Source organism: Vicia villosa, linkage group LG2 (assembly GCF_029867415.1).
Source record: "Vicia villosa cultivar HV-30 ecotype Madison, WI linkage group LG2, Vvil1.0, whole genome shotgun sequence".
NCBI classification, from domain to species: Eukaryota; Viridiplantae; Streptophyta; class Magnoliopsida; order Fabales; family Fabaceae; genus Vicia; species Vicia villosa.
Window position 1 is genome coordinate 192,589,889 of NC_081181.1, and position 72,089 is coordinate 192,661,977.

The following is a 72,089-nucleotide window of genomic DNA, read 5'->3' on the forward strand; positions in this document are numbered from 1 at the left end:
TGATTGACGCTGAACCTGGTAGGGAGGACCACAATTTGATCCCCTGCAACTACAATCGGATGATAAACCAAAAAAAAAGTGACACTTGACAAACCCAAAAATCAAATTGTTGACCTTTTCAAACGCCATCATGGCAGTTTGAAGTGAATTTGGAGGTGCTACTGGATACTTGAGTTGGTTTGTAGATTGAATTTGGATAAGTTACTCACTAGAGCTTTAAGATATTAAAAATACGATTCTTTATCACTTATGTTAATAAATGTAGAAGACAGATAAAAGAAGTGACAATTCTGGTTAGTAATATAAGATTTTTTTTTTAGCCACCTTCCTATGGGGGTCACCCCCAGCGAAAAACCAAAACTACCCCTGCTTCGGAAATGAACTTCCGAAGCGCTTTTTTTTTTGAATTTTTTTTGTCTACGGAAATGAACCTCCGAAAATGTCAAAACTGTTAATATTTTCGGAAGTTCATTTCCGAAAATATTTCTGCATATACAAATTTCCCTCCTTCACTATTTCATCATTTTTCTCCAACACTTTTCCAAACCCTCTCCAAAACCCAATCAATCTCCATCCATTTTTCGTCCTAAAATCAAGTTTCAAACCGTTGATCACGTTAAAGGGAGCATAGAAAGCTACAATTTCAGGTAAACATCACTTATTTCATTCCCTATTTCACTACATTGATTCAACAAAATTCTGCTGAACACTGATATAATTCGGAAGTTCATTTCCGAAATATGTTACCTAACATATTTCGGAAATGAACTTCCGAAAATAGGCCTGGCAGTAAAAAAAAAACAGTTTTGGCCAACTTTTGATAATTTATTCATTTGTTAGGTATGGTGCATCCGGACAACATTGTGCAAGACGATGGACTATTAGTTCCAGAAATTGTCAACGATAATAACGATCCGGTTATTGACGTTACTCCTATGATCAATGCGGTCGATGTTCGGCAACATTTTACAATTGATCGGAGCTTCGGCGATCGCGAACAATTGCTTGATTGGGTTCGGAAGGAAGCTAACAAAAATGGATTTGCAATTGTTATTTTAAGGTCGGACAACGGAAATAGTAGGCGGAAAGCTTTCGTTGTTTTGAATTGCGAACGGGGTGGTAGTTATGTACAATCAAACCGGGTGCTAAAACACGAGGACACGGGGTCGAGAAAGTGCGGGTGTCCGTTTAAGTTGCGTGCCACTCGGAGGGTTGATGATTTGTGGCGGTTAACCGTAATTTGTGGAATGCATAATCATGCCTTGGATGTCAAGTTACACGGGCATCCAATGGCGTGTCGTTTGTCCCGCGAAGAGAGGAATGTGATATCGGACCTAACGATAGTCAAAGTGGCGCCTCGCAACATAGTTGCCGATTTGAAGCGTAAGAAACCGGATAGCGTTTCAAATATCAAGCAAATTTACAATGAACGGCACAATCTCAAGGTTTTGAATATGGGCCCTCGGTCGGAAATGCAACAACTTTTGAAACTACTAGGCGATAACAATTATGTTTCAAGATTCCAAACCTCCGAGGACAAAGTTACGGTGCGTGATATTTTTTGGACTCATCCCGAAAGTATCAAATTATTCAACACATTTCCAACCGTTCTTGTGATGGATTCAACGTACAAGACCAACAAGTATAGGCTTCCGCTTCTAGAGATAGTCGGTGTTACCTCGACGGACAAGACTTATTCGGTGGGGTTTGCTTTTTTGGAGTGTGAAAAAGAAGACAACTTTACGTGGGCCTTGGGAATTTGCAAGTCTTTTTTAGTTGATCAAGCGGTTATGCCAAACGTCATTGTCACCGACCGGGACAATGCTTTGATGAATGCGGTCGATACCGTCTTCCCGACATCTACCGCTTTACTTTGCCGGTATCACATAACTTGCAACGTGAGAAGCAAGTTGAAACCCGCGGTTGGGACAAAAGATAGGCCGGATGAAAACGGTAAAGTTGTTAAAGCCGGTGTTGTGGTTGATAGGATAATGGCGGCATGGAGGGAAATTTTGGATGCCTACTCCGAAGATGTGTATACCGAGAAATTGGTACACTTTAGGTCATTGTGTGGTTCCCTTAAGACTTTTTGTCATTATGTCGAATCCACCATTCTTGACAAAGTTAGAGAAAAAGTCGTGTGCGCTTGGACAAATCGAGTTAGACATCTTGGTTGCACCACGACTAACCGAGTTGAATCCGCACATGCGGTCTTCAAGAGGTGGTTGGGTGATAGCAAGGGAGATTTGTGTCGGGGATGGGACACCGTGAACCAAATGCTTGAAAATCAACACAATGAAATTCAAACATCGTTCGGTCGGAGCAAGACGGTTATGGAACACCGATTTAAAGGGCAAATTCTATTCTCCCAATTGATTTACAACATATCTGAACGGGTTTGAATTTTTTGTTTCATGAAGCTAAGCGGTCGGAGACGACGGGGCCGAATAGTTCATTATGTGGGTGCACGATTAGAAAGACATACGGCCTACCATGTGCTTGTATACTTGCAAAAAAAAAGAATTTGAATTCACCCATACGCATGGATGAGGTAGCCGACCATTGGAAGAAACTTCGTTTTGATGATTTTGACCCGCCGAAAGAAAATGACTCCAAAATCATCATCTCCGACGAGTTGGAAGTGATAATGGAGAAGTTTGCTAAAGCGGATGACACAACAAAATGCACATAAAAGAACAATTGCGAAAGATCGCATTTCCGTAGACCACCGATTTGAAACCGCCATCTCAACCGGTTAAGACTAAAGGTGCACCGAAAAAGTCCAAAATTACACAAGATGACACATCAACAAAACGATCTCCTTCCTACTTTGAACATGTTGATGCATCGTTACCGGAAATTCATGAGACACCTAAGTCCAAGAGTAGTGGTAACAAAGGTGCCCGTATTTCGAAGCCACCTCGCACACCGCCGATAAAAAAATCACCCATTGTCTACATTGATGAGATGCCACTTTTTATGCACAAATATATCGATAACATCGTTGATGTTGGAGGAGACGGCAATTGTGGATATCGGGCCGTTGCGGGTTTGCTCGGTAAAGGGGAAAATAATCACACTTTAGTCCGACGGGAACTTCTTGCGGAGTTGACTTCGTATCGGGACATCTACGGCCGACTATACGAAATGTCCCCTGAGGCAGGATAAGGTTTGTTAGGCCATCAATGCTCCAATAAGTCTATAAATACACACTCTTCTTCATCCTCTCCACACCACAAAACACAAATGACACAAACCTACCCCCACCTAGCATTCGTCTACTTTGAAACCGGCTACCCGATGCCGTTCCAATTTCGCTTCTCGCGCGACACGCCGTTTGCGGAGTTGATACCGTCGCTCAACACGCTTTTGCACTATCCCGAGAATCGAAAGGTTGTCAAGCTCGAGTACCGCTCGCCATCGCTTAACGACGAGGGAGGCATTAAGTTCACACCTTTTGAGATCAAGAACGACGAAGATTTGGCAGTTATGTGGACAACGTTCGACCGATTTTCTTCGAAAGGCCCGATCGAGTTGGACGCGAAACTTCAAAGATCGGCGGACGATGTTATCAAAATGTTGACTCATCCCCACCTACCTGTGATCAACAATATGTAACTTTAATTATATGTAATATTATCGTTGTAATCTTCACCCGATTAAATAAAGCGAATTGTTGTTGTTTTTCATTTTCTTCTGTCCAGACATATTTTCGGAAGTTCATTTCCGAATTCCCCAAGGGGGGTGCGTTCGGAGATGAACTTCCGAAACACCACATTTTCTGAAAAAGTAACTTTATTTCGGAGATGCATCTCCGAAATCAATATTTTATATTAAAAAAAAACACGTTTTTGGAGATGCATTTCCGAAAACACCTTTTTTTACAAAAAAAGTACCTTTTCGGAAATGAACTTCCGAAACAAGGGGTAGTGTGGTAAATTCACCAGGGGTGGGCAAGAAGGTTGGGAGGTGGGTGAAGAAATTTTCTAATATAATGATAGAAATTCCCATGATTATATATTTTTGGAATTTTGTAGACATTTGCAAATATCTAAGAGAATATCCAAGTGTAAAAATTACTTAGAGTGTAGTCTTGAAACTTCAGAGATATTTAATTTGATGGTATATATGGGGATTGAGAAACAATTTTTAATACTTTGGATTGTGTGCTCATGTAATGAGAGTTTGAGAGATTGAGAAACACTTAGATAAAAATAAATTTTGTTTTAGGGAACTAGTGACACAATTTTTTTCAAACTCATTTGTAATCTCTTGTAATGATTTTAAGAAATTAGTGAATTAGAAAACTACTCGGATTCTTAGAGTAAATTGTTTTGATTAAACCTAATAAATAACTTCTTTATGTACTTGTCTTATATCTTCCTCTTCCTTATTGTGGATTTACTTACAATGTTTAAAAAATAAATTTTTGATTGAGACCATTTATTTTGTTGATTATTGATCTTTGTCTCATACATCAATATTCTTGATTTGATTAAAGCTATTGTTATATTTCACAATGAGAAGAACTTGGTGTGGTTAAACCTTTCAATTTCAAAACTAGTTGCTTCCATTTTGAATTAAAAGGCTTAAAAATTTATGAGTGAACATCAGAATGTTGAGAAGTTTTTTAGAGACAACAAATTTGGATTGTGAAAAGTGAAGATGTAAACAATATTAACTTATTAACTTAATAGAAGTGTGTATAAGCATTGATAGAATTATCGAGAGATTACACAATTGTAGGAAGATTTAAGCTTTGATTATCAAATTTTTAAGGATTTAGACATTCTTGGATTTTGTTGGTTGTTTGGTTCAAGAGGGATGTGATACTACATTTTGTAGCTTAGGAGAATACTAGTTAAGCCAGTATTGGTAGTACTACTGAAAAATTATCATGGATTTTCTATTAGAACTGAATTATACCCCATGTGAGGACGATTGATAGTTTAAATGAGATGATTATTTACCTCGGTTTTACAGTTGACTGAGGGGTATAATAATCATACTTTACAATATAAACACTCGTCAAACAGATTTTACCCTAATTCTTAATATTAAGAAGAAGCTCCAAAGAGAGGAAATATTTACCACAACTACAACATATCTCTGAGATGGATTGCAAGTACAGAAAATAAATATTCTCATGGTGCGAACATATCACTTATCAGAAGTTGGATAAGTTATGGAGTTTTTTTTGCATATGCAACATAAAGGTATACAACAAAACTTTTTTTTAATAGGCAATTGATTAATGGAAAAAGAAATCGCACTAGGGGTGCAACCCTTACACCAAGTTACAAAACTTGGATTCCACCAAAGATCTCTATCATCTTGCATGAGACATTGTTAGAATCCCAATTGTGTATAGTTTGTATATAAGTTTTGTGGTATTTCTGAAACTCTTGTGCCAAATTTGATCACCTTTTGATATAATAGTATGTAAATAAATAACTTTGTGTTTATTTTCTAAAGTTAGTTAATTTATTAACTCTTGTAATGTTTTCTTTAGGTTTCAATAATTTTTGGGCAAGATGAAATGAAAAGAATAGTCAAAACAAGCTTGCAATGAGGTTGGAAAGCCAAAAGAGGAATTTTTGTGCAAGAAGGTCCGCTCAGCGGAGTTGAAGCGGACCCAGGCAGAGATTTCCCACAAGAAAGTTCGCTCAACGGAGTTGAAGCGGACATGGGCAGGGACAAGTGAAAAATTACCTCCGCTCAGCGGACCTGCTCCGCTCAGCGGACCTTGAAGACAAATCAGATATTTTTACTGCTCCGCTCAGCGGACCTGCTCCGCTCAGCGGACCTACCTTTTCAACTTTTGTTCTTAGCCACATAAAATTGATGAAAAAAGGTGGTTAGCTTAGATCTTATCATAACACACACTTGGAAGAAAAGTTAGGGCAAGAGAAGAAGAGAAAACCATTTTTCTTAAGAGAAAATCAAGATTTCCAAACATCTTTCTTTGATCTTCTTGAGTTTGATGTCACTAAATCTTGGTTTGTTGCTTGTTGTTGAAGCTTCCATGAATATGGAGGGCTAAGTTTCATCTTGTGTCAAGATTAGAGGTAGTTAGTTTGTAAATATGTATTTTCTTTGATCTATTATGTATGAACTTGGTTAATGATTAATACATGGTGAATATCTTGTTATCTATGTTTCATTTGTTGTTTTGGATCATTATTGAGAGATATGTTTCAAAGCTAGACCTAAAAGATATTCATCTATCAATAAACAAACTCTAGAGATAGATTTGTGAGTTGATAATAACAAGTATCAAGCTTTTAAGATTATCATGTTGATTGTCGGCATGAGAGATCATCTGACGGTGAATATGATAATAATCACAATATTGCTTTAGAGATAAACGGTATCGAGAGGATATGTGATTGTATTAATCATGAATAGGTTCATATATATAATCATTAGAGTACATATGAAGCAAACTAATGAACACTAATCTTGACACAGTTTTACCAAACTGTTTTTAAATCCTAAGTTATTGTCTTTAATTTCTTTTCATGTTATTTATCTTTCATGACACTAAAAACATCCAAAATCTTAACTCAAAATACACTAAGCTATAGAACGGCGATAATATCGCATCAATCCCTGAGGAGACGATACTAAAAATACTTATCCTATACTTTCTAACAAAATGGCGCCGTTGCCGGGGATTGGCGTTAAGATATTATAAGCATAGCAATAGTTTTTGTGTGTTTTGAGTATAAGTATTATTATTATTGCCTAGTCTTTGCTCACTTTTTGGGTAGGGTTTCAGCTCTGGTTTATGCGTGGGAGTGTACCAGCAGATCAGCTTCTTTTTGATCCAGAAATTGAAAGAACCGCAAGGAGATTGAACAGTAAAACCAGAAGAAGAAGGAAACTAGCCAAAGAACGAAGATTAGCCCAAGAAGCTACTACTTCATCAGCACCACAAGTTATAGAAGAAGAGATGGCAGGGCATTGAGAACAAGATCCACCACCACCAGCACCACCGCCGCCAAGAGCACCATGTGCTAACAGTCCAAGAAGAGCATCCCAGTTTGCACGAAATGACAACAATGCAAGAAATTCTGAAATGAAGACTGACATTCTTCAGCTACTTTATGCTAGTCCCTTTGCAGGTCTTGATCATGAGGACCCATATACACACTTGACAAAGTTTTATGAAATTGCTGGAACAGTAGGAGCCCCTGAAAGAGAGGAAGAGCAGGTGTTTAAGAGATTATTCCCTCACTCCTTAATTGGCAAAGCAAAGGATTGGTATCTAGACCAACCCACTCAAACCATGACAAATTGGACTGAGTTAGAAGAAAAGTTTCTTGATAGGTTCTTCCCTCAGTCACGGTTACTTGAAGCAAAAACAGCAATTTCAGTGTTCTCTCAAGGTGTGAATGAAACTCTCAATGAGGCATGGGAAAGGTATAAGTCAATATTGAGAAAGTGTCCTAGTCATGGATTTGATGAACTTACTCAGATTCACATTTTTCGTCATGGCTTACAACCACAACCTAAACTTCTGTTAGATGCTACTGCTGGAGGTTCCTTGATGGCTAAGACAGCAGAGGAGGCAATAGAGATAATTGAGAAAATGGCCAGAAATGATTATCAGGTGCAACATAACTGAGGAGTTGTTTAAAAGAAACCGGGGCTTATTGAATTAGGAACCAATGATGCTATTCTTGCTCAGAATAAGCTTCTTTCTCAACAAGTGGAGGAGCTTACAAAACAAATGGCAAGGTTACCTCAACAACTCAAAGAGCTACAAGATCCTAACAAGAACAAACAAGTTGCTTCGTGTGAGCTTTGTAGTGGAGACCATCCTACCGGATATTGTCCACCGGTGAATGAAGTGAATTATATGGCGAATCAAAATCAAGGAGGCTATCAACAAAGACAATCTCCTTACCAAAATCAAGGTGGATACCAACAAAGGCCTAATGCACCACAATATGGCCAAGGGTGGAGACAAGATAATTATCAACAAAGACAAAATCCTTATCAACAACAACCACCTTCTCAAGACAAGCCTTCAAAGTTGGAGGAGACTCTAAATCAATTCATGCAAGCATCAATGGCGAATCAAAAGAGTAATGAAGCGGCAATAAAGAATCTAGAGACTCAAGTCGGCCAACTTGCGAAACAACTAGCCGAGAAGCAAACTGGACCATCATTCACGGCAAACACTCAAACCAATCCTAAGGAGCATTGCAAAGCGGTTGTAACTAGGAGTGGGAGGGTGCTTGAAAGTGAAGTGGAGAAGGAGGTTGAGGAGGAGGAAGTTAGGATAGAAAAGGAGAAAGAGGTAGAAAGTGAAGTAGAACCAAAGAAAAATGAGGGAGTTTTAGTTGAAAATGAGAGTGAAGAAAAAAGTGAGGAAGAAAAAGAAAAAAATAGAGAGAAAAAGAGAAAGATTCAAGAGGGAAAGAAGAAAGTTATGAGTCCTCCCGTTCGGAATCTACCTTATCCTCATGCTCCCTCAAAGAAAGATAATGAGAGGCAATATGCGCGTTTTCTGGACATATTTCGGCAGTTGCAAATTAATATTCCTTTTGGCGAAGCTTTAGAGCAAATGCCAAAATATGCCAAGTTTATGAAGGACATCCTCACAAAGAAAAGAAGTTACACTGAGCCTGAAACGGTTGTCTTAGATGCTAAATGTAATGCAATCATTCAAAGTACTTTACCAAGAAAGGAAAGAGATCCGGGAAGAGTGACTTTGCCGGTTACTATTGGTGACATTCATATTGGAAGAGGCTTGGTTGACACGGGTTCAAGTATCAATTTGATTCCTTTATCCATGGTCAAGAGGTTAGGCATTGTTGATATGAAAAATACAAGAATGACACTTCAATTAGCCGATAAGTCTACAACTATGCCTTTTGGGATAGCGGAAGATTTGCTTGTGAAAGTTGACAAGTTCTTCTTTCCAGTTGATTTTGTTGTTATTGATATGGAGGAAGATGTTGATACCCCATTGATACTAGGAAGACCTTTTATGAAGACGGCAAGGATGATGATAGACATTGATGATGGTTTGATGAAATTGAGGTTCCAAGATGAGGAAGTGTGTTTTGATCTCTCAAAAGCAATGAAATATCCAAATGATACAAGTGATTGTTTTAGAATTGATGCTATGGAGGAAGTTATCATGCAAGTTGAAAGTCGAGCTCATGTGTTTAATCCTCTTGAGAAAACATTAACTAAAGCTCTTGATGTTCTCAACGAAGAAGAAGAAAAAGAGATTGAAGAGTGTTTGCGAGATCTTGATGTTTTTGAAGAGATAAGTCCTTTTGAAGCAAATATGGAGGAGTTGAAAGATGAGCCAAAGGTGGAGGAAACTAAGTTAGAATTGAAGATGTTACCACCTCATTTGAAATATGTTTTTCTTGAAGAAGGTGGTAAGAAGCCGGTGATCATTAGTGGTTCATTGTCTAACAAGGAGGAAGAGAAATTAATTCATGTGTTGAAAGCTAACAAGGAGGCAATAGGATGGGTTCTTTCCGATTTAAAAGGGATTAGTCCGGCCTATTGTATGCATAAAATTATGATGGAGGAGGATTTTAAACCGGTAGCTCAACCTCAACGCCGGTTGAATCCTACAATGAAAGAAGTTGTAAGAAAGGAAGTGGTGAAACTATTGGAAGCCGGAATGATTTATCCTATTTCCGATAGTGCATGGGTGAGTCCAGTTCAAGTGGTACCAAAGAAAGGAGGAATGACCGTGATCACAAATGAAAAGAATGAGTTGATTCCGACAAGGACCGTGACGGGTTGGAGGATGTGTATTGATTACCGAAAGCTTAACCAAGCTACTAGGAAAGATCACTTCCCTTTACCTTTTATGGACCAAATGTTGGAAAGATTATCGGGTCAAGAGTTCTATTGTTTCTTGGACGGCTACTCCGGGTACAACCAAATTTCGGTCAATCCGGAAGATCAAGAGAAAACGGTGTTCACTTGTCCCTTTGGAATTTTTGCTTATAGGCGAATGCCGTTTGGATTGTGTAATGCACCGGCCACTTTCCAAAGATGTATGCAAGCTATCTTCTCGGACTTCATAGAAAAGACAATGGAAGTTTTCATGGATGACTTCTCTGTTTTTGGAGCTTCATTTGATCTTTGTTTGAAGAATTTGGATGCCGTGTTGAAAAGATGTGTTGAAACCAACTTGGTCCTTAATTGGGAAAAATGCAATTTCATGGTTACCGAAGGCATAGTTCTTGGTCACAAAGTTTCTTCCAAAGGAATTGAAGTCGACCGAGCAAAAGTGGAGGTTATTGAAAAGTTGCCACCGCCAACAAATGTCAAAGGAATTCGAAGCTTCTTAGGCCATGCGGGATTCTATAGAAGGTTTATCAAGGACTTCTCAAAGATTGCAAAGCCTTTGAGCAACTTGCTCAACAAAGATAAGTCTTTTGTTTTTGATAATGCATGTCTTTTAGCTTTCAATGAATTGAAACAAAGATTGACTACCGCACCCATAATCATAGCGCCCGATTGGAAACTTGATTTTGAACTAATGTGTGACGCTAGTGATTATGCGGTAGGAGCGCTGTTGGGTCAAAGAAAAGGAAAATTTTTTCATGCTATACACTATGCTAGTAAGGTTCTTAATGAAAATTAACTATGCAACAACCGAAAAAGAGCTACTAGCTATTGTATATGCATTAGAAAAATTTAGGTCCTACTTAATTGGTTCGAAAGTTGTTGTTTACACTGACCATGCAGCGATAAAGTATTTGCTTACCAAGCCGGATTCAAAGCAAAGGCTAATCAGGTGGATATTGTTGCTACAAGAATTCCACTTAGAGATTAGAGACAAGAAAGGAGCGAAAAACTTGGTGGCGGATCATTTGTCAAGGTTGGTAAATGAGGAGGTAACAAACAAAGAAGAAGAGGTTTTTGAATCATTCCCTGATGAAAAGTTGTTCATGGTGGAAGAAAGGCCGTGGTTTGCTGACATGGCTAATCACAAGGCATCGGGATGGATACCGGAAGATTGGAGTAAAAGTGCAACAAAGAAGTTCCTTCATGATGCCAAATTTTATGTGTGGGATGATCCATACTTGTTCAAAATTGGTGTGGATGGTGTGTTAAGAAGATGTGTGACAAGGGAAGAAGCAATGAGAATTTTGTGGCATTGTCATAACTCACCTTATGGTGGGCACTATGGTGGACAAAGAACGGCGGCAAAAGTTCTCCAATCCGGGTTCTATTGGCCGACGTTATTCAAAGATGCCTACTTGCATGCACAAAGTTGTGACAATTTTCAAAGAAGTGGTGGAGTGAGCAAAAGGAATGAAATGCCATTGACAAATATGTTAGAAGTGGAAGTATTTGATTGTTGGGGAATAGACTTTGTAGGACCATTTCCTTCATTTTTTGGTTGTGAGTATATATTGGTTGCGGTTGATTATGTTTCAAAATGGGTGGAAGCAATAGCGTGTCCAAAGGCGGATGGAAAGACTGTAATCAAGTTCTTGAAGAAAAACATTTTCACAAGGTTTGGAACACCAAGGATTCTCATTAGTGATGGTGGCTTACATTTTTGCAACACGCAACTTGAAAAAGTCTTACAACAATATGGTGTGAAGCACAAAGTAACAACGGCCTATCATCCGCAAGCTAATGGTCAAGCCGAAGTTTCCAACCGAGAAATTAAAAGAATCTTGGAAAAAACTGTTTCTTCATCAAGAAAGGATTGGTCACACAAGTTGGATGATGCTTTATGGGCTTACCGTACGGCATACAAGGCACCGATTGGTTTTACTCCGTTTCAAATGGTTTACGGGAAGAGTTGTCATTTACCTGTAGAATTGGAGCATAAGGCATTTTGGGCCTTGAAGTTGCTTAATTTTGATCCTAAGGCAAGTGGTGAAATGAGAAGATTGCAATTGCTTGAGATGGAAGAATTGCGATTACAAGCCTATGAATCCAACAAAATCTACAAGGAGAAAGTGAAGGGGTATCATGATAAAAAGATTGTGGAGAAGGAGTTCAATGAAGGCCAAATGGTTCTATTGTTCAATTCAAGGTTGAAGTTGTTTCCGGGCAAGTTGAAATCCAAATGGTCGGGTCCGTTCCGAATTAAGGAAGTAAAAGACTATGGAGCGGTTGTGCTTGAAAATCCGACAACAAATGAAAGTTGGACTGTGAATGGTCAAAGACTCAAGTTGTATCTTGGTGGTGAAGTCGATCGAAATTCGGAATCCGTTCCGATTTTTGATCCGTAAAGCCGCCTCGGACCGTCGAGCTAACCGACGTTAAACAAAGCGCTAGTTGGGAGGCACCCCAACATTGTAAGTATTCTCTGTTTTATGTGTTGTGGGACATTTGAAAAGTCGGTGGAGAAAGAATCGAGTGGAACAGACTGCTGAAAAACCAGAAAATTGCAGTTTTCTGTCATTCGCTCAGCGGACCCCCCTCCGCTGAGCGGACCTGCTAAAAACCAGAAAAAAATAACAGGGTCCAATGGACCAAACCGGTCCAAAGGCCCAATTAAAGCAGAATTTGTGGCTGAGCGGATTCAGAACCCTAACTCACCACATTTGTGCCTCTCACTTGTTTCCTTCTCCTTCTCCACCATTTTCAAACCTTCCAAGTTCCAATTTTTTATTTGTTCAAAGTTGCTGCACTTTTGTTCTTGTCCATTTTCAGCAAGGTATGTTTCTAATGTTGTTCATAATTTTTCAATGATGTCATTGTAGGGTTATGCAAATATTTTTTTCCTTTTTAGATTTGAAGTTAGGTTTAGTAATATCTAGTGTTTAGGTTTGATTTTATTAAGAAATCTTGTTTATATTTTAGGTTTAGTTTAGATTAGATTTTAGATTTTAGGGTTTTATCACTTGCATGCTGTGATTCTCTATTTCCTTACATGTTTTCGTGCTTAAAAGTGTTGTGGAATGGGGTTTGAAACCCCATGGATGTTCCTGGTGCAGACCTGTGTCTGCAGAATTTTTGAATTTCTGCGCAGGTCCGCTGAGCGGACCCTGCTGAGTGCAGAATCTCAGTTCTGTTATCTGTGTTTGATGCAATGGTTTAGGGCCTGGTTTAACACTACCAATGGACATGTAGTATTCTATAAATGTTGCTTTTGACGATGATTGTTCGATGTTGTGTTGTTTTTTTTGTAGATGTCGTCAAGAAGTGATCGGGGAAAGCGAGTTAGGCAATTGACCGGTTCAAGTTCTGGTGCTGCTCCGCAACCACCCTTCGATTCACATAGGTTTCTAGGTTCAGAGCAGCAGGCAAGGTTTGAGAAGTTGGTTGGTAGAAAGATTTGGCCTGAAAAGGTGTTTGACCTCCCACAAAGCGGTAACTTTTATCAGTTTCTGGAAAACATTGTGGAACGCAAGTGGGAAGCTTTGATCTCTCCTGACTCTCAAATCAATGCAGACATCGTACGTGAGTTCTATGCTAATGCGATTCCGATTGAGGGAAGGGTGTACACTTACACCTCCTATGGGAGAGGTAGGGGAATTTCTTTTTCAAGGGATGCAATTAACACTTTTTTGGGAAGACCTTCTCATCGTGCTGCAGGTGACAAGTGTGAGTATGCAAGGAAAAAGGCTGCAAAAACTTGGAATATGCAGGAGATTGCTGATTTGTTGTCTTTTGAGCACCGAGGGTTCACTCTTAACCCTTCCGGTTATATTCAGAAGATGGACAAGAAGAATATGACTCAAATGGCGCAGCTGTACACAGTCTTCCTCCTAAACAATGTCATGCCGAGAAGCCACACTTCTGACCTGACCATTGATATGTCTTGTCTTTTGTTTTGGATTATGACAGGTGGAGAGGTGGATGTGGCTCAAATCATTTCTGAGGAGATGAGGATCGTGGCTTCAAGTGGTACCAAGTCAGGGACAAAGCCTTCTGCTCAGCTTGGTTTTCCAAGTTTGATTATGGGACTATGCAGGAAAGCAGGTGTGGAGTTTCCTAATGTGGCAAGTATGAAATCCACTAGTGTTGTGGACACCGGCTATGTGCACAGGCATTGCTCTCCTAAGCTAGGTGTCCAGCAGCATCCTCAGCCACAGAACATGGCTCCTCCTGCTGGTGGTAGGTATAATGAGGAATTAGCTTGCAGGTACAATTGGGCGTATTTTGATGCCAACATAAGATCACAAGCTATGATTCATGATTCTCTCTGCAAGCTCTATCGCCACCAAGTCAATCCGGCGGATGTTCCCTCTTTTCCTACTAATGAGGAGTATGAGGCTCATTGTGCATGGCCTGCGGAGAGGCCATTTTTCAGAGAGGGGGATGGTGAAGAGGAAGAAGAGGAAGGAGATGGCTTGGAGCAGGATGATGAGGAGGATTGAGGATATCCAGTGTCGATTTTTATTGTTGTTTATTTAGTTTATGTTTAGTTCTATAATACTTTGATTTTACTTTCTGTTGTTGAACTAGTAGCATGTGTTTCTATTGCTTTTGCTTTTGTTAGTAACTACTTTTGTGCCATCCGTATGAGGATGAGGTTTGATGTACTTTGGTGGCCGTGGGTGCCACCCGAACATATTTTGTAGGCAACTTATGCCTTTGTTGATTAAGTATTTTGTTTAAGTAATATGTGCTTGTGTGGGCAATTTATGCCCTTGTTGTTATAATATTGTGTTTTAGTAGTAGAATAGTGTACATATATTATATGTTAAGGTGTATATAATTTTTTGTGTTTGTCTTGGAATAGAAGTGATGCTCTAAAGAAGAAAAAGTGATAAGGTGTGTCAACATCAAAAATTTGGATGGTGATGATGATATTCTTGATGATGTTCATACCAAGGTAAGTATTTTGTTGCTTTGTAGATTATAAGGTGACTATGATCTAAGGGCTTTACACAAAGTTTTTATCACATTGCATTCTAGAAATTTTGTTTGTGTTTGAATCAAAATTAGGACAAAACTAGATAAGTGAGTGGACTTCCATTGTGTACAAAAATAAGAGTGTTCTAGTGATTGATGTTAACTCAAATGATTCATGTTTAATCTTGCTTTGTATGAGACATTAGAGCTTATAAGGGATCGAGGCAAATTTTTTGAGTAGTATGAGAAAAACCACCCTAATCAAGGCTACCCGCCCGTGAGTGTGTGATCTTTTGTAACCAATTTTGAGCCTAAATTTTTGTTTTGTCAAGTGACTCAAAGGAAAACACAATGAATTTTGATAAAGAAAAGTGATTCACTTGACAATTTCTTTGGCAAACACTTAACCCAATAGTACTTGAACCTTGAATGGAAAGCATTGATGTCTTTATAGATGGAAATGTTTAAAGTTGGGGAGAGATGTTTCTTAAAGAGAAAGAAAAGAAAGAAAATGGTGGTGCAATGCATTCTTTGGAAAAGGAAAATCAATGAAAAGAATTGAGAAAGAATGAGCATATGATAAAGAGAAAAAGAAAAATTCAAATGATCTATGGAAAAGAATGCATTGTATGGTGAAAAAAAAACAAAAGGGTAAAATATTATTAGTGTTGTACATAAATAATGCTTTCCATGATCATTCACCCTTTTTGTTTCAATGGCCGTGTACATATAATATCACTTGTTTGGAACCCAGGCCAAGTTACAACCAAATGAAGTCCTCAGTGATCTTTGTCTCTATTGTCTCGTGTGCATAGTATAGATGAATATATGAATTGTTTTGGATGTGCATCATTACTAGTGAGTGTGATTTGTCCCTTATGCTATCATGGCAATTGTCCTTCAATTATTTTGTGAAGTGAAACATAGGTGATTCATTCATGAACATTATATTTTTAATGCAATTGTGTTGAAATGTTTGTGTTTAGGAAATGTTTCATAGTCATGTTAGAATCTTGTACAAGCAAGGAAGACTTATCTTGTAGGTATGTAACTCAAGTTTGAACCATTCAATTGATGTTACTAACCTTGTGTGATGTGTTGATATTTGCTTCTGAGCTAGCTTTGTTCGAGGACAAACAAAGATCAAAGTTGGGGAGAGTTGTTAGAATCCCAATTGTGTATAGTTTGTATATAAGTTTTGTGGTATTTCTGAAACTCTTGTGCCAAATTTGATCACCTTTTGATATAATAGTATGTAAATAAATAACTTTGTGTTTATTTTCTAAAGTTAGTTAATTTATTAACTCTTGTAATGTTTTCTTTAGGTTTCAACAATTTTTGGGCAAGATGGAATGAAAAGAATAGTCAAAACAAGCTTGCAATGAGGTTGGAAAGCCAAAAGAGGAATTTTTGTGCAAGAAGGTCCGCTCAGCGGAGTTGAAGCGGACCCAGGCAGAGATTTCCCACAAGAAAGTTCGCTCAGCGGAGTTGAAGCGGACATGGGCAGGGACAAGTGAAAAATTACCTCCGCTCAGCGGACCTTGAAGACAAATCAGATATTTTTACTGCTCCGCTGAGCGGACCTGCTCCGCTCAGCGGACCTACCTTTTCGACTTTTGTTCTTAGCCACATAAAATTGATGAAAAAAGGTGGTTAGCTTAGATCTTATCATAACACACACTTGGAAGAAAAGTTAGGGCAAGAGAAGAAGAGAAAACCATTTTTCTTAAGAGAAAATCAAGATTTCCAAACATCTTTCTTTGATCTTCTTGAGTTTGATGTCACTAAATCTTGGTTTGTTGCTTGTTGTTGAAGCTTCCATGAATATGGAGGGCTAAGTTTCATCTTGTGTCAAGATTAGAGGTAGTTAGTTTGTAAATATGTACTTTCTTTGATCTATTATGTATGAACTTGGTTAATGATTAATACATGGTGAATATCTTGTTATTTATGTTTCATTTGTTGTTTTGGATCATTATTGAGAGATATGTTTCAAAGCTAGACCTAAAAGATATTCATCTATCAATAAACAAACTCTAGAGATAGATTTGTGAGTTGATAATCACAAGTATCAAGCTTTTAAGATTATCATGTTGATTGTCGGCATGAGAGATCATCTGACGGTGAATATGATAATAATCACGATATTGCTTTAGAGATAAATGGTATCGAGAGGATATGTGATTGTATTAATCATGAATAGGTTCATATATATAATCATTAGAGTACATATGAAGCAAACTAATGAACACTAATCTTGACACAGTTTTACCAAACCGTTTTTAAATCCTAAGTTATTGTCTTTAATTTGTTTTCATGCTATTTATCTTTCATGACACTAAAAACATCCAAAATCTTAACTCAAAATACACTAAGCTGTAGAACGGCAATAATATCGCATCAATCCCTAAGGAGACGATACTAAAAATACTTATCCTATACTTTCTAACAGACATCTAGAATTTAAATCTTTATACCATCGAAGATTTATTGTATACAATGTATTTTTTATATTATGTCAAGACAATGTTACAAAAAAAACGCATTCAACTTGGTGGTTTTTCATTCCCGAGGTGATGTTTAAGCGTTTTATTTTCTATATATTTTTCACCAGCCTTAATAAATATTTTTCGTCCATTTAATGTTCATCAAGGTTCAAGACGCTCCCTTAGTGATCCACGTGAAACCTAAGGGATGTCCATTATATAACCATGTTGAATATTGAAATTTAACCTAGACGAAAGATATGAAGCGCTTGAAACCTATGGACGCTTTGAAAAGTTCTCTTTGATGGATTGCAAGAGAAGAAAGTTTTCTGAGTTCAAGGTTTTTCTTAAATATTTATTCCAACCGAAAATGATTTGATATTTGATATTAATTATCTTACCATTTTTTCCATCAGAAACTAAAGATTTTCCCTAATATTCAATAGTTAGAAGATCTAAAGTCTAAATCTCGAGGAAATTTGATTTCTATCTAGACACTAGAGAATTTGATTTTTATCTTGTACTCTATGGAATTTTACTTTTATTTTAATTTTAATATTCAGTGTAAACAATGTAATATTGAGTAAATAACATAATATTTTGGGTAAACAATTTAATATTCTAGGCAATCAATGTAACAAATTTTAAAAAACTAAAAAAATTATAATAACCATATCCCTCGGTTTTTTATTAAACCGATATAAAAGATACGCTAGTTTTGCAAATATTAAAAGTGCAACTTCTTGGGTTCGAACCCATAGGCTTATAACTATACTCCTCGGTTTTCGTATCACCGAGGTGTTAAGTGAAAACTTTTCATGATGCCTTTCGTTATCTTGATGCCTTAGCCGAGGTAAAAAGCATTTCGTGTCTGAGGTTAAAAGTGTTATTTGTTATAGTGATGACTGCTGGGATTCCAACGTGAAAGTAGGGATGAGCAGCTCATGCTCATTGTCATGGACCAACTGCCTCGCAATTTCTAGATCATGGATGAACTTGTCTGTTTCGAAGGACAAGACGGTTTCGCTAGTCACGCGAAACGTGGGGTGCAGTTGGTGACATGTTATCGGGTGAGGAGCACGTGGGGAATGTGTTCTCCACCGGCCCTAACGAATTGGGCCAGCACTTTAGGTCGTCTTCGACATGGATATGGATTGGGCTGTGCTCAACGGTGGGTCAGCCACAGGCCCAATCCACAACATTAAGATTTATAATTTTTGAGTCTAAACATAATTTTTAATTAGAACTTACTTTAACTCACTTTTAATTTGAATCAATTTTCACTTTTAATTTGAATCAATTTTTTTCCCCGCGGAATACATGATAATATTTGAATCTACCCCTATTGCGTATAAATCAACTCGTCTACAATTCACTAACCACGACCATCATTCAAATAATTAATCTTAATTAAAATTTGCGAACATCAAAACTGCATGTACTATACTATAGGTTTGGCTGCAATCCATTGTCATCATTCTGAAACTTAATTTTTGTTGTTGTTTGTCAAACCCGTCGTCTCCTCCTTTGTTCCATTAATTTTATTAATTTGTCCACCACCCCCTTTGCTGAGGTCTGACTTTCTTGATCCACCACGAGTTGTTCTACATCCAAACAAACAACATTTAGTTTAGTAGTTATGTTTTCCAGAGTTTAAATTCTGAAACATCGACTTTTATGCTATAATTTCATGCAATTTATGGAGCTATAACTATACATATTCAACAAGATATTTTTTAATGGAAAAAATATATAGAAAAGAAAACCAAATGAAATTCAAGCATACTGGATCAAATAAATGATAAAAGTAAACAGAAGAAGTGATTAGTTACTTGAAGGAGGATCTAGTTAGGCTTAACATGAAATTCTGCACTTGAACTGGTCTTGTTTGTGTAAGATTTCCCAATACACGAAACATGATTGATGAGATAGTTAGTGAGTTTGAATATTTGCTGTATAATGAATAAGAAAGAAAGTGATATTTAAAGAGCATAGGCGAGGTTTAATGTTGACTTAATAATGCTGGTTGTTAATCAATTATTATTATTATTTTTTATGAGTAAACTTCAAATGACATTATTCATTCATTTAAATTAATAATCAAAAACATGTTTGTGTAGTTATCTTATTTTTATGTCACAGTTTAATTTAACCATGATTTGAATAGTTCAACACGATCATGTTCACATTATAACTCCTCACCTTGACTAAAAAATATAGTAATGATTTTAGACTTGTTATTTTATAATCAAAGATGAACAATTAGTTGTAATTTTTGACTTCAGAAAGTCCTGGACTTAAGTCATAAAGATCCAAAAAAGTCGATTATATTATATATAAACGATGATCAACTACATGTGGGAAATTAACAATGTGAACTTGCGTGTTTGTAACTACAGTCAAAACTCTAATAAAATTCCAAATCTTAGTTCCCATGTATAAAATAATATTATGAAGGAAGACTTGACTAATTGAGTTGGACCATTCAAGCTATACAGTCAAATAATGGAAAATGTATATTAAATTGGGTTTATTTTGAATACTACTAATTATATAGTTTACTTTGAAAACTAGTAATAACTAGCGGATATCCGTGCGTTCGCACGGGTACCGGTATGGTACGCTTATTTGTTTTAAATAATTTATTTTGTAGCAAAAATGAAATAAAATAGTTAAATAAAAATTATATGAAAAAATAAATATGAAAATATGAAAGAAGATTGATACACGCATTTGTTTCTAAAATATAATACAAATAAAATGAATTTTTTTAAAAGAGATAATAAATTGGTGTCTATAATTCTATCAATATATAAAAATATTTGAATTATATATATATATATATATATATATATATATATATATATATATATATATATATATATATATATATATAATATTTGTTTTATAATTATTGTAAAATATATATAAACCAATAGTAAAGTTGTTTTATTATTATTCAATATTTTTATCAGTAACTTTATATTCCCGTTATTATTCAATATTTTAATCAATAATGTTACGTTTCTGTTATTATTAAATATTTTGATTAGTAACTTCATGGTCCCGTTAATATTCAATATTTTAATAAGTAATTTAATATTTTTGTTAATATTAAATATTATGATCAATAACTTTATTTTCCCGTTAATATTCAATATTTTAATTATTAACTTCATATTCTCGTTAATATTCAATAGTTCGAGCAATAATTTCATGTTCCCGTTTATATAATATTTTTTCACTAACTTTATATGAAACAATTGTACGGGTACCGTTGTATTACACACAATTTTAAAAAATATTATATCTTAAATTAAAAAAAAATATCAAAACAAAGCTATTAGTAAAATAAATAATTAAAAAATAATACATTTTTCTCCTTTTGGATTCATAAATTATTTTAAATATATTTACTTTTATTTTTTTATTTGTTAAAATAAAAAATAAAATAACTCATGAGTTTGCACGGATTCTGGTATGGTTACCCGTGCGTTCAAACGCTACTGGTGTGTTATCCGGGCGTTCGCATGGGTATTGGTGTGGTACGCACACTTTTGTTTTCAAAATGTAATAATAAAGTAAAAAAGAAAAAAATTGTTTTACTAAAAAATTTTATTATTTTTAAAAGAAATACATATTTTTAAAGGAAAACTAAAATATTTTTACCAAAATATCGTCATAAAAATATTGTATCTTAAATTAAAAAATTTAAAATAATAATATTAGTAACATAAGTAGCTAAAAAACAATAAATTTTTCTCGTGTTTGGAATCATATATTTTTTAAAATATTTTATTTTTATTTTTTTGAATTGTACAAAAAAATATAATAACTCACATATTCCTAGAAATTATGATCTGGACACCCGTGCATTCGTATGGGTACTGACCTATTACACTCATATGTTTCTAAATTATATAAAAAAAACGTAATAACCCGTCAATTCGCACGAATTTTGATATGAATAATGTGTGTTTGTACGGATACTGGTGTGTTCATTCTATTCTTATTTGTGTTTAAGTTTATGTAATTGATTTAATTTATAAAGTATTTATTATTATAAAATTCACATTTTTAGTAAAATGAAATGATATATATATATATATATATATATATATATATATATATATATATATAATATTTTTTTTGGTGATCATAAAATAATTAAGAATTGTTTAGATTAGCACATTATTATAATGTTATTTAACTCATATGTTACTTATGTATGTTTGTCTAGTATTTTCTACTTATAAATATTTGTGTAATTGATTTCTATATTAGTGACATAAATAATTGTTAAAAATAACACGTTTTTCTCATGCTACATTAAAGTACATTCATTTTTAAACTTCAAAAGAAGAGAAAAACTCTTTGATAGTGGTAATAATGACCATTTATTAAAAATGATAAATTTTAATTATATAAAAAAATATTAAAAAATATTAAAAAATACTATTTTATTTTGCAGCATTATCTAAATTTCAATTCTATTTTTGACTTTTATCTAAATTTTCCTTTCATAATTTAACTAAAATTTACTTTTCTTTATTTAGAAAATTTTTCATAAAAACTTTCGAATTGAAATTTCTTTAAATAAATTTGAACTTTGTCCTTTTGTGATTATTTTGAAGATACATTCCTTGTTGTAACAATTAATAATAAGAAAATTATAACCCTCAAATTTTGTATTTTGTTATAGTTTAATATCTTTTAATACTTATTAAATTTTATTTATTGTCACTTACATTATAATTATTTTATTTAACTTTTATGTAATATTTACTAAAAAGGTTTGATTTTTTCAAATAGAGTTAGAATTAGTTTTAACAAAATGTTTTTGCAGAAAATTTTATGATTAACTTTTGCGGAATGTCAACTTTTATATATTATTATCCATTTTTTCATTCTAAAAAAACTCAACCTCACATCTCATTGTATTCTCGCTCTAAATATTTCTCCTCTCAATTTCAATGTTTAGAAACATTAAAAAATAGTTACACTTAAAATATATACTAATATACAACAAATTGTGAAACATAAGAGATAAATTAATAAAAAAAACAAAAGAACATAAAAAGATATTAAAAAATTACCGATATTGTTTAACTTTTTTTTCATGTTCTCCATATATCTACAACCTGAAAAAAAATAAAAGAAATTAAAAAGATATATATATCTACAACCTGAAAAAAAAAAAGGATAGAATAAATATGAATTTTGTCATGAAATATATATATATATATATATATATATATATATATATATATATATATATATATATATATATATATATATATATATATATATATATATATATATATATAAATGATTATAGATCTACCCTATAAAAAAATGAAAAGATTGTTAAGAAAACACAGAAAAAATATAGGTTTTATTATAAATTTAAAAATCAGCAACAAATGGTTAAATATCTACAACTTAAAAAACAAAAAAAAATGATAAAACTTACCCTTTATTTTATTTATGTTGTTTAAGTTTTTTCATTTTTTATTTGTAGATGTATAACGTGAAAAAACAATAAGAAGTGATAAAGATGAAAAAAAAAGGTTATGTCATAAACTTCAAAAATAAAAACAAAAAAAAAAAGTTGAAAAAGATGAAAAAAAAAAAGGTTATGTCATGAACTTCAAAAATGGCAAAAGTATATATATATTCTTAAGAATATCCCTCCTCATATTGAGGAGGGATATTCTTTTTTTTTTTTTGATAGAAGAGGAGGGATATTCTTACTCCAAGAGTAAGTTATCAAGAATTACTCCTAATCTTGACCATTGATTCTTCTCAATCTAATGGTTAAAGTTAATGAGTTTTATTTTTCTCTCTCCACATTTAATTACTTATTAATTTTAACCGCTAGATTGAAAAGAATCAATGTATGTCGATTGTATGAGGCCAATCCATATATGTACAAGTTCTTATAATCCATAACCTTCATTGTATGTCGATTGTATGAGGCCAATCCATATGACCCAAACATTTTCACATGCACTGTGAAAGGGTCATATGCAACCTTGCAGACACATTTCTTAACAATAAAACTCATATTTTTAATCTTTCTTCTCAATATAAACTCCATTATGACACAAATTATCTTGCCGAAATCTTCCTGTTGTGTTATCTATTGAGTATTGATATGTACAAGTACCTACAATTAAATAGTAGAAAATGATATAAAAGTAAGAGCATTGATTCCATAGAGATTGTAATAACTTAAATTGAGTCTCACATTAAAATATTGTAAATAGCCATGAGCAAAAAGGTATCAATAATATTGAGTTGTCACAAATTCAAATTGGAATGCAATAAATAATAAAGCAATGATGAAGAAATTAAATCAATAGTAAGAGGCTTTTGGTAAATGATCCATCTAATGAAGTTTATATTTTGTGTGTAACTGGTGATATTTGTCGTGACATATGAGGCAAAAGATGATCAAGTGGTGTATGTCTACAACATCAAGGCACGTGCAAACAACTCTCGAGGACTCACAATAACATTAAAGCATGTCTTTTTGCATCTCGGGATTTCCCGTATGTTCGTAGTCCTTTATCTCTAAAGTGACTAATCTAGTGAATATTTATATCCTACAACTTTCAACCATATATAATTATGAAGTCCGTTAGATAATGTATATACCACCTTCCTTCATGCCGACCATCTTGTTCTCGGAAGCTCTTCTACAGGCTAAAGTTGAGACTATCTTCAGATGCATCAAATCATTTCTAAAGGGACGTGACATGGTAGAGATAGTTTGCAAGCACAACATATATTGGATGCATTGCATGGAGAAGGTTCAACTATGACAAAATATGTACTATGTGGGATCACTCTAGTTGTAAACTTATGGCTAAGATGAAGATGTTTGATGAGTTTTCCAGAGATTTTTTTGTCTCTGCACCCTTGATTTAGTCATTAAAACTTGATTATAGGATACGACCAATCCATGGTTACTATGAAAGAAGATAGTAAATATGTTGCACAATATCTCAATGACTCCTAGTGTGGGGTCGGGATATCAGGTGGTGCTAAGACCTTTTTGCACAATGCCAACAGGGTGTTAACCAAACGACATGGAGATGGTTATTTGTCTATGTTCACTGTATATTTCTCAAATGCTTTCAACATGATAGATAGGTCAACCTTTCTGTCTAAGGTGAGCGTAAAATGCCATATGTTTCTTTCTGGATTGAGTTTCTATAAGGTTATGCAACGATGTTGTATCTTGGGAGTGGAAATATTATGTCAGCCACTATAGTGCAATAAGGTGCCCTGTTAGGTCTCTCCTTGGAATAGCTGTTAGTTGAGATGGAGGCTTTAACGAGTGTTTGTCCATGAAGAGAGATGATATAATTTTGAGTTAATGCATCTTCTTCCACAACTAAGTGATCCTCAGAATGAGCTTATTCTATATTGGTCTTGTATGAATATCGCCAAACTATTTCTTAGCCTAAAAACGTGCCAACCTAACCATATTGAGGAAGCAACTATTTGATTTGATAAAGGGTTGCAAATGGAGGTTGAAGACATTCTAGTTGGTGGAGGTCCTTTTTCTGTGACCTTCAATGGAGGACGACTTCTTTACCCATTAGAGTTGAGGGATTAAGATTGTACTCGAAAATAGAGGTTGTCTTATACACTTACGTGGATTCTAAGCCCTAGTCTTGGGTGTTACAAGATAATATATTGAGAGGTAGTGAGATGTATTGACCTTCTCGACTTTACTAGCAAGGACACAGTCCCTCCTAAAGCACACCATGTTTTAGGGAATGTCATTTTTAGTAAATTGTTCAGGACATAAACTTAAAGATTGATATGACCACAAGACACAAAGAAGTTTTTGGTTGTTTGCAAGTAACATATGGTTAGGATTTTCTCCTTACTATTCATATTGATAAGCTAGCTAGGCTAACACAAGTCATCGATAGAGTACCATACTATCCTTAGATATCGCCTTATGATTCTCTTATTTCTTATTAATGATTTTCTCTTACCGTAACACGTGCTTGGATACATTTGGAAAACATGCATGTGATTCACTGTTAGGAGCTTCTAAACATAAATGCCGACATGACTTTGTTAGGGGTGTATTATTTGATATATTTTGGCGGACTGAAGTATCTGTGATGAAAAATGTGTATATAAATTTCTTAACTGACACACATGAGGGGATATCGTCACTTAGGCCAACATATATTCTGGTTTACGTGTAGGTAGAAGAAAAACATGCATGTGTGAACTTGACAGGGGTTTCCCCACTAGTGAGACTAAGGAGTGAATGATTTATTGTAAGACATCAAGTCCTCAAATCCACTTCAAGGAAAATGTGTACTGATAATCAAGAAGCTTTCAAATCGTTAGCCTTTGATATTTGTTATTTCCTTGCGTTATAGGAAGATATTTTTTTTTACAGAGAATACAAAAGTTTATGCATTACAATGTTGTATCTTCTATATTAATAAAATGTAATAAGTGTTATATGTGATATTTATTTTGGTCAGATTAAAAAAGAGGGCGATAGTATGGATTGGATTTGAGTGCAGTCAGATATTTTATACGGTCATACTGTCATACGTTTTTCTCATTCGATCAAGATTGGATGGTTGTGATTTTAAAAAAGCGTTTATGAAATTATTTAATAAAATTAAGTCTATCTGTTTTAAACTGTCCGACCTAAATCGGATGGTCACAACCATAGTAAGTGTGTAATTGCGTGAAAAATGTAACTATAGGGAATCCATACTTCTTTTTGGGGAAGATAAATAGTGAATAATGTATGGTGTATTTTGCAAATTATGCACCACATATGGGCTGTAGGTGGTTACTGCTAGTGTAAGTATGTGGTGTTTTGGATATATGAGACATAAGTTGATTTGGAACTGTATACAAGCAGTTTCCTAATCCTACTCTACTTGATTTAGAGATTTTTCAATAAACTTGTATTGTTATTCTGTAAATACATTCTTTGATAACAGTTTCTATCATTAATAATTACAACTTGTTGATATCATGGTGATTTTTTTTGTCAAAAATAACAATAAATATGCACACTCAATTCATATTTCATAATGATAATCTAAGTTGGCAATCCTTTTAGGACTACTTGTGTTGTGATCATCTTCATCGTTGACACTACTCAAGATTGTTGTGGCATGAGTGTTGTCAAGCTGAATATTTCTTGTCATTGTTGTGCTTTGGAGTTTAATACTATTCGTCTGTGGGCCAGGTCCATACCCTCCATTTCTGCTTCTTTCACCTCTTTTTCCTTTATATATATGGTTGGCACATGTTCTGATCATATTAACAAAAACAAAAGATTAGTTCATGCTTATGCATAAGAATATATGATAACTGAATGAAAACATTAGTCAAATAAATAAATCTATACTTACATGGTAACAGTCATAGGTTTTTTAGGAGAAGATTTATAATTGGTTGTTCGCACCAATGACATTTGTATGAAACTACTAGCAGCAAGAGCCATGAGAAAATTTATCCTTCTTAATTTCAGATGTAAATAATTAATAACGCAGAATCAGCTTGCTTGTATAGTAGTAAATGTTAGTATGTTGTCTGTATTGTGGTAAGGTTGCATTCAAGGTTTAATTTATAGGAAATGAAGTATGTAGGAATTATTGAAGACAAATACAACGCGTAATTCAGAAGTGTTCAATATTGAACCCTTCTCTATGGGTTGGTGAAGTACTCTTTATTATTACTAGTGGCACTTTAGGTGACTCAGAGGCCCGTTAATCTTTTTGTTTTTTCTCTTTCTTTTATTTCAACTGGTTTTTGCAAAATAAGAAAGTAGTGCTATTATTTAATAAGTTAAATTTTATAATTAGAAAAAGGTTTTACTTGAATTGTACTATTATTTTGTATTATTAGTCTTAGATGGCGACATTGAATACGACAATTCTTCAAATTGGTATGTAGATTGACTTTATACTCGTTTCTCACTTTTTCAAAATTTTCAAAGAGGTAGACCGTTGAATTGGTTGTTAGTAAAATCTTGTAGCTTGATATCTTATAATTAGAAAACTATTATTATTATTTTGAAATATTTGTTTAAAACGTAGTAATGTGAATTATTTATTAAATGTCGACTTAGAATAATAATATTCTATTTACATTATTTTTTGGTTCATCTAAAAATACACCATTTGTTTGAGAAATATAAGATATGTTCTACTTTTTTCTCTATTTATTTTTTTGGTTTGATTAGAATATTTGTATTTCTAAACACATTATCAACACGGTTGTTTATATCAACACGAACACTACAGTAAAAATTTTGTTACTAATGGTACATCATCCTTATCACTTTTGTTCTGGATCGGTCATATCCCTTTGAGACCGACCACTAGGAGATACCCCGATCTAAGTCATGGTTTCTAGAACAATTTATATCCCTAGAAGTCTCCTCCTTATCGTAGGGCTATCATGTACCTTGGTACACGAGATTTAAGCATCGAGCGCATCCAACAATCCTCTGCATTTCATGTTTGGAAAATAGCAAGACCAATATTTCTCTCTCCTATATATAGAGAATGACGCCATTGCAGGGTAACCGTTAATACAAATTTGAATACTATCCACTCTTCCACATACTGACTTAAGCATTAGAGTGTTAACCTTACAACTACACCCCCGCTCTATTGCATCCGAAGCTCTATTCTTCCCCAATTTCTGCAACTCTCTCTATTTCTAGTTCCAAAATGGAACAATGACGCCGTCTATGAGAATACATTTTCGATTCCCGCATTTTCATCATGAACAACTAGTTCTCAATCCAAGGAAAGATCTCCACAGAAATAAATTGAGCATAAGTAGCAGCTTCTTTGAAGATGCTTGAGAAAACTTATTCAGTTTCATGTCCACACTACTATAAATAACACATCTTACCTCGGATGCGAAATGAATTTTACCTCTGTTAGACGAGGCAACGAAGATTGACATGATAACTTGTCACTTTACCCCTCGAATTTTGTTACACCGAGGTTAGAAAGCAAATGATCACTGGTTTGATCCCTAGCAACAACATATTTTTATTTTTCCAATTTTTTTAGCGTGTGCCACAAACCTCTCAGATTTTATTAATAACCAAGGTAATAATTGATAGTTTTACCTCAGCTTTTATTAATAACCAAGGGGTTAAAACTTATTTATTGCTATATATAATTTGTTTCAATCTTATTTCTACAGGCATGTATTAGAATCATATAATTATAAATCTTGTAAACACGTAATACCAAATTTACATTGTTTTAAATCTTATTTTCACTGAACTTTATCAAATTTATACAAAAATATGTGACAAAATCAAATTATATTATATCATTTTAAATCTTGTAAACACATAATAACAAAGTATCATTGTTTTCAAAACCAAATATACAAATTTATATTCTTCATGTCAAGACAAAATTCACATGCGCATTTACAAATATATATATATATATATATATATATATATATATATATATATATATATATATATATATATATATATATATATATATATATATATATATATATATACTATGCTTATAACAACCAAGAAAAACTATTGTTGTCAAAATTCAAGACAAGATAATAAAACACTGGCCCAACGTAATCGGGTGTCATCTATTTCTTCTTATGAGTATGAATAAACTCCTATAATTAGAAGGAAAAAGTTTTAAATTATGATAAGCTAACAGTAATAACATTAACTTAAGAAATATATATATATATATATATATATATATATATATATATATATATATATATATATATATATATATATATATATATATATATATATATATATATATATATATAGATGGATAGATCAAGCTAATACCTCCATCCATTTATAATTCTTAGAAGAGAATAAAGATCATATATCTAATAATATAGTATCCACAAGAATGGTTGTCAGGTTATTTTCGCCACTGTAAATAATTTTTATATATTTATATCACTAATACACAAATAATATAATATTAAAAATCACAAGTAATATACTTACACTTGAGAAATAAAACTTTGGCTTTTACCAAGTGTATTACATTTGATTGCATTGTATTCCTCCATCACTCTACACATATCGATTAAAATTAAACCTGAATAAAAATTATTCAAATCCAAAGGTAAAACTTGAGAATTAAAAATAAGGTTAATAGTCATTTACCCTCTTCCATATAGGCGAGTTTTAATTTACCCCCCTTTAAAAAAAATTGGATTACCCCCCTATAATTTTAAAATTCTAGGTCTTTTGCCCCCTAAGAGGAAAAATTACCCCCTGTAAAATATATTTTTTTATTTACCCCTGGTTTTTACACGCTTAGGGGGTGCCCAAAAATTATAGGGGGTAATCCAAAACTTTATTTTAAAGGGGGGTAAATCAAAACTCGCCTATATGGCAGGGGGGTAAACGGCTATTAACCCTTAAAAATAATACCACTTACACATTCAAAATGTTAACCATGACTTCATGAAGTTCAGAGTACAACGAGTAAAACAAATATATACCATTTTCCCTCTAACATATAACAATTAGCTGCCAATGATTACAACATAAACATTCAGAATAATTAATATTATGTATAAAATTGTTTTATAGATGAAAACACAAATAAATATATACTTACTCGTGGTAAAACGACGCCAAATAAAAATCTTTGTTCTCTTTCAACTTATCTTGTAAGTAACAAGGATATGGTTTCCTTTCGAACGAGGCAAACCAATTTTATATGGATCTAAAAAAACAATACTTTTTTATATTTCTTTGAACATAGAACTCATGCAAGAACCTGCAAGATTCAAAACTTTATGTTAAAGTACAAGAACATATGAATATAAATAGAAAACAACATAAAAGTTATACTTACGAGCACCAAATTTGTAATACGAAATTGTCCAAGTACTTATCTCCCTTCAAAAATTCCTCAATAGAAATTTGGATCATGACTTAATTTAATACACATGCATGGGTCTTGAAGACTATTTAACATCATTGATATTCTCTTATTGTTATCAAGTTTTCATGGTGTAGTTTCAATATTGCCCTAGATATATGGTAGAACAACTAGGCTTGTATGATAGATATCTTTCTCAACTACATACTCATGAATTTCCAATTGATTTGAATTTGTGTGATTGAGTATACCTAACGAATTCAATTTCTACATGATTATTCATCATCTTATTTTCAAGTTTTTTAAATCTTCCACGAGACAATCTATGTGGATAGATATTGCTAGCTCGATTTTCCTTCCTTTTTGGCTCTTTTCCAAGAAGTCGGAAGTGGTGCAAGACTCTTTAAATTTCTCCCAAACATCCTTATCAATATATGAAAACACCTCGTATGGAGGCTTATCTTTATCACTTGGATAATGAATATAACCATTTGTGAGTCGTGTCTTAATTCCCTTCCAACGCTCACCATAATATGTAAGCAATTTCTTGCTCACAATAATATTCTTTGGACTAGCTATAAACACTTTTTATGTTTACGCAATAGAGATATTATTAGTATTAAGCAAAAAATAAATGATCATATATACTCAATGCATACAATTCAAAATAAATACCATAACATCCTCTCATTGGCGTCTTTCAATTCATCATCAACTTCATTCCAACTATCTAACAAAATACTCACTTTTCTTCTACCTTGTAACGCAATGTAGCCATAAAACCCTCATCATGTTCACCATAAGTGTTGTCGGTTTCTATATCAACTGTAAGCGAGTAATGAACATTACTTTCATGGAATTTTATCACCTTGGTATACATCGTGACACCTCTAGTTTTTCTTTTACGTTTTGTATTAACAGAGTTTGCATCAAATGTTGTATGAAAAGTTCTTGTTGAATCCGTCATGAGCCCATGACTATCAAGAGACAAATATATATGGAAACAAAATGATCAAGAGACTAACTAACATTTTAGTGAAAAACAAAATGATTAAGGGACTAACTAATTTTTCAGTGAAAAACAAAATGATCAAGAGACTAACTAACGTTTCAGTGAATTAAACAACATTTTATTGAAAAAATGGAAAACAAAATGATCAAGAGAAACTATTTCAGTAATATAAACCTCAAATGTGATTAAGAAGAACAAATGTTCAAGTGAAATAAACAATTTCAGTGATATAAACCTCATACATGATAAAGAAAAACTAAAACAAATGGACAAATATTTCAGTGATACATACCTCAAACAAGTTTTGATGAATATATGTTGGAAGAGTGGCGATTAAAATCTCCTAGGTTTTTGCAAAGAGAATGACAAATTAACGTTAAATCGTTGATAGATAAATGAAAAGTTAGAAACTAGCTACTTCTATTAAGTATTTCATTCAAAATATATTACTCGTTGGTTTTACATTAAAACACACGTGAAAGTATTAATTAAAAAAATATAAAAAAACACAATAGTAAGAAACCTACAATAATGAAGGCCAAATATTTTGGTTTTTAAAAGATAAGCGAAAATCCTAGTGACAGTCTTGTAATGTTCACCGCTTGGATTGCTAGTAAATCTTCTCGTCTTACTAACTGCAAATTCTATGTCGGGTATGATTCATTGCATTAAATACACTAGACATCCAATCGCACTTTCATATTCCAATTGAGCCACAACTCTTCCATTGTTCTTTCCAACTAGGATCAAATTGAGTGTTTACTTCGTTAAAGTGTAAGTGTTTGAACTTATCCAACATTTTCTCAATGTAGTGTGTTTGACTAAGGTCATAACCCCAACTATTTCTATTTACTTTGATCCCTAAAATTATGTCAACTTGTCCAAGATCTTTCAGCTTGAATGTGGAAGTTAGAAACCTCTTCATTTTTAAGATTCCATTCATCTTAATGTTATCAACGGACATCTCATCAGCATATAGATAAAGAAATATTAGAGTATTTTCACACACCTATGTGTATAGACACGTGTCACGAGAATTTGGAGTAAATGCATTTGAAAGTATGACTGAGTTAAATCTTTGGTGTCATTATTTTGGTGCTTCTTTTAAACAATAGAAGGATTTGAAAAGTTTGCATACCATTTGTTCATTTCCCAGAAACACGTAACCTTTTGGTTGTTCCATGTAGATTTTCTCATGGAGATCTCCATTTAATAATGTTGTTTTAACATCCATTTGTTGAACTATAAGGTCATTCACAGAAGCTAATGCAAACAATAATCTAATCGTCTTTGTCCATGCTACCGGTGCATATGTATCGAAATAATCAACATTTTCTATTTGTCTAAGTCCTTTTGCTACTAATCTAGCATTGTAGGTGTTAAATGTACCATCACTATGATACTTTTTGCTAAACACCCAATTACATCCAATGAGCCTTGAACCCTTTGGAAGATCGACAAGTTCCCAAGTGTGGTTTGATATAAATCCATTTTGTCTTATGAAGCCACTGCTTCTTTGGAAGATCGATAAGTTCCCAAGTTCCAAAAGAAAAAGTCCCTAGAAGCCACTGCTTCTTTATAGGTTTTAAGACCATCCTTTACTTGAATAATATGAATCTTATGAAAATTACTCTAGCAATTTTCTTTAACTAGATAAAATAAAATAAGTTGAGAATTAATTTCATTTGGTCCTAGGTTCTTATCTTTTCGGGCTCTTTTGCTTATCCTAGGCTCGGGTTGTGTTTCAACATTCCGTTAAAGAGTTTCAGGTAGTATTTCAACAATCTATGGAGAATCTTCATCACGAGATTCTCCAGTCATGGGAATCTTATATTCCTTATCTTTTGTGACAAATTTTTCAAAGAATTACACATCTATGGATTCAACAATTACATAAACTCTAGATTTAAAAGTCTATATGCTTTGGTGTTGGGTGCATATCTTATGAAGGCACATCTAATCCCTCGAGGAATCAATTTAGTTCTTTTAGGAGCTATGTTCTTATAATATGCTACACACCGACAGACTCTAAAATAAACAATATTTGGTAAACTACCTCTCCATATCTCATATGGAGAAATACCAATTATCTTCAAAAGACTCCTATTCATTATATCGCATGTGGATAATAATGCTTTACCCCAAAAATTAAATGGTAATTCAAAATGCATTAACATAGAATTTATCATTTTATAATAGGGTCGATTGTTTCTCTCGGCTATACCATTTTGTTGTGGTGTACAAGGTACGAAACATTCATCTAAAATGCTTATTTTTCACAATATGCATCAAATTCTGTAGTAAAGTATTCACCGTCCCTATCACTCCTTAGGACTTTAATAGGTCTACTTAATTGATTTTCTACGGTCGCTTTAAAATTTTTAACATATTAAATGCATCATCTTTATGCTTTAAAAGTGATACATATGTGAACCTAGAGCAATCACCGATAAATGTTATGAAATACCGATTTCTTTCACGGGTTAGAATGCCATTAAATTCACACAAATCACAATGTGCATGATCAAGAAAATTTGATTTTCTCTCAACACTTTTGAGGTTTCTTAATCATTTTTTATTTAACTTATATTTCACATTTGTCAAAATCATGAATACTACATGAGATAATCTGGATTTAATTAGTCTATTCATAGTACTAAAACCAATATGTGCTAATTTAGAATGCGATAAAAAATAGATTAAAGCTTATAAGCAGAATTAGAAATTAATATGTTGTCAGTAGTACAAAGTTTGATCATTTCTTCAGCGAAATAACCTTTTCCTACAAATGCACTGGTATTGGTCAATATTAGTTTGCCTGATTCATATAGAGACTTATTGCCCGGTTTTTCCAACAAGTCCCCACAAACAAGATTCATATTGATGTCATGGACATGAAGTACATGAGCGACTTTATTTCCGGAAGTAGTGAAATTGAGTTCGACGAATCCCATTCTAACGACTCTAGATTGTTCTTCGTTTTCCATATGCATTTCTTGTCCATCATTTACTTCAGAATAGGTTTTAAATGATGCTTTGTCATAAGAGACATGCACGGTAGCACACACGTCATACCACCATCCTTGCACTTTGCCTTTGTCTTCCATAATCTCGCTCACTATAGTAATTATGCCGTCATCGGCATGAACAACATTAACTTCGTCATTGGACTTGTTACGCATACAATCTCGAGCAAAGTGTCCTGGTTTTCCGCACACATAGCAGCCTCCTTTTAGTCTTTTTAGTCCACTAGAATTATTGAACTTGTTATGTTCCTTTTAGGTCTAAGATGATTCTTCGTTCCACCGTGTTTCCTCTTTCCCTTTACAATCACAACATAATGGGTGCGACACCACCGCGACACCGGCCAAGGGGTGTATAGAAGAGACAAATGACCTGGTGCTTGGGATCACCACACATGTCTATGTAGCACTTTATCCTGTTTTATCCTTTTGTTAAGTAAATGAACATAACTCTTTATAAAGACTTTATAAAGACTTTCAATGTTAGTCTCACTTTATGTATGAGACTATTTCCCATGCATTTATTGATATTGACATTTATTCAACTTTCAATTTTTCTCTTCATTATAGAACTCACCCATTGTTCATACATTAGAACCGTTACTAAATAAAGAAAGTTTGTTAATATTTAAAAGAAAAGCTTTTGTGCATCTCTACATAAACTTTTAGATCATGCTTTATTATTTCCACAATTTGAGATCTTTTTACACGAGAATGATCAATAAACTGTATTGCTATTTAGTATATACATTCTTGGCAATGACGGCCATCATTACATAACTACATCTTGTTGATATCATGGTGAATTTTTGTCGAAACTAAAACTACGCGGCCTCTATTCATATTTCATAATTATAAACTATGTTGCCCATCCTTTTAGGACTTGTATTGCTATCGTCTTGATCATTGACACTACTCAAAGCGGCGGTAGCATAAATATTATCAAATTGAAGATTTCTTGTTGTTGTTGTTTTTGTGCTTTGGAGTGTAATACTATTCGTGTGTGGGTCAGGTCCATACCCTCCATTTCTGCTTCTATCATGTTGTTTTGCTTTAGATTTGTGGTTAGCACATGTTCTGATCATATCAACCAAAACAAAAGATTAGTTCATGTTTATGCATAATAATATATGATTAGTAGATGAAAATATTAATCAAGTTTATATATACTTACATGGTAATAATCATAGGTTTTGTAGGAGAAGATTTATAGTTGGTTGTTTGCAACATAGGCATTTGTATGAAATTACCAGCAGCGAGAGCCATGAGAAAGTGTCCTTTTTAATCAAACTTGATTTCCCTTTTAAATTTCAGATATAAATAATTGATAAAGCAGAATCAGCTTGTTTATTGTATAAAATGTTAATGTGTTATATATTTTGGGGTAAGATTGAATTCAAATTTTAATTTATAGGAAATGGATGAAGTATGTAGGAACTATTGAAGAGAAATACAAGCAGTAACTTTGAAAGGTTCAATATTGAACTCTTCTCTTTATTTCTATGGGTTAGTGGTCAATTTTTTGTCCTCCCTAGTGGCTCTTTCAAAGTAGTGCTATTAATATTTAATAAGTTAAATTTTTCTAAGAAAAAGGTTTTACTTAAATTGTACCATTATTTATTTATAAAATTAGTATTGTGACACTTATCATTAATTTTAGATGGCGATATTGATACGAGAATTGATCAAATAGGAATGTAGATTGACTTTGTACTTGTTCCTTCTCTTTTTGCAAGTTTTCAAAGAGGTAGACTATTGAATTATTTGGTAAAATATTGCGGCTTGAGGGCTTGTCAGAAAAAAATAATACAAAACAATCATCTATCTTTTTATATCTATTAAAAAAAAATTAATAATTCCTACTAAAAAATAGCAAACGATTTTTAAAAAATGGCTATATTTACACAAAAATAATGACAAGTAACATACACCGTAGCTTTCAAAACTTTTTCAAGTGGCTCAAATTTTAATTTATATAAATATAATAAATAAAACATAAAAAATATTTATATAGTATAGATATACGGTATAGTTGTCAAAAATAAGTGTAAACATGTCATTTCTTTTATGAAAATTCAGTTTGTGTTGTGCAACATGGCATGTTGGCCTGAATCCATCAAAAAGAAAAACTTGTATTAATATATATTAAAAAATATATATTAATATGTATATTATCTTATTCTAAAATAATATGTTAACTTTTTTAACTTAATAAATTTTATCTTTATTCTACTCAATATTTCTCTTTTAAATATTATATATTAATATATTTAAATTTTGTGTTTTACTTCTCAATTTTTTCGTATTCTATAAATTTTTTTTAAGTAAAATGTTTGAGTATTATTTTATATAACTTAGATATGTATTGTATTTAAACACATATTATATTATTTATAAAAGGATATAGTACTTAAAGATGTGTTATTTTTAAAATAATATATAATTTTTATTTTATTTATAACTAGTAACAAACTCGTGCATGCGCACGGCTTCTGATCTATTACACGCATTTGAATATATCATTTATTTTAAATAAAATGTTAAAAAAGATATTTAGATAAATAATTTATTTTTATATATAAAAATCTTTAGATTATTAATAGATCTTTTCTCGTATACCATTTTTGGATAAAAAATATTTGTTCATAAATATCATTTCTCGTATATAAAAATTTTTATATCAATAATAAATTTTTTTTCCTATATACAGACTTCAGTTTTGTTTAGCTATCATTTACAAAAATATTTGGATCAATAGTAAATTTCGTATTTAAAAATACTTAGATCAATAGTAGATTTTTTCTCGTATACCATTTTGGACTAAAAAATATTTTGATCATAAATACCATTTTTCATAAATAATATATTTTTTCCGTATACAAATATTATTTTAATTTAGGTATTATTTACAAAAATATTTGGATCAATATTAAATTTTCGTATATAAAAATATTTAGATCAATAATAGATTTTTTGGCCTATGCTATTTTTAAATAAAAAATATTTGGATCATAAATAACATTTTTCGTATAGAAAATATATAAATCTATAATAGATTTTTTTCCTGTATAAAGACTTCACTTTTTTTTTAAGTATATCATTTACAAAAATATTTGGATCAATAGTAAACTTCGTATATAAAAATATTTAGATCAATGGCAGATTTTTTTCCCGTATTCAATTTTAAAATAAAATATATTTGAATCATAAATACCATTTTTCACATATAAAAATATATAGATCAATAATAGATTTTTTTCGTGTACAAATTTTAATTTGGTTTAAGTATTTACAAATATATTTAGATCAATAGTAAATTTTCGTATATAGAAATATTTAGATCAATTATAGTTTTTTTTTCCCGTATACCATTTTTTAATAAAAATCATTTGGATTCTAAATACCTTTTTTTCGTATATAAAAATATATAGATCAATAATAGATTTTTTCCCGTATACAAATATTATTTTTGTTTATTTATCATTTACAAAAATATTTGGTTCAATAGTAAATTTTTCGTATATAAAAATATTTAGATCAATTATAGATTTTTTTCCATGAGGTGGCGGAATAAATAGAGGAGTTTTTTGCTTTCACCAATCTGAAAAACATCATCCATCCTTCAAATTTTTCATATCTTTTTTTTTTATTTCACAGATCTGAAAAAATCATTTATCTTTTTCACATATGTGAAACATCCTTGATCTAAAATTTGAAGTAACAATAAAACCTAAAATCGTATATGAATAAAAGATTAAAGATGTTCAAAACTATTTCGAAACTATAATTAAAGTAAACTAAATTTTGAAGATTAAAAGAAACATTTGATATTCAACATTGTAGTTGAAAATGAATAAATGAAGAGAAAAGGGTGAGGAAAGAAAATTGTGGAAGAAAGAAGTGAGAAAGTGATGGAAGATAAAAAAAAAAAAAGAGAATGGAGAGAGATTTGGTAAATTTGATAAAATATGAGGGTTGTATTATTTTAATAATAAATTTAAGAACTTTATTGTGCAAAGACTAAATAAGGACAATTTAAAAGTGGTGGCAAAAAATCAAATAAGGGTATTCTAGACATTTCCACAACCATTAACTTTCTTATATTATTGATAAATATTATAATATTTTATTTTCATTTTTGTATAGATATATAATTAAAAAATGGACTTTTTAGGGTCTGGTAGTAATTTTTGAATCCATATTACAATAGTATTTTTTAACTCAAAAAGTTCGAAGATTGTTAAGGCCGACCTGTTTAGGGTTCGGTCGTGCATTCTAACATGTGTCAAGCATATTTTATTATATACACCATCCGTAACAATTTATAAACAAACGTCAATATTTCACATTTCTTAAAAAATTCAAAATTTTCTGTACTTTTTGAAATATTTTTATTTAATTGTTGTTTATGGAAAAAAATTAAAGAGGAAACAAATTAAATACAATTTGTATTTAATGTTACTTTGAAAAAGATATACTTTTAGAATGAAATGCTCAAAGAAAATAAAATTGATGATTTCACCTTATAATTTATAAAAAAAAGTGTGTGTTTTTCCCTAATAAATCGTTACAGAGGAAGTACACAACAATCATGATGTGACCATACAATTTTTAATAGGGAAATGCTAACTAGTGCCCTCAGGGCAATGGTTAAGCATTCTAAAATAGTAAAATTTATATCGGTAATCTGTATATTTAATGTCTCAAAAATTGAAATATTAAATTTTCTATAAAGTATTTTCTTTTTTTGAATGCTTATACTACGCCAAATTTGTCTTTTAGCAGCACCCCTACGAAAGCGCTTTTGGGAAAAAGCGCTGCTATAGATTTCGCTAAAAACAAAATTAAAAATGAAGGGAAAAAAGCGCTGCTATAGGGGGCCCTACGAAAGCGCTTTTTAAAAGCGCTGGTATAGGGCTGGTTACCAAAGCGCTTTAAAGAAGCGCTGCTATAGGTCAGGTTACCAAAGCGCTTTTAGAAGCGCTGGTAAAGGGGTAGGTTACCAAAGCGCTTTCTATCTAAAAAACGCTGGTATAGGGCTGGGTACCAAAACGCTTTTTAAAAGCGCTCTCGTAGGGTATTTACAATTATATTTTTTAAAACAAAACATTCCCAGGTTATTACGTTTTTCAGAAATCAGGATACCATTCTTCTTCCCCAAACGTAAACCTAGCATATCTCCATGAAAATCTCTGCCTTCCACGATACTGAATCACCATTCCATCCTTGAATTTCGTTTGGGGCTGAATTTCAATACTGAATCTCTGAATTTCGTCTTCTCCTTCCGCCTTCGCAAAGCTCTTCATCTTCTCCTTCACTTCGTGGTTGAGTAACAGCGATAAACCCCCGCCTCCAGCTGAATCTCCGGCTGACTTCGTCTTCTGTTGTGATCATCAGTAACATCTCTTTTTCTTCTTGTTTTGTAAACTTTGCATCACTTTCTTGATTCTTATTCTTTTCTGGACACTTTGTAGAATAGTGACCATACTTCTGACAATTAAAACATTGTATGTGACTTTTGTCAGACTTTCAACCACCACCTCTTCCTGTACCTGCAACACCACCTCTTTGGTTGCTTGGGTATGAGGGTTTTCTATAATTCGGCCAACTTTATTCTTGTTGATTTCGACCATTCGAATTGTTGTAGCCACCTCTACCTTTATTTCCATTCCAGCTTCCTTTACCTTTCTTTTCTTTTGCTAACTGAGCCTGCAAAGCCACATCATTCTTCGACCTGCTTGCTGCTCTTTCAGCCATTCGTTGGTCATGAGATTCAAGCGTCCCTTGAAACTCTTCCTTTGTCAATATCGACAAATCCTTCGACTCTTCTATGGCCACCACCACGTGGTCGAACTTAGGAGCCAAAGACCTTAAGATCTTCGAAACAACAGCTCTTGTTATTAATGCTTCTCCACATATCTTGATTTGATTCACTAGTTTCGTAACCCTAGTGAAGAAATCAGTTATGCTTTCACTATCTTCCATTTGAAGTAATTCATACGTTCTTTTGTCAGTTTGTAACCTCACATCTTTCACCTTCTCAACGCCTCCAAAAGACTTTTCAAGAATCTCCCAAGCTTCTTTTGCAGATTTTGAATCACTAACCTTTTCGAAGTTATCTGGACTCAGACATTGATGAATTATAGAAAGTGCTTTATAACTCTTCTTCTTCGATTCTTCATGCTCTTTCTTTTCTTCTTTGAAGCGTCTGCTCTTCTACTCCATCCTTTACAAGATCCCAAAGACCTTGACACCTGAATAGATCTTTCATTTTTCTGCACCAATTCTCATAGTTATCTACTTTCAGAATTGGTAGATTTGCTGGATATTTTCCATTCCCATAATTCACCACCATCATGATTTTCTTTTTCTTCTTCCCTTGATCGATAAACCGGATCTCTTGATATCAGATGTTGGAAATCCACCAAAACCTATGATGAATTTCTATCAATTTTGATGAACAAGATTGTTACCACCATACAATAGCAATATGAAATAAGAAAAGAAATTTAAAGAAGAAAAGAGATTAGGGTTTCTGCAAAGTAACTCTTTGCCCACAAACTGTAGAAAACTTTGTTATTCACTTGCAATTGCAAATTCTGTGAATACAACTTTTGACTTGATTTCAAAATAACGAGGGTTACTCCCTATTTATAGATTTAGGCTAGCTTTCTTCCTAAGCCAAAACCCAAAACTATAATAGCACAAAATATCTATTTTGAAACTAAATCAAATATAATCTATTTTAAATCTAAATTAATTCTATCTAGATCTAAAACAAATTTGTGTTTAACAAACTGTTTCCACACTTCTAAACAAAATCAAATCTTTTCCAACACAAGAAATTATAATTTAACAATCCTACTCTACTTGATTTAGAGATTTTTCCATAAACTTGTATTGTTATTCTGTAAATACATTCTTTGACACCTTTGTATCATTAATAATTACAACTTGTTGATATCATGGTGACTATTTCGTCAAAAATAACACTACATGCACACTCAATTCATATTTCATAATGATAATCTAAGTTGGCAATCCTTTTAGGACTACTTGCGTTGTGATCATCTTGATCGTTAACATTACTCAACGTTGATGTAGCATAAATGTTGTCAAGTTGAAGATTTCTTGTCGTTGTTGTGCTTTGGAGTTTAATGCTATTCGTCTGTGGGCCAGGTCCATACCCTCCATTTCTGCTTCTTTCACCTCTTTTTCCTTTATATATATGGTTGGAACATGTTCTGATCATATTAACAAAAACAAAAGATTAGTTCATGTTTATGCATAACAATATATGATAACTGGATGGAAACGTCAAATAAATAAATTTATACTTACATAGTAATAGTCATAGGTTTTTTAGGAGAAGATTTATAATTGGTTGTTCGCAGCAGTGGCATTTGTATGAAACTACAAGCAGCATGAGCCATGAGAAGATTTATCCTTCTTAATTTCAGATATAAATAAATAATTAATAATGCAGAACTAGCTTGCTGATATAGTAGTAAATGTTTGTGTGTTCTCTGTACTGTGGTAAGGTTGCATTCAAGGTTTAATTTATAGGAAATGAAGTATGTAGGAATTATTGAAGACAAATACAACGCGTAATTCACAAATGTTCAATATTGAACCTTTCTTTATGGGTTGGTGAAGAACTCTTTATTATTACTAGTGGCACTTTATTTGACTCCGAGGCCCATTAATCTTTTTGTTTTTTTTCTTTCCTTTATTTCGATTTGTTTTTGCAAAATATAAAAGTAGTACAATTATTTAATAAGTGAAATTTTATATTAGAAAAAGGTTTTACTTGTACTATTATTTATTTATAAAATTTGTATTATTAATCTTAGATGGCGACATTGAATACGACAATTCTTCAAGTTGGTATGTAGATTGACTTTATACTCGTTTCTCACTTTTTCAAAATTTTCAAAGAGGTAGACCGTTGAATTGGTTGTTAGTAAAATCTTGTAGCTTGATATCTTATAATTAGAAAACTATTATTATTATTTTGAAATATTTGTTTAAAACGTAGTAATGTGAATTATTTATTAAATGTCGACTTAGAATAATAATATTCTATTTACATTATTTTTTGGTTCATCTAAAAATACACCATTTGTTTGAGAAATATAAGATATGTTCTACTTTTTTTCTCTATTTATTTTTTTGGTTTGATTAGAATATTTGTATTTCTAAACACATTATCAACACGGTTGTTTATATCAACACGAACACGACAGTAGAAATTTTGTTACTACTGGTACATCAGCTATCCTTATCACTTTTGTTCTGGATCGGTCATATCCCTTTGAGACCGACCACTAGGAGATACCCCGATCTAAGTCATGGTTTCTAGAACAATTTATATCCCTGGAAGTCTCCTCCTTATCGTAGGGCTATCATGTACCTTAGTACACGAGATTTAAGCAACGGGCGCATCCAACAATCCTCTGCATTTCATGTTTGGAAAATAGCAAGAGCAATATTTCTCTCTCCTATATATAGAGAATGACGCCATTGCAGGGTAACAGTTTTTCAATACAAATTTGAATACTATCCACTCTTTCACATACTGACTTAAGCATTAGAGTGTTAACCTTACAACTACACCCCCGCTCTATTGCATCAGAAGCTCTATTCTTCCCCAATTTCTGCAACTCTCTCTATTTCTAGTTCCAAAATGGAACAATGACGCCGTCTATGAGAATACATTTTCGATTCCCGCATTTTCATCATGAACAACTGGTTCTCAATCCAAGGAAAGATCTCCACAGAAATAAATTGAGCATAAGTAGCAGCTTCTTTGAAGATGCTTGAGAAAACTTATTCAGTTTCATGTCCATGCTACTACAAATAACACATCTTACCTCGGACGCGAAATGAATTTTACAACTGTTAGACGAGGCAACGAAGATTGACATGATAACTTGTCACTTTACCCCTCGAATTTTGTTACACCGAGGTTAGAAAGCAAATAATCACTGGTTTGATCCCCAGCAACAACATATTTTTATTTTTCCAATTTTTTTAGCGTGTGCCACGAACCTCTCAGATTTTATTAATAACCAAGGTAATAATTGATAGTTTTACCTCAGCTTTTATTAATAACCGAGGGGTTAAAACTTATTTATTTCTATATATAATTTGTTTCAATCTTATTTCTACTGGCATGTATCAGAATCATATAATTATAAATCTTGTAAACACGTAATACCAAATTTACATTGTTTTAAATCTTATTTTCACTGAACTTTATCATATTTATACAAAAATATGTGACAAAATCAAATTATATTATATCATTTTAAATCTTGTAAACACATAATAACAAAGTATCATTGTTTTCAAAACCAAATATACAAATTAATATTCTTCACGTCAAGACAAAATTCACATGTGCATTTACAAAAAAGATATATATATATATATATATATATATATATATATATATATATATATATATATATATATATATATATATATATATAAAAGAAAGAGAGAGATAGATAGATAGATCAAGCTAATACCTCCATCCATTTATAATTCCTTTGGAGAGAATAAAGATCATATATCTAATAATATAGTATCCACAAGAATGGTTGTCAGGTTATTTTCGCCACTATAAATAATATTTATATATTTATATCACTAATACACAAATAATATAATATTAAAAATCAAAAGTAATATACTTACACTTGAGAAATAAAACTTTGGCTTTTACCAAGTGTATTACGTTTGATTGCATTGTATTCCTCCATCACTCTACACATATCGATTAAAATTAAACCTGAGTAAAAATTATTCAAATCCAAAGGTAAAACTTGAGTATTAAAAATAGGGTTAATAGCCATTTACCCCCTGCCATATAGGCGAGTTTTGATTTACCCTCCTTTAAAAAAAATTGGATTACCCCCTATAATTTTAAAATTCTAGCTCTTTTTCCCCCCTAATAGGAAAAATTACCCCCTGTAAAATATATTTTTTTATTTACCCCTGGTTGTTACACGTTTAGGGGGTTCCCAAAAATTATAGGGGGTAATCCAATTTTTTTTTTAAAGGGGGTTAAATCAAAACTCGCCTATATGGCAGAGGGTAAACGGCTATTAACCCTTAAAAATAATACCACTTACACATTCAAAATGTTAACCATGACTTCATGAAGTTCAGAGTACAACGAGTAAAACAAATATATACTATTTTCCCTCTAACATATAACAATTAGCTGCCAATGATTACAACATAAACATTCAGAAAATTAATATTATGTATAAAATTATTTTATAGATGAAAACACAAATAAATATATACTTACTCGTGGTAAAACGACGCCAAATAACAATCTTTGTTCTCTTTCAACTTATCTTGTAAGTAACAAGGATATGGTTTCCTTTCGAACAACGAGGCAAACCAATTTTATATGGATCTAAAAAAACAATACTTTTTTATATTTCTTTGAACATAGAACTCATGCAAGAACGTGCAAGATTCAAAACTTCATGTTAAAGTACAAGAACATATGAATATAAATAGAAAACAACATAAAAGTTATACTTAAGAGCACCAAATTTGTAATACGAAATTGTCCACGTACTTATCTCCCTTCAAAAATTCCTCAATAGAAATTTGGATCATGATTTAATTTAATACCCATGCATGGGTCTTGAAGACTATTTAACATCATTGATATTCTCTTAGTGTTATCAAGTTTTCATGGTGTAGTTTCAATATTGCCCTAGATATATGGTTGAACAACTAGGCTTGTATGATGGATAACTTTCTCAACTACATACTCATGAATTTCCAATTGATTTGAATTTGTGTGATTGAGTATACCTAACGAATTCAATTTCTACATGATTATTCATCATCTTATTTTCAAGTTTTTTAAATCTTCCACGAGACAATCTATTTAGATAGATATTGCTAGCTCGATTTTCCTTCCTTTTTGGCTCTTTTCCAAGAAGTTGGAAGTGGTGCAAGACTCTTTAAATTTCTCCCAAACATCCTTATCAATATATGAAAACACCTCGTATGGAGGCTTATCTTTATCACTTGGATAATGAATATAACCATTTGTGAGTCGTGTCTTAATTCCCTTCCAACGCTCACCATAATATGTAAGCAATTTCTTGCTCACAATAATATTCTTTGGACTAGCTATAAACACTTTTTATGTTTACGCAATAGAGATATTATTAGTATTAAGCAAAAAATAAATGATCATATATACTCAATGCATACAATTCAAAATAAATACCATAACATCCTCTCATTGGCGTCTTTCAATTCATCATCAACTTCGTTCCAACTATCTAACAAAATACTCACTTTTCTTCTACCTTGTAACGCAATGTAGCCATAAAACCCTCATCATGTTCACCATAAGTCCTGTCGGTTTCTATATCAATTGTAAGCGAGTAACGAACATCACTTTCATGGAATTTTATCACCTTGGTATACATCGTGACACCTCTAGTTTTTCTTTTATGTTTTGTATTAACAGAGTTTGCATCAAATGTTGTATGAGAAGTTCTTGTTGAATCTGTCATGAGCCCATGACTATCAAGAGACACATATATATGGAAAAAATGATTAAGGGACTAACTAATTTTTCAGTGAAAAACAAAATGATCAAGAGACTAACTAACGTTTCAGTGAATTAAACAACATTTTATTGAAAAAATGGAAAACAAAATGATCAAGAGAAACTATTTCAGTAATATAAACCTCAAATGTGATTAAGAAGAACAAATGTTCAAGTGAAATAAACAATTTCAGTGATATAAACCTCATACATGATAAAGAAAAACTAAAACAAATGGACAAATATTTCAGTGATACATACCTCAAACAAGTTTTGATGAATATATGTTGGAAGAGTGGCGATTAAAATCTCCTAGGTTTTTGCAAAGAGAATGACAAAATAACATTAAATCGTTGATAGATATATGAAAAGTTAGAAACTAGCTACTTCTATTAAGTATTTCATTCAAAATATATTACTCGTTGGTTTTACATTAAAACACACGTGAAAGTATTAATTAAAAAAATATATAAAAAATCACAATAGTAAGAAACCTACAATAATGAAGGCCAAATATTTTGGTTTTTAAAAGATAAGCGAAAATCCTAGTGACAGTCTTCTAATGTTCACCGCTTAGATTGGTAGTAAATCTTCTCGTCTTACTAACTGCAAATTCTATGTCGGGTATGATTCAATGCATTAAATACACTAGACATCCAATCGCACTTTCATATTCCAATTGAGCCACAACTCTTCCATTGTTCTTTCCAACTAGGATCAAATTGAGTGTTTACTTCGTTAAAGTGTAAGTGTTTGAACTTATCCAACACTTTCTCAATGTAGTGTGTTTGACTAAGCTCATAACCCCAACTATTTCTATTTACTTTGATCCCTAAAATTATGTCAACTTGTCCAAGATCTTTCAGCTTGAATGTGGAAGTTAGAAACCTCTTCATTTATAAGATTCCATTCATCTTGTTGTTATTAACTGACATGTCATCAGCATATAGATAAAGAAATATTAGAGTATTTTCACACACCTATGTGTATAGACACGTGTCACGAGAATTTGGAGTAAATCCATTTGAAAGTATGACTGAGTTAAATCTTTGGTGTCATTATTTTGGTGCTTCTTTTAAACAATAGAAGGATTTGAAAAGTTTGCATACCATTTGTTCATTTCCCAGAAACACGTAACCTTTTGGTTGTTCCATGTAGATTTTCTCATGGAGATCTCCATTTAATAATGTTGTTTTAACATCCATTTGTTGAACTATAAGGTCATTCACAGACGCTAATGCAAACAATAATCTAATCGTATTTGTCCATGCTACCGGTGCATATGTATCGAAATAATCAACATTTTCTTTTTGTCTAAGTCATTTTGCTACTAATCTAGCATTGTAGGTGTTAAATGTACCATCACTATGATACTTTTAGCTAAACACCCAATTACATCCAATGAGCCTTGAACCCTTTGGAAGATCGACAAGTTCCCAAGTGTGGTTTGATATAAATCCATTTTGTCTTATGAAGCCAATGCTTCTTTGGAAGATCGACAAGTTCCCAAGTTCCAAAAGAAAAAGTCCCTAGAAGCCACTGCTTCTTTATAGGTTTTAAGACCATCCTTTACTTGAATAATATGAATCTTATGAAAATTATTCTAGCAATTTTCTTTAACTAGATAAAATAAAATGAGTTGAGAATTAATTTCATTTGGTCCTAGGTTCTTATCTTTTCGGGCTCTTTTGCTTATCCTAGGCTTGGGTTGTGTTTCAACATTCCGTTAAAGAGTTTCAGGTAGTATTTCAACCATCTATGGAGAATATTCATCACGAGATTCTCCAGTCATGGGAATCTTATATTCCTTATCTTTTGTGACAAATTTTTCAAAGAATTACACATCTATGGATTCAACAATTACATAAACTCTAGATTTAAAAGTCTATATGCTTTGGTGTTGGGTGCATATCTTATGAAGGCACATCTAATCCCTCGAGGAACCAATTTAGTTTTTTTAGGAGCCATGTTTTTATAATATGCTACACACCGAAAGACTCTAAAATAAATGATATTTGGTGATCTACCTTTCCATATCTCATATGGAGAAATACTAGTTATCTTCAAAGGGCTCCTATTCATTATATCGCATGTGGATAGTAATGCTTCACCCCAAAAATTAAATGGTAATTCAAAATGCATTAACATAGAATTTATCATTTTATAATATGGTCGATTCTTTCTCTCGGCTATACCATTTTGTTGTGGTGTACAAGGTACGAAACATTCATCTAAAATGCTTATTTTTCACAATATGCATCAAATTATGTAGAAAAGTATTCATCGTCCCTATCACTCCTTAGGACTTTAATAGGTCTACTTAATTGATTTTCTACGGTCGCTTTAAAATTTTTAACATATTAAATGCATCATCTTTATGCTTTAAAAGTGATACATATGTGAACCTAGAGCAATCACCGATAAATGTTATGAAATACCGGTTTCTTCCACGGGTTAGAGTGTCATTAAATTCACACAAATCACAATGTGCATGATCAAGAAAATTTTATTTTCTCTCAACACTTTTGAGGTTTCTTAATCATTTTTTATTTAACTTATATTTCACATTTGTCAAAATCATGAATACTACATGAGATAATCTGGATTTAATTAGTCTATTCATAGTACTAAAACCAATATGTGCTAATTTAGAATGCGATAAAAAATAGATTAAAGCTTCTAAGCAGAATTAGAAATTTCATTAATAATGTTGTCAGTAGTACAAAGTTTGATCTTTTCTTCAGCGGAATAACCTTTTCCTACAAACGCACTGGTATTGGTCAATATTAGTTTGCCTGATTCATATAGAGACTTAATGCCCGGTTTTTCCAACAAGTCCCCCACAAACAAGATTCATATTGATGTCATGGACATGAAGTACCTGAGTGACTTTATTTCTGGAAGTAGTGAAATTGAGTTCGACGAATCCCATTCTAACGACTCTAGATTGTTCTTCATTTCCCATATGCACTTCTTGTCCATCATTTACTTCAGAATAGGTTTTAAATGATGCTTTGTCATAAGAGACATGCACGGTAGCACACACGTCATACCACCATCCTTGCACTTTGCCTTTGTCTGCCATAATCTCGCTCACTATAGCAATTATGCCGTCATCGACATGAACAACATTAACTTCGTCATTGGACTTGTTACGCATAAAATCTCGAGCAAAGTGTCCTGGTTTTCCACACACATAGCAGCCTCCTTTTAGTCTTTTTAGTCCACTAGAATTATTGAACTTGTCATGTTCCTTTTAGGTCTAAGATGATTCTTCGTTCCATCGTGTTTCCTCTTTCCCTTTACAATCACCGCATAATGGGTACTGACGCCACCGCGACACTGGCCAAGGGGTGTATAGAAGAGACAAATGACCTAGTGCTTGGGATCACCACACATGTCTATGTAGCACTTTATCCTGTTTTATCCTTTTGTTAAGTAAATGAACATAACTCTTTATAAAGACTTTATAAAGACTTTCAATGTTAGTCTCACTTTATGTATGAGACTATTTCCCATGCATTTATTGATATTGATATTGACATTTATTCAACTTTCAATTTTTCTCTTCATTATAGAACTCACCCATTGTTCATACATTAGAACCGTTACTAAATAAAGAAAGTTTGTTAATATTTAAAAGAAAAGCTTTTGTGCATCTCTACATAAACTTTTAGATCATGCTTTATTATTTCCACAATTTGAGATCTTTTTACACGAGAATGATCAATAAACTGTATTGCTATTTAGTAAATACATTCTTGGCAATGACGGCCATCATTACCTAACTACATCTTGTTGATATCACGGTTAAATTTTTGTCCAAACTAAAACTACGCGGCCTCTATTCATATTTCATAATGATGAACTATGTTGCCAATCCTTTTAGGACTTATGTTGCTATCATCTTGATCATTGACACTACTCAAAGCGACGGTAGCATAAATGTTATCAAGTTGAAGATTTCTTGTTGTTGCTGTTTTCGTGCTTTGGAGTGTAATACTATTCGTGTGTGGGTCCGGTCCATACCCTCCATTTCTGCTTCTATCATGTTGTTTTGCTTTAGATTTGTGGTTAGCACATGTTCTGATCATATCAACAAAAACAAAAGATTATTAATTCAAAGAATTCTATCCAATGTCAATTCATTATATATGAATACCGGATGAAAACGTTAATGAAATATATACACTTACATTGTAATAGTCATAGATTTTTTAGGTGAAGATTTATAATTGGTAGTTCGCAGAAGTGGCACTTGTATGAAACTACCAGCAGAAAGAACCATGAAAAAGTGTTCTTTATATTATGCGGAAGCTTGGTTATTGTAGAAAACGTTAGTGTGTTGTGTGCTTTGTTGTAGTATTGATCTTATGGGAAGATTGAAGGTTATTTATAAAGAAAGTAGTATGTAGGGATTATTGAAGACAGATACAAGGCTTAAGTTTGAAATTTTCAATCTTGAACACTTCAATTCAATTATTTCAATGGGTCCATGCATGGTCAAACTTTTGTCTTGGCTAGTGGCACACTATTTGACTAGCCGGATATCTTTTGTATACTTTATAATAAAGAGACATTTTAACGTGAAATCTCAGAAAGGGTCCAATGCGGATCTTTAATTTACTATTTTTATTGAAGTTGTTTTTTTATAAAAATAAATATAAAAATGGGAAGAAATGTAATATGTGAATTCAAAAAGATGTAATATGAGACTTTGAACTGTTTTCCTTTTTCTTTCAAAACTTTTAAAAATAGGTAGAACTTTGACTTGATTGATAAAATTTAGGGGTGACAAACAATTGTTTGCAAACATGTTCTCTCCTTTTAGATTTACTATACAAAAACTACAAAAATATAAGAAAGAGAGGTGAATATAGTTGAAAGTGCGGATCTAAAATTTTGGTTCGTTTGCTGAAAAGATAATGGTTGGACTACAGAAATTGTACATTTTAAGTCTAAAAATTACATAATTTTTTATTAATGTTCACACCTGCAAAAGGTCAAAAAAAATGAAATGGGACGAGATTGACATATTATAGGGTGCTTGTTTAAAATTTTTGCCTGCTCCGTAAAATAGTGCAGAAAAAACAAACATGCTCGACAGGCCAAATTTGTTTTGTCACACCTAATAAAATTATGTAGTTTGATAGTTTATCAGAAATTAAAAAAAAAAAAACTTTTTTTGATATTCATGAGTTTTGGTTGTAAATAAGTGCCTTTAGTATAAATAAATTAAAATTTTTTTAAAAAAAAAAGTTGCGCAAAGGTCCTTTCAAGGTTTTCGATAATATTAGGTTAAAGGATGTTGTCTCCAACAACATTTTCGACAATACTAGGTTAAAGGATGTTTTCTCCGACAATGAAAACTACAATGTTTCATGGGAGAATTTCAAAAAGGTATTTTCGATATTGATCAAATTTTACAGTCGCTGTATCTACAACTTCCAAATATCGAAATATGAAGCCAAATCAAAACTGAAACAACAATCATGGAAATCACCATGATTAAAGTTGTTTTTATTGTCAAAAGCCAAAATGCATTTAGTGAAGAATATGGTAATGTTTTGAGAATAAGTGCACAAATGGAGAGAGCGTCGCCTTGCGGTTTAGAGGATTTTTACAAAAGGACCAACAACAAAATGGAGATTTTTAAAGATGTTTCAAATTTTAGCAGGTTTTGTGATGGTCTCTTACTTAAGATATTTAAGGATATTTACAAAAGGACCAACAACAAAAATGAAGATTCCTGAGGATGTTTCAAATGTTAGCAGCCTTTGCTATGGTTTCTTGTTAGGAAGATCCTAAAGTGGGTGAAACTCTAATTTGGTATCAGAGTCTATCGATCGGACATTGAGCCGCCCACCATTTAAATTCACACACCAAGTCCAAAAGAGTTCTAGACGTGAGGTTGTGTGTTATGAAGATCCTAAAATCCTACATTGGTTGGAGATAGATTATTGAAAGACTTTATATTGTTGAAAAAATAACAAACTTAAAAAAAAGAAGGGTTAATAGGCATTTACACCCTTGTAATGTTAGCGAATTTTGCTTTTCCCCCTTCCGTTGCCAAAGGCAGGTTTTGACAACGAAAAAACGTTGCCAAAACCTGCCTTTGGCAACGGAAGGGGGAAAAGCAAAATTCGCTAACATTACAGGGGTGTAAATGCCTAATAACTCAAAAAAGAATAACAAGATACTAACACAAGAACATAACGTAGAAACTCTAAAATCAAAGAAAAACCATGATCGTTTGTCATTAGACAATCAGAGAATAACACTATGTGAAAATATTACAACACATAATATAAGAGCTGCATCTCATAACACGTGAATACAAGAGCATTAGAGAACAAAGAAAATTAAATAGAAGTTTAAAGTGCTTTTGATTGGTGCCTCTTATAAAGAAAAACATGAATCCTATATATATTGGACTCCATCTTCCTTCACAAAACTAATAAGCAGTATAGTACTTCTTCATCATATATATTTTCAACCAAACCTAATAATTTCCACCTTGATTGAAAATAATACATTCAGTTTCATTGTCTTCACCGACATTGATACTCCACCATAATGACTATAGTCACTTGAAGCTACGTCACTCCAAAAAAATTCACATTGTCTTCAACGACAATCATAGTTTTAAAAACTATCATACTCCATCTAAAGAAGAGTATACTTCACTTGAAGTTCAACCACTTCAAAAGTTTCACACGCCAAAAACCAGGTTGAAACTTTATGGTGCAACTTCCATGTTGGTAGGAAATCAACCATCGACATAATCTCACACCTTGTGTAAACTTGGTTGTATCAACACATATTTGATTTGATATTTCAACAAGTAAAAAAATTCCATCAATTTTCTCTAGCCCAAACTATACAACGGAACTTGTCACTGCAACTCAACAACTCATTCACAACACCGCCCTGCTTTTTTAATGTGGAAGATTAGACAAAGCTGCAACCACATATCATACTAAGAACTATTATCCCTGAATCAAACCAAAAGCTTTGATACTAGTTGTTGGGAAAATAACAAACATAGAGAAAAGGAGGAACAAAATTGCAACACAAGAACATAATGTGGAAACTCTAAAATTGGGGGAAAAACCACGGCTGTTGTCAATAGACAACCAGAGAATAAAACTATGTGAAAATCGTTACAACGCATAACATATCTTCAACTAACCCAGGCCCCTGTACACCCACACCCTCCAAAATAAATATTTAACAACATCTCATAACACCCTAATACAAGATCATAAGAGAACAAAGGAAGTCAAATACAAGTCTAAAGTAATTTTGATTGGTGTCTCTTATAAAGAAAAACTTGAACCCTATATAAGTCTTGGACTCCATGTTCCTTCACAAAACTAAGCAATATGGAACTTCTTCAACATATATATTTTTAACTAAACCCAACATATATAGAGTAAAACGTCTCACCTTACAAGCCAATTTTATAAAGATGAGTTAGAGCAAACTCAAATATATCTAACTTAAGATATATGAGATATATTCAATGTTGTAGTGCATATGCAATTTACAGTCTCCTTATAAAAGTCTTCTTCCATGTGTATTTGTGATTTCATTCAAGATTGTTAAATATATGATGTGGAGAGTTTGCATTATTAAATTAAGTTATTTAGTTATGACGTGACTATTTGCAATGTAATGCATTATTAGATTAAGTCAGTATGCTCTTAGAACAATTATGGAAAAGATTTCTTAAGATGTTATTTTCTTAATAAAGTTGTTATCCTAAGGCTTGATATTCCAAGTCCTAAGCACCCTATGGAAAAGATTTCTTAAGATGTTATTTCCCTAATTTTTGACCTTAAGATTCTCCTTATCCTTTGCATTTTTGCAATCATCATCAAGATCACAATCTTGAGGTTCCATCTTTGGTGTTGTGCTCACCTCATCTTTAAGGGGTCACCAAGCACCCATATTTGTTTAGCTTGTAAATATTTCTTTGTTTTGTTATACTAACCAAAATACAAAAAATATATCTTTTGTCTTTCAAAAATTTATGCAAAATAAATGATTGAATCAAGTGCATCCACACCTTTCCTAAAGCTAGTGTTTTAAAGATCAACCCTCATGCTTTATCATGCAAAAAAAGTTGAAAGGATTCAAAGTTGACTCAAGAAGATAGACATAATTCGACAAGTTCTTGATTCTATGGTCAATTTTCAAAATTTTTGAGTGCTTATTTTTGAAAAATACTCTCGTTGACATCATCAACAACTTCTCTTCACAAGTTAAGAGGAAATTTTATGAAGAAAGTCATCAAAAGTGAGAAGACATTATAAGTCTCCTTTGAAAGTGTAAGGAATTGTGTACCAACTTCAAAAGATCATAACTTGATCATTTTTTATCATATTGAACCCATTCTTTTTGCATAGTAATTTTGAGTGAGTCTAATTTGATCCCTCTTTGAAGAGCAAGAGCAAAATATAAGTGGAAGATCATGTATAAAGAGAAGACATTGTAGGTCATGGTGAGAAGCCTAGGGTTTAAGGCATGTTTGGTGTTTAAAACTGACCTCAAGGCCAATTGGTGCAATTTTCACTTTATATTGCATAACTTTTCTACTTAAGCTTATTTCTCCATCCTCTAAAACTCTCATGTTGGGACTTTTGGAAAATTCAAGCTCTAAGACACACTTTTGGCATATGCACCAAGGTGTTTAATGAAATGATTCTGAGCAAATGGCATGGTTTTTACCGAAGTTGCCAAGTCCATATCTCTTGATTCATGGCACCAATTAAGTTGATTCTTTTTGCATCATGTTCATCATAATGAGAAAATCATATGGCTAAATTAAAAATGGAAAACGCATGATCCAATTTTGAGAAGCCCTAATTCAAAGTTGTGTACTCAAAGAGGTTAAAAAATTAGAAAATTTTCTAAATATGGAAGCAGTCTTTTTTACCAACTTTGACGACTTGTAATTTTATGCTCAAATGTCCAAACTCAATCTTTCTAAGCACATTGTAAAGCTTGAAGGCTTCTCTTTTCAACGCTACCAAGATTATGTCATAAAGCTTCCTAGATTGAATGCCCCATTGATTTGAAGTTGGTACCTTGACTCTAAAGTAAACTCATGATCAGCTTAGCCAATCTCCAAATTACTTGATTTTTATCCAATGTGGCACGCGTTTTTGCTTCTAAACAAGTTTAGCAACCTTCCAGAAAGATTTCAGTGCTTTGAAACTCAAGTTTTTGCTGCGTTTTGAGTGAATTACAAGTCACACATTTCATGCTTCGACCTTAACACAAATTAATTCAATCCTTTATCATTTAACACGCTTCTTGATCCCATGAGCTCAACTATAAATAGAGGATAGTATTCCACTCATTTCCCAAGCTTGGAGAGTCAAAAAAAACCTCTAGTGCAACTCACACTACCCTTCACTGAAATTGAGAATTGAATTCAATATTTCCTTGGAATTCTCTCAAAACTCTTTGTTGAATTAACTTCCTTGTTACTTCCTGAAGCTAACCGGGCAAGAATTTAGCCTTAACTCTCCCTTAATCAAGTGCACGAACTCCGTTTTCAGAACTTCCAAGTTGAACTTCTTCAGGTAGATTTCTTCATCAATTCATCTCAAATTTGTGGCTACAATGTAACTCTCATCACTCTGATGCTCGTGGTATGGTTTATTTTTAACTAGAAGTGAGTTTTGCTTGTGTGTTTTCAAATCCCTTTTCATTTCATCCTATGGTTTTTTTCCAAAACAAGTAAGCTATGGTTTAATATCTCTTTCATTTTAATTCCAAAAAATATTATTGTTTTTACTAAAATTTTCTTTTCTTTTTTTATTTCTGATTTATTTTTTTCATATTTTTATTTTTGATTTTACTATTTTTCTTGATTTTTGCTTTATTAGCATTGTTTTAATTGGTTTAAGATTGTTTTATGACCTTTAAAAAAATGAAAAAATTTGTCAATGCTTGTTGACTTGTGTTTGACCTCTGATTATTTTTTGAGAAATTTATTTGATTTTTGGATACCCTTTAAGTATTTCATCAATAAATTCCAATTAATTAATCATTTTTGGTCATTTTTAAATAGTTTCGAGTTTGTAAAAATTATGAAACCTTTTTCTAAAAATCAAATTAAGTTTTCCTGATTTTATTATGGTCTTTTGAGAAATTTATTTGGTGTTATCATACTCGTTAAGTATTTCATCAATAATTTCTTAATTTTTTACCATTTTAAAATTCTTTTTATTTGTTTTAATTAAATTTTTTGTTTCTTTATGAATAATTAGGATCTTGGAAATATTTTGTGATATCTTGACTTAACTTCATTAATATTATTGGATCTAGGATGTTGATAGGTTGAAAGAATCAAATCCATAATATTAGATGAATGATATTAATGATAGTTTGAGTTTTTTTTCATCTCTCTTTCTTTGATCTCTGGGTGTGAGTCATGATTGACTTCATTGTGTAGAGGCTTTGACTCTATCAATCCTATGATGAATCATCAAGATGAAATCCCATAAAAATCAAAAGGAATTTATCTGGACATTGTGGTTCTAATTCTAATTCACATATCCCTTTCTTCTTTTTCTTCTTTGTCTCATATTGGAGAATGATCATTCGTGGCCTAAACTTATGTTTGCAAGCCCAAGGATGGTTGACTATTTTACAATTGGTTCAAAAACTTTGAAAACTTGTTGTGTAGAGGCTTTGATTCTATCAACCCTATGATAAGTTTTCATCAACCATGACCTAAGTTCATTGGTTAGTCATTGTTGATCATTCATGCTAACTACTAACTACTAATTTCTAAATATTAACATCTTACTTGTATTTTATATTTCTTCTATTATCTTACTTTATTTTTATGCTTTATTCTTTACATTATCATTTATCATTCATTATCATGCTTATGTTTATGTCTTTTCATTTGTCCATTTGGACCTAGAAAAACTTAATGAGGACTTGGACTTTGGTTACATTACCCTGAGCTAGGAGGATAGACTATTGGACTGAGACCATGCTACCCTGATTATATTATGTTGTGTTTGTCTTGAAGTCCTTGGAGTTTACTCCAATGCATTGGATTATTTCTCTTTGTGTATGCAGGTGGTTCTGTAAAAGTTCTTGAGGTTTAATTCCAAGGCATTGTAATTGAGAATTCATCTGTACACAGATGTTACTCAGTCCAATTTTAGTCTCAAGTTCTATGGTGCTTTTCCAAATCTTGGTGCAAGTTACACATGGAGATGTTATGTTCATCTGAATCTTATGCTTGGTATCGTGCTTGCTTGGTTATGGTTTAAGTCCAAAGGATGAGAAATTTATATTGACTCTTTAATGTCAACTGTTGGCTTCTTGTTTGGTTAGATTGCTCTTATCTTGCAGCACTAAGTCTATTTCTCAAAAGTAATCTGAAAATTGGAAGTTGAGAAATAGAATGGGGAAAAAGTGTGCATGGAAAATCATGTAAAACTATTTGGGAAATATAAATGATGAATAAAATAAAATAATAATTTATACGGAATATGAAAGAAGAAAAGAACACACATGCATAAAAGGTAACATGATACTTACATTTTCACAAATGGAAGACGTCCAAAATTCTTTGGAATTGTGCCATATCGATAGTTCCTAGATAGATCCATGTTCAATATTAAAGTCAGTTAATATCATTTTTTATAGTATTATGATAATGTAATGACATACAGTGCTTTGAGATATACGAGATTTCCGAATTCTGTTGGAAAAACTCTAGATACATTTTGACCCTTGAGCACGCTACAATATTATCCAATTTGTTAAATTCATTGAATGTATATTTTGTGTGTTTATCAATATCAATAAAAAGTCTTTGGGAGTGGTTTTAGAAACGAAACTTACATATCAGTGACATGGCAGACAGTGCTAGAGTTGAAAGAACAATCACAAGTGATATTCCTTAAAATATAGGATGCATTATTCTTGTAGCCAATCACAAGTGATATTCCTTAAAATATAGGATGCATTATTCTTGTAGCCAAATCCACATTATCCTCATTGCAAGAATAACATTCCAATTCAAGTTATGTACCTTGCTTGATATTGTTTGAAGGAATTTCAATGCAATACAACACAAATCAATGTAAAGGTCATTGCATTGAATCCTAGAAATCATTTTTGGCAATTTCTTGTTTTAATTTTTGTCTACCTTTTAACAAATATTATTATTAATTATTTAAAGATATTTCGTACAATTAATCAACTCTATTGTTAAGATATTTTTATGATTAAATATAATGTAGTAAAAATATGTTGTTGAGTTTTATTTTATAATTAAAACAGAAACAAGTTTATTACAATTATTTTTATTAAAAAAAACTATATTTTTAGAATTAGAGCATCACCTCCGCCCATTATTTCAAGTTAAATTATTACTTCCTTCGTTTTAGATTGACTGTGGTGTGAATTAAAAAATGAGTTCTATTAAAGTACATAGAAATTAAAATGCATATCTAAGTTTTTTTTGGTTGAATAATGATGCATATCTAATTGGTTGAATAATGATGCAAAATTTTAAGAGACATTATCAGAAGTACCATTTTTTTTGGAAAAACATTTATGACATCTTAAGCATTTGTATAATTTGTATTTTAAAATTAATGTTAGTTTGTACTCAAAAGACATATGTTCAGCATTTCAAAGTTAAAAATTTTGTATTTAATATGAAACATTAAAATCTTTCAAATTTTAAATAAAACATTTTCAAAATAATTTTTTATCAAGTCACGTGTTGCATTTTCCAAATGATAATAAAATTCAAGTAAAATTAACATCCTGAAACTAATATTAGAAATATATATGAGTTGAACAAGTTGATTGCAACAATCTTCAACTAAATTCAGGAAATGCAATGCTTAATTAACAAACAAAACTTGTAATTTCGTATTGAAAAATTCAACAGTCCCCAGAATGTATTGTAAAACATTAAAATTTTAAATTAAAAAAAATAAAAAGATCCCTTCATGTGGTCGTAATAGTTGACCATCGGATCCGGGGAAGTAAGTCAAAGCCAACAGAAAGATAGAAAAAAGTTGACATCCTATACCAATGGAAGAAAAGATTGTTGGAAAGCTTTTGATACTTGAGAATGTCTCATATATATATATATATATATATATATATATATATATATATATATATATATATATATATATATATATATATATATATATATAGTTTAAGGCTTCAAATTTCTAATTTGCACGTAAGTTGGCGAGGAGCATGCGTGCGTGCATTGACTCAAAATATTGACAAGGTATGTGATATCAGACTGTGTGACAGTGAGATATATGAGACGACCCACAAGGCGACGATAAGGTGCAAGATCAGTTAAAGTCGTACCATTAAATGGAAATAATTTTAAATTTTGTTCCAATTGATTATCATCTAAGGCCCTGCAACAATTGGATCATAAATATAATTATTTCACTACTAATGTGAACGAATACGGCATCAAATTAATTATTCTCACAGACACCTACAGTTTTTGCAGGGTTGAAATATCACCAATTTCTAGGGGAATTGGAGCACTAAGTCTATTTCCCAAAAGTGATCTGAAAATTGGAATTGGGAAATAGAAGGGGAAAAAAGTGTGCATGGAAAATCATGTAAAACTATTTGGGAAATATAAATGATGAATAAAATAAAACAGTAATTTATACGGATTATGAAGTTAAAATATGTAGTTAAGGAGTTGAAATATAAAAGAAGAAAAGAACACACATACATAAAAGGTAACATGATACTTACATTTTCACAAGTGGAAGACGTCCAAAATTCTTTGGAATTGTGTCATATCGATAGTTCCTAGATAGATCCATGTTCAATATAAAAGTCAGTTAATATCATTTTTTTATAGCAACAAATATTCTTCTGCATTATGATAATGTAATGACATAAAGTTTTTTGAGATGAACGAGATTTCCGAATTCAGTTGGAAAAACTCCACATACATTTTGATCCTTGAGCACGCTACAATATTACCCAATTTGTTAAGTCACGTGTTGTGTTTTCCAAATGATAATAAAATTCAAGTAAAATTAACATCATGAAACTAATATTAGAAATATATATGAGTTGAACAAGTTGATTGCAGCAATCTTCAACTAATCTCAGGAAATGCAACGGTTAATTAACAAACAAAGCTTGTAATTTCGTATTGAAAATTCAACAATCCCCCAGAATGTACTCTCTCTATCTCTCTATCTCTCATATATATATATATATATATATATATATATATATATATATATATATATATATATATATATATATATATATATATATATATATATATATATATATTTAGTTTAAGGCTTCAAATTTCTAATTTGCACGTAAGTTGGCGAGGAGCATGCGTGCGTGCATTGACTCAAAATATTGACGAGGTATGTGATATCAGGCCGTGTGACATTGAGATAAATGAGACGACCCACAAGGCGACGATAAGGTGCAAGATCAGTTAAAATAGTACCATCAAATGGAGATAATTTTAAATTTTATTCCAATTGATTATCATCTAAGGCGCTGCAACAATTGGATCATAAATATAATTATTTCACTTCCAATGTGAACGAATGCGGCATCAAATTAATTATTCTCACAGACACTTACAGTTCTTGCAGGGTTGAAATATCACCAATTTCTGGGGGAATTGGAGCACTAAGTCTATTTCCCAAAAGTGATCTGAAAATTGGAAGTGGAGAAATAGAAGGGGGAAAGTGTGCATGGAATATCATGTAAAACTATTTGGGAAATATAAATGATGAATAAAATAAAACAGTAATTTATACGGATTATGAAGTTAAAATATGTAGTTAAGGAGTTGAAATATAAAAGAAGAAAAGAACACACATACATAAAAGGTAACATGATACTTACATTTTCACAAGTGGAAGACGTCCAAAATTCTTTGGAATTGTGTCATATCGATAGTTCCTAGATAGATCCATGTTCAATATAAAAGTCAGTTAATATCATTTTTTTATAGTAACAAATATTCTTCTGCATTATGATAATGTAATGACATACAGTGTTTTGAGATGAACGAGATTTCTGAATTCAGTTGGAAAAACTCCAGATACATTTTTACCCTTGAGCACGCTACAATATTAGCCAATTTATTAAGTCATGTGTTGTGTTTTCCAAATGATAATAAAATTCAAGTAAAATTAACATCCTGAAACTAATATTAGAAATATATATGAGTTGAACAAGTTGATTGCAGCAATCTTCAACTAATCTCAGGAAATGCAACGGTTAATTAACAAACAAAGCTTGTAATTTCGTATTGAAAATTCAACAATCCCCCTGAATGTACTCTCTCTATCTCTCTATCTCTAATATATATATTTAGTTTAAGGCTTCAAATTTCTAATTTGCACGTAAGTTGGCTAGGAGCATGCGTGCGTGCATTGATTCAAAATATTGACGAGGTATGTGATATCAGGCCGTGTGACATTGAGATAAATGAGACGACCCACAAGGCGACGATAAGGTGCAAGATCAGTTAAAATAGTACCATCAAATGGAGATAATTTTAAATTTTATTCCAATTGATTATCATCTAAGGCGCTGCAACAATTGGATCATAAATATAATTATTTCACTTCCAATGTGAACGAATGCGGCATCAAATTAATTATTCTCACAGACACTTACAGTTCTTGCAGGGTTGAAATATCACCAATTTCTGGGGGAATTGGAGCACTAAGTCTATTTCCCAAAAGTGATCTGAAAATTGGAAGTGGAGAAATAGAAGGGGGAAAATGTGCATGGAATATCATGTAAAACTATTTGGAAAATATAAATGATGAATAAAATAAAACAGTAATTTATACGGATTATGAAGTTAAAATATGTAGTTAAGGAGTTGAAATATAAAAGAAGAAAAGAACACACATACATAAAAGGTAACATGATACTTACATTTTCACAAGTGGAAGACGTCCAAAATTCTTTGGAATTGTGTCATATCGATAGTTCCTAGATAGATCCATGTTCAATATAAAAGTCAGTTAATATCATTTTTTTATAGCAACAAATATTCTTCTGCATTATGATAATGTAATGACATAAAGTTTTTTGAGATGAACGAGATTTCCGAATTCAGTTGGAAAAACTCCACATACATTTTGATCCTTGAGCATGCTACAATATTACCCAATTTGTTAAGTCACGTGTTGTGTTTTCCAAATGATAATAAAATTCAAGTAAAATTAACATCATGAAACTAATATTAGAAATATATATGAGTTGAACAAGTTGATTGCAGCAATCTTCAACTAATCTCAGGAAATGCAACGGTTAATTAACAAACAAAGCTTGTAATTTCGTATTGAAAATTCAACAATCCCCCAGAATGTACTCTCTCTATCTCTCTATCTCTAATATATATATTTAGTTTAAGGCTTCAAATTTCTAATTTGCACGTAAGTTGGCGAGGAGCATGCGTGCGTGCACTGACTCAAAATATTGACGAGGTATGTGATATCAGGCCGTGTGACATTGAGATAAATGAGACGACCCACAAGGCGACGATAAGGTGCAAGATCAGTTAAAATAGTACCATCAAATGGAGATAATTTTAAATTTTATTCCAATTGATTATCATCTAAGGCGCTGCAACAATTGGATCATAAATATAATTATTTCACTTCCAATGTGAACGAATGCGGCATCAAATTAATTATTCTCACAGACACTTACAGTTCTTGCAGGGTTGAAATATCACCAATTTCTGGGGGAATTGAAGCACTAAGTCTATTTCCCAAAAGTGATCTGAAAATTGGAAGTGGAGAAATAGAAGGGGGAAAATGTGCATGGAATATCATGTAAAATTATTTGGGAAATATAAATGATGAATAAAATAAAACAGTATTTTATACGGATTATGAAGTTAAAATATGTAGTTAAGGAGTTGAAATATAAAAGAAGAAAAGAACACACATACATAGAAGGTAACATGATACTTACATTTTCACAAGTGGAAGACGTCCAAAATTCTTTGGAATTGTGTCATATCGATAGTTCCTAGATAGATCCATGTTCAATATAAAAGTCAGGTAATATCATTTTTTTATAGTAACAAATATTCTTCTGCATTATGATAATGTAATGACACACAGTGTTTGAGATAAACGAGATTTCCGAATTCAGTTGGAAAAATTCCAGATACATTTTGACCCTTGAGCACGCTACAATATTAGCCAATTTATTAAGTCACTTGTTGTGTTTTCCAAATGATAATAAAATTCAAGTAAAATTAACATCATGAAACTAATATTAGAAATATATATGAGTTGAACAAGTTGATTGCAGCAATCCTCAACTAATCTCAGGAAATGCAACGGTTAATTAACAAACAAAGCTTGTAATTTTGTATTGAAAATTCAACAATCCCCCAGAATGTACTCTCTTTATCTCTCTATCTCTCATTTATATATTTAGTTTAAGGCTTCAAATTTCTAATTTGCACGTATGTTGGCGAGGAGCATGCGTGCGTGCATTGACTCAAAATATTGAATAGGTATGTGATATCAGGCCGTGTGACATTGAGATAAATGAGACGACCCGAAAGGCGACGATAAGGTGCAAGATCAGTTAAAATCGTACCATCAAAAGGAGATAATTTTAAATTTTATTCCAATTGATTATCATCTAAGGCGCTGCAACAATTGGATCATAAATATAATTATTTCACTTCCATTGTGAACAAATGCGGCATCAAATTAATTATTCTCACAGACACTTACAGTTCTTGCAGGGTTGAAATATCACCAATTTCTGGGGAAATTGAAGCACTAAGTCTATTTCCCAAAAGTGATCTGAAAATTGGAAGTGGAGAAATAGAAGGGGGAAAGTGTGCATGGAATATCATGTAAAACTATTTGGGAAATATAAATGATGAATAAAATAAAACAGTAATTTATACGGATTATGAAGTTAAAATATGTAGTTAAGGAGTTGAAATATAAAAGAAGAAAAGAACACACATACATAAAAGGTAACATGATACTTACATTTTCACAAGTGGAAGACGTCCAAAATTCTTTGGAATTGTGTCATATCGATAGTTCCTAGATAGATCCATGTTCAATATAAAAGTCAGTTAATATCATTTTTTTATAGCAACAAATATTCTTCTGCATTATGATAATGTAATGACATAAAGTTTTTTGAGATGAACGAGATTTCCGAATTCAGTTGGAAAAACTCCACATACATTTTGATCCTTGAGCATGCTACAATATTACCCAATTTGTTAAGTCACGTGTTGTGTTTTCCAAATGATAATAAAATTCAAGTAAAATTAACATCATGAAACTAATATTAGAAATATATATGAGTTGAACAAGTTGATTGCAGCAATCTTCAACTAATCTCAGGAAATGCAACGGTTAATTAACAAACAAAGCTTGTAATTTCGTATTGAAAATTCAACAATCCCCCAGAATGTACTCTCTCTATCTCTCTATCTCTAATATATATATTTAGTTTAAGGCTTCAAATTTCTAATTTGCACGTAAGTTGGCGAGGAGCATGCGTGCGTGCACTGACTCAAAATATTGACGAGGTATGTGATATCAGGCCGTGTGACATTGAGATAAATGAGACGACCCACAAGGCGACGATAAGGTGCAAGATCAGTTAAAATCGTACCATCAAATGGAGATAATTTTAAATTTTATTCCAATCGATTATCATCTAAGGCGCTGCAACAATTGGATCATAAATATAATTATTTCACTTCCAATGTGAACGAATGCGGCATCAAATTAATTATTCTCACAGACACTTACAGTTCTTGCAGGGTTGAAATATCACCAATTTCTGGGGGAATTGGAGCACTAAGTCTATTTCCCAAAAGTGATCTGAAAATTGGAAATGGAGAAATAGAAGGGGGAAAGTGTGCATGGAATATCATGTAAAACTATTTGGAATATAAATGATGAATAAAATAAAACAGTAATTTATACGGATTATGAAGTTAAAATATGTAGTTAAGGAGTTGAAATATAAAAGAAGAAAAGAACACACATGAATAAAAGGTAACATGATACTTACATTTTCACAAGTGGAAGACGTCCAAATTTCTTTGGAATTGTGTCATATCGATAGTTCCTAGATAGATCCATGTTCAATATAAAAGTCAGTTAATATCATTTTTTATAGTAACAAACATTCTTCTGCATTATGATAATGTAATGACATACAGTCACTGCAAGAAATATGACCTACGGCCACGCTAAATTCTTCCACAGCTCAAAAACTGTGGCTAAATATAAGCTTTGGTCGGGGTTTTCAAACCGTGGAAATATGTTTTGAAATATTGAACCCAGATTGTGAAACGGTGGCCTTTCCTTAAATTGCCACGTTTACAAAATGATATTTATATTTCTACCACAGTTAATAACCGCGGCTTATAAATTTCACTTCAAACTGTGGTCGAAGCCCACAATTTTATACCCCGCCAAACTTTCCCTCTTTTATTTTTCAGTTTCCCTCTTTTTTATTATTTTCTTTTCAAATTATTTTTTATTAAAAGAAAGAAAAATAAAATTGAAAACCCAATTCCTAACACTGTTTCAGTTTCTCTCTTCTTTTACTCTTATACCATCGCTTCCCTCCTCTCATACCTTCACCTTCAGTTTCAAACAAAGAAAACCTTCAGCCAGCGCGCCGCCATGCCTCCGACGGCATTCGCGGCAGCTCTAAACACAAAAACCAACGCAGAGATGATGAATCTCCACAGCGGCGATGAAGAAGACGATGGCGGCGGCACCACACCTAGGTCCGATCTCCAATTCGTTTACATTTTTAAAATCTTCTCTCCCTTCTCCTTTCTAACCCGAGTGCGATTATTGCAGGAAATGGGTGGAAGGAGCCGGATCTGAAAGGGGTCGAGTGGAAATCCTAACGGAGAATCTCCAAAAAAATCAAGGATTCTGCGATGTGAAGAGTGAATCGAGCAATAAAAACCTTCAATCGACGGAAGTGACGGTGGTGAGCGGCGGTGGAAAGCTTTTCAGGTGAGCTCTTCTTCTTTCTTTTCGTTTTAGGGTTTATTCTCCAGGTCTGCAAAGACTATGAACGAACATAGATAGATTTTAGGGTTTTCTGGAAATTTTTGTCAAAAAGCTGCGCTGGAATGTTTGTGAATAGCTATAGGTTCTAAAAAACATTTTCTGCTCGGTGCTTAGTAAACTATTTCACTTTGGTAAACTATGTTTCTACAGGTTTGTGAAGAAAAAGTTTGAGGAATTGTACTTCCAGAGCTCTGCTCCTGACCGTGTAGACCGTGTCTTCAAGATCTATCGGACCATTGCCCTTGATCAGTAGGTTGTGAAGAAGACTTTCAAGCTTGTTGATGAGACGTTGAGGCGAAGGAATCAATTTAGTCAAATACACTTTGTTGAGAAAGTTTTTGATAAGTTCAAACTGTCACGTTTCAAGAAAGTGAATATTTAATTTGATCTTAGTGTCAAAATAATGATTGAAGAGTTGTGGTCATATTAGAATACACAAGTGAAATTGGTCCTCTAGTATAATGTACTATATCCGACATAATATTTGCAATTAGTAAATCAGTAGATTTACTAGCAATCCAAATGGTGAGCATTGGAAGGCCACCACAAAGATTTTGATTATCTTTTAAAAACCAAAATCTTGACCTCCATTATGGTAGGTTTCCTGACATATTAGAAGGATATACCAATATGAGTTGGATATCTAGTGTTGGAGATCATATATTTACAACTAAGTGGATATTTACACTAGTTGGGGTGAGATTTCTTGGAAGAGCAAGAAACAAAGATGCATCACTCTCTTGACCATGGATCCATAGTATGTGGATATCGCTTCCACAGGTCAAGAAGTTGAATGGTTGAAGGACCTTCTGTTGGAAGTTCCATTGGCTAAAGACAATGTTTCAAAGGTGTTAACACAATGTGATAGTCAAGCCAATTTAGCAAGAGAACTTAGATAGGTGTAAAATGAAAAGTCTAGGCACTGAGGCCTTAAACATTCTTTTGTGGGAAAATTGATTAAAGATGTAATCATTTCATTCACATATATACACGATCAATCTATAATTTGAATGATTCATTTACTAAACTACTGGCCAGGGATTAAGTAAAGACAACCTCGAGAGGTGTGAGGTTGAAACTCCTTGAATAAGTGTTCCGACAATGATAGCAATCCAATATGAAGTTAATACATCTTAACCTAAGATTCAATGGGTAACAACAAGTCGTTGATTGGAAGTTGGTGCAACATTTTGTGACAATGTTGACTATTACATAATTGAGGGTTGAGTTTTTTTTTTAAAACTCTTAATGAAGTTCTATATCGAGGAGGATATGTATCTCAAGAAATAGATACAAACTGAACTTCACCTATATGAATTTAAATATGGTGTCGTCTTAAAGTGAGAGTTGGAGTTTCTCTCATGAAAAATTCATGAAAACAGGAAAAGCACATGGCCATAAATAGTGCTAGGCGAGATATGTAGGCGAAGAACATTTAAAGAGTGTGTGTATAGTAACGCCGGTCTGATCACATGGGATAACGGTTCAAAGTATAGCTGCCTAACGTTTCGATTAGGCTTTGCGTTTTCTTTACTGATGTTAAGTTCTAATTGAAAGATACCTAACTGTATTAACACTCTTTTGCTTTCTATATTATGGAATTGGACTTGTCATATTAGAACAAGTGGGGGATTGTTGTAAATTATTAATAATAATTAATAATATGAGTGCGTTCCAAAATGACAAGGAAAATATGCTATGATTTGAATTTTGAAATCGGAGAGTGGCAACTCTTCATGAAATGCTGCAGAATAAAACCATGCAACCGTTGGTGAACCACGCTGTGGGCCAAAAGTCATAACTCTTGGAAAAGAAATTGTTTCACCAAGGGTCGCTACCTTATGAAACAATATTAACATGGCCTATAAAAGCATAATTTCGGATTCAGAATTCTCATCATAAAAAATCAAAAATCCTCTAGAATAAATTTCAAACACTCTTCACTACATTCGAGTTTTCACCCGTCTTGTACAGACTCGAGAAGGCTGAAGTATCCTGGGTATTCCTACGTGGAAACTCCAAGACAAATTGGGAGTGCTTGAAATACTATAAAGAAAGTCTTCCGTACACGATTCTAGCCTCGATTCCATTCGGTTTAAATTAATTTTCTAACAACCAGTTGACCAAAGTTTGACTTTGATTCATGTGTGGACCCTAGACCTAGTTCTTCTTCGGGTCCCCACATCTCCTCATTTCATCATCATGGCCATGCAATCCTCAAGACATCACCATGTGTTGCCTTCAAACTTCATGCCAACACCTTGATAAGACTGTCATACCCCAAAATTTACCCGATATGATTCTCATTTTCAATTTATTAAGGGAGTTAAAAATTAGGAGCCATAGGGTTTGATATATCTATTATTAAACCCGCTCTCCTATAAAACTCTTGTTTAAATTGGTAAGGGTGTAAATAGCGAAATCTCTAAATCCAATTAGCTCTTGGCCCATCCATTTTATTTTGCTTCTTTGAAAAAATATAGAGAGGTGTGTCTTTTAGAAATAGGCAAGGTTGAAGCCCCAATAGGCCCAAATGTTTCGTTAAATCATTTTTTGTTAATTATTAAGATTATTAGTATTGTTAATTAATATTAGTATTTTAGATAATTTTAGAATTATCTTAAGTGTTATTATTAATTAATATTATCATTTGGTTTTATTAATTAGTTAGTTTACTGCTAATTAACTGATTAAGCGAAAATTGGGGTTTGTTTCTTTGTTGTTGTTGTATGGGTTTTTTAAAAAAATAAAAAAAACAAACAAGGCTAAGTGGATTGGGCCAGGCGCATGGGTCAAGTGGTAAACCGGGTCAGGAGGACCCGCCCTGTTCATCTTCCTCTTCACGCAAACCCTAGCCGTCCCCTAAGCTGGCAGCAGCGGCAGCTTCTTTCCACCGTTTCCACCACTAACCCTAATCTGCAAGTGCAATCCAAATCCGCCCAGGCCCAGAATCACAATAAAAAAAAACGTAAATCAAATCATAACACAATCAAATAACAGAATCGATCTTTGAAACAAAATCTAATCTTAACAATCTTAACAAATCAAATCCAAAGATAACAAAATCAAACTGGGTCTTTATTAAGAAATTGAATCAATTACAAAGAAATCGAATCTGGAATTGATAACAATCTCTAATTGAATCTCTAACCTAAATCTAATATTTCCTAAACAAATAAAACCCTAGGTCTATAAGAACAGAGGAAGAGAACAGAAAAAGGGGATCGAAAATTTTCTGCAGAAAAACCCTTGAGCGCCGCCTCTTGTTCTTCAATTGGGTACCTGCAAATCACACGCGAAGAGAGAGATTAGGAGAGGAGCGAACACGTTCAGAAACTGAAGATAACAGGTAACAATTGCGAACACTTAGCTTAGATTTTTGAACCGATTGCATGTTTGTTTCGTGAATCTGGAAATATTGGGGGTTAGGGTTCTTGGATTTGTTGATTTAGGGTTAGGGTTCATGCGTGATTTAAATGTATGTGTGATGTTCTGGGTTTTCTGGGTGGGGAAGTTTGAATCTATGAATTTCACGGTTGAAGTTCAACCGGAAATTGGGTGATTGGGGGGTGTTTTGTGGCGGTTCACGGTGGCCGACGGTGGGATAGGGGGATTTTTCTGGGTTTTCGTTCATATTGAGAGAGAGAGAAACGAAAGGAGAGAGAAGCTAGAGAGAGAAAAACGGAGAGAAATGAGAGTGGGATATTTGGAATCCCTGTGTTAATCTCTCCTGGGCAGCCGAGTCGTCGCCACCTGTCCTTCTATGGACACTTGGCGGGCATCACTGAACGTGATTCAGTGTGCCTCCATCCCATGCACCCTCCACTAACAATACATGCAGGCCCTTCGATCGTTTTAGGATCAGATCCAAGCGCTCTTAATCCTGTAGCGTACCATACACCATGCATCCTCACCTGCACTGGATCCAACGGATCCTTAAACTTAAATGGGCTCAGCCCAATTGCTATTCAAACACCCTAAATTACTAACTTTAGCCAATGTACACCCCCTGCAAGATAAATAAAATAAAATTAATTAAATTTCTAAAACTTGTTAGTTTTTTTTTTCCTATAATTAATTAACTAATCTCTAAAAATTTATTAATTGTTTTTTTTAACAACTAATCTATTAAAATTCTAAAAAAGTGTTAATTGTTCTTTTTTGATAAACTAATTAATTAAGTTTCTAAAATTTGTTTATTTTTTTTTTATGACTTAATTTCTCCTCAAACCGACTAAATATATTGGTCGTACTAGACGAGAAATAAAACTATTCCGATTAATTCACAATTTACTTGCCCTCAATAATTCTCTCCTCGACCCGATTGAAACTATCAGTCATTTTAGACGAGAGATAAAAATACTTAAATAAAAATACAATTAATTTGCTGCCCGCGATGATCGAATCTATCGATCTGAGTAACCAGCAAATGCCAATAAATCTGTTAGCCATACTGATTGAACCTATCGATCACTGCAACTAACAGTAACAAATTAAAACAAGGTTGTACGCCAACCTCCAAAATACTTTCACCCTTCAAATCAAATACAACTACGATAGGCAATTCAGAAGGCCTCTAAAAACAAATTCAAATCACAAATTCAACCATAAGGCGTACAACCTCGTGCCCCGAACTACGTTGACTCTGATCCTCCATAAGGAGGTACGTAGGCACTTGGTAACAAGGCGAGTCTCCCCCCTAAAAATCTCAATCCAGTTTTAAACCTTAATTTTTACCCTTTTCATTTTATTAGCTATAAACCTTATCTTTTGCCATGAACCCTTATCTTTGCAATGTTAGCCTTTAGGAAAGGGTTGAGGGTGCCTAACACCTTCCCTCAACCTGATCATAATAACTTACCCTGAATCTCATATCTGCGTAGGGTTTCCTATTCGCCCTTCAGAATAGGTGGCGACTCGAAAGCTGATAATTTTTAGGCAGGTTGCTACAGCTGGCGACTCTGCTGGGGAAATACACATATGGTGAATTATTATGCTCCTAAGGCTTGAGAGGATTTAGGTTTAGGTTTGTGGTTTAGGGTTTGTGGCGCATTTTAGGGTTTGGCAAACTTGCCACGTTTAGGGTTTGGGGGAAGGTTTATCTTTTTATTAATGATTTTTTTAATTATTTATTTATTTATTGTTTTTTTATTAAATATTTATTTGCCATATTTGCATTAAATGTTAATTGTTATATAATTTGCATTATTGGGTATATTTCACTGCTGTTAAGCCTAAGCGTGGGGATTATAATAATGACCAGAGGGGAATTACATCGCCTACGAGTCTTATTATAATTCCACTCAGAGTGGGTTAAATATTCGGAAAGTTCTGATACGAGGCTCGACCTTGTTGAGGGGTGGACTGGGTAGTTAGCTGATCTCTCTGGGAACCAACCCCTAAAATTCGAACCTCATGGACCAATGAGTTGTTCTAAAATCCAAAGAGACAAAAAGTCTCGGCGGCTACGAATGATCCCATGAGACCTTCTAGAACTTTCCTATGGGAAGGGTAGGCTCCCGAGCCGTTGCGTCGAACCTATGAACTTAGGGCCTATGTGATTCTATGCTGAATATGTGCTTAATATTATCATCATTATATTATGTTCTTTGCATAATTATTTGCATACATCATACATCATATGCATTTTTTTATCATGTCTTGTCCACAGGTGAAAAAAAAAGAAGAAGGAAAAGAATAAAAAATATATAATAATAATAATAATTCTTTTGGTGAAAATTCAGGAAAAATGAGTACTAAGAAGCCTATTGTCCACCTCACCGTCTCAGTGCCTGACATCAAGAAATTGAGAAACATCAGAGATAAAATGTCATCAACTGCTTTGAATAGGTTTGAGGGCCGTTATGGGAATATTCTGGATTTGCTAAAAGTCAAGATTCAGGAAGAAGCACTCACCGCCTTGATACAGTTTTATGATCCACCGCTCAGATGTTTCACTTTTCAGGATTTTCAGTTAGCTCCTACTTTGGAAGAAATGGATGCCATGCTTGGGTTCTCAAAGGTTAAAAAAGTATTTTATACAGGTGCTGGAAAAAGGGCTGAAATGTCTGATTTAGCCAAAGCTTTGGAAGTGCCCGTTGCGGATTTAGAAGCT

The 72,089-nt window shown here is 32.7% G+C and overlaps 4 protein-coding genes and 1 long non-coding RNA gene across 5 annotated transcripts; all 5 read right to left on the reverse strand.

Annotated features, from left to right (window-relative positions):
- Positions 1-18,688: 18,688 nt before the first annotated feature.
- On the reverse strand, positions 18,689-19,244 carry LOC131647772 (uncharacterized). Its single transcript, XR_009297958.1, has 2 exons — positions 19,130-19,244; positions 18,689-18,901 (listed from the first exon to the last, which is right to left on the reverse strand). It is a non-coding gene; the product is annotated as an uncharacterized LOC131647772 (long non-coding RNA).
- Positions 19,245-26,033: 6,789 nt separating this feature from the next.
- Positions 26,034-26,877, reverse strand: LOC131647773 (uncharacterized). The gene is made up of 2 exons (XM_058917609.1): positions 26,711-26,877; positions 26,034-26,609 (listed from the first exon to the last, which is right to left on the reverse strand). Exons 1-2 carry the CDS (start codon positions 26,800-26,802, stop codon positions 26,375-26,377), a joined length of 327 nt encoding a protein of 108 aa, XP_058773592.1. The 5' UTR covers positions 26,803-26,877; the 3' UTR covers positions 26,034-26,374.
- Positions 26,878-34,970: 8,093 nt separating this feature from the next.
- On the reverse strand, positions 34,971-35,527 carry LOC131647774 (uncharacterized). Its single transcript, XM_058917610.1, has 2 exons — positions 35,430-35,527; positions 34,971-35,332 (listed from the first exon to the last, which is right to left on the reverse strand). Exons 1-2 carry the CDS (start codon positions 35,519-35,521, stop codon positions 35,095-35,097), a joined length of 330 nt encoding a protein of 109 aa, XP_058773593.1. The 5' UTR covers positions 35,522-35,527; the 3' UTR covers positions 34,971-35,094.
- A 5,622-nt stretch (positions 35,528-41,149) lies between these two features.
- LOC131647775 (uncharacterized) lies at positions 41,150-41,769 on the reverse strand. Its single transcript, XM_058917611.1, has 2 exons — positions 41,597-41,769; positions 41,150-41,499 (listed from the first exon to the last, which is right to left on the reverse strand). Exons 1-2 carry the CDS (start codon positions 41,686-41,688, stop codon positions 41,265-41,267), a joined length of 327 nt encoding a protein of 108 aa, XP_058773594.1. The 5' UTR covers positions 41,689-41,769; the 3' UTR covers positions 41,150-41,264.
- Positions 41,770-49,544: 7,775 nt separating this feature from the next.
- LOC131647776 (uncharacterized) lies at positions 49,545-50,191 on the reverse strand. Its single transcript, XM_058917612.1, has 2 exons — positions 50,045-50,191; positions 49,545-49,934 (listed from the first exon to the last, which is right to left on the reverse strand). Exons 1-2 carry the CDS (start codon positions 50,134-50,136, stop codon positions 49,697-49,699), a joined length of 330 nt encoding a protein of 109 aa, XP_058773595.1. The 5' UTR covers positions 50,137-50,191; the 3' UTR covers positions 49,545-49,696.
- Positions 50,192-72,089: the final 21,898 nt, after the last annotated feature.

Coding starts and splice junctions, on each gene's coding strand:
- LOC131647774 (XM_058917610.1), bottom strand. CDS start 35,521: ATGGCTCTCGCTGCTGGTAATTTCATACAAATGCCTATGTTGCAAACA. Junction 35,333..35,429: donor AAACCTATGATTATTACCAT/GTAAGTATATAT, acceptor TGATATGATCAG/AACATGTGCTAACCACAAAT.
- LOC131647773 (XM_058917609.1), bottom strand. CDS start 26,802: ATGGCTCTTGCTGCTAGTAGTTTCATACAAATGTCATTGGTGCGAACA. Junction 26,610..26,710: donor AAACCTATGACTGTTACCAT/GTAAGTATAGAT, acceptor TAATATGATCAG/AACATGTGCCAACCATATAT.
- LOC131647775 (XM_058917611.1), bottom strand. CDS start 41,688: ATGGCTCATGCTGCTTGTAGTTTCATACAAATGCCACTGCTGCGAACA. Junction 41,500..41,596: donor AAACCTATGACTATTACTAT/GTAAGTATAAAT, acceptor TAATATGATCAG/AACATGTTCCAACCATATAT.
- LOC131647776 (XM_058917612.1), bottom strand. CDS start 50,136: ATGGTTCTTTCTGCTGGTAGTTTCATACAAGTGCCACTTCTGCGAACT. Junction 49,935..50,044: donor AAATCTATGACTATTACAAT/GTAAGTGTATAT, acceptor TGATATGATCAG/AACATGTGCTAACCACAAAT.